Source organism: Heterodontus francisci, chromosome 19 (genome assembly GCF_036365525.1).
Source record: "Heterodontus francisci isolate sHetFra1 chromosome 19, sHetFra1.hap1, whole genome shotgun sequence".
NCBI lineage: Eukaryota > Metazoa > Chordata > Chondrichthyes > Heterodontiformes > Heterodontidae > Heterodontus > Heterodontus francisci.
The window spans coordinates 65,475,661-65,539,268 of NC_090389.1; the positions used below are offsets into that span (position 1 = coordinate 65,475,661).

Below are 63,608 nucleotides of genomic sequence, written 5' to 3' on the forward strand. Positions count from 1 at the left end.
CAGAGTGTCTTAAGGGAGGAAAGAGAGGTAAAGAGGTTTCATGGAAAAAATTTCCAGAACTTAGGGCCTAGGCAGCTGGGATGCTGATCAGCTGCCCGCTCCACAGAGGTGGTCAAACATAGTTAACAGCTCAATTAGGGGCAATTTAGCCAGCGTTGGAGCGGCCTCCCACCACGTACAGAGGCTGCCAGCTCAATGGAGGTAGCCTCCCTGCAGCAGGCTGGGGTGTCATCGGAGCAGGAGGCTCCGTGCCCAATGATGGGGTTCATGCATAAAAGGCCACAATTGCAGCCAAGACTAATGCAGTTGGGGGGTTTCCCCTCCATCCATATGTTCCTACTGGCCTGGATCCTTTTCAATTGATTTCTGCTGTGCAGCCCAGTGAGGGCGCCTTCATGTTGACGCATCGTTGCAGTCCTCAACATGCCTCAGCAGCGCCCACCTCTCCCAGTGGAGCTGCCAAGGCTCCAGAGCTGCTGGCCCTCTAATTGGGCTGGCAGCATCGAGCACCTGCCCATCGTCCTTAATTGGATGGTGAGCGCAGAGACAGCCCAAAGCTCTGCCAGTCTCAGTCCAGGCAAGTGGAAGTTTGGGACCCCCATTTGGTCCCGATGTCAGGGTCCCAAAGCCTGCAGCAAAGTCCAGCCCTTCCTATCTACCCAAGTTATCTTTTTACAGCTATTTTATACTATTCTGTAGTAAAATATATTGAATGCTGAAAGAAACTCTTTTGGCATTTACTGAATGATACAACGTGCTCACTTAACTTATGATAATTATATAAAGTAGAGCTTATGAAATCTAACAGAAGGTGCATTGTCTATTAAATAAAATGCATGTTCCTAATTATGTCACATGCACCAATTTATATGATTGATGATAAAATTAGTTTCAATCAATTACAAATCACGCTGATATAATGCTAGATCAAGGTTTCCATGAGGCTCATATATATGCATCTTCTTCAGCAGGGATACACACGGTTTCAGAAATACCATCAGTGCTACTCTACATTACCTATTGACCACCTGAATAGAAACCAGGCAATTTAATTACTGGACTGCCAAGGGGCCATATTATTTCTATCTATAAAATTATGGATGAATGCAGCCATTTGTGCCATGTATTGACTGATTTGTGTTAACAATTTGCTGATGTCAATCCACCATTGCCTTTTAATAGTTTAAACTTGGATGATTTGTCAGTGAACAGGATTAGCCTCACGGTTCTTCTCTACATTGTGTCTAATGCTTGTCTTGCTTGTATCCTGGTGTTCAGAACTGGCACAATATTTAAGCTGTAGTCTGACTGAAGTACTATACAGTTTGATCATGATTTCCTTGGACATGTTTTGGCTCTACAGTTTAATGTCTATTGGCTTTATTGATTGCTACTCTACCTTGGTTGGACATGTTGAACATGGAGTCTGCTAATACCTCTTTCAAATTCATTGTTATGGCCAGGAGGGTGATGGTGTGGCCTGTTCCCACTGCTCATCTCCCAACTGATCAGACCAAGTGTTTTTGTGACTACTTTTTTAACCCCTTGTGTTTTATTTGTCAAATAAGCAGACAGATGACAGGTTTTCTCATAGGTAGTTAATTAGGTGTTTGGGCAGGCAGCTCAAGGGCAGTCGGCATTAAAGCATCATGATAATCATCAAAAACATTAATATAAAAGGAACAGAGTTTCAAGCAATTGCATTATGTCAGAGAGAAATCCACAGGCAGGCAGAAGAACACAGAGCGCCTTGCTACTGACATTTTGCGAGAACCTTTTGTTTAATACCGAATGTTGAGGTGCAGCTATATTAGTGTTTGTGTTCCTGGCATAAATACAGAGGTCTGGCGGAGTTGCTCCAGTAGAGGGTCAGCTGACCATCTGGTCACATCCCTTCAGCATCTGAGTACATTTTAGCATGGAGGAGGCCATTTTCAGCTAGTTGAAATCACAGGCTATTACTTTCAAATAATGTGTTTTATTTGCAATGCTATGTTCAATTGGTATAAACAGAACTAATATGAGGGACAGATTAAAATGGTCGAGATCATTCGTGCTTTCTGAATCTTGACAGTAAATTTGAAAAAAAACTTCAAAACTGCTCAGCCATTACTTCTTTCAGCTTTCTAATTCTACATTTGAACATGTTATATCACCATTCCTTGCCATCCAATTATTAATAACATGAAGTTCAAGAATAGGAACATAAATTTAAAAGTATGGAGTGAATGAAAGCTTAATCTCTCTCTTTGCCCCCTACTCCTCCACCCTTACAAAGAGCTCCGAAAATGGTGTTCTCACAAACTTATCATAGGAACAGTAGGCCATTCAGACCATCGAGCCTGCTCCACCATTCCATATGATCATGGATGATCTTCCACTTCAATGCCTTTTCCCCACACTATCCTCATATCCCCTTATGCCATTTGTATTTAGAAATCTGTCAATCTCTACTTTAAACATACTCAATGACTGAGCTTCCACAGCCCTCTAGGGTACAGAATTCCAAAGATTCACAACCCTCTGAGTAAAGAAATTTCTCCTCATCTCTGACCTAAGTGGCTTCCCCCTTATTTTGAAATTGTGTCCCCTGGTTCTAGACTCCCCAACCAGGGGAAACATCTTAGCTGCATCTACTGTCTATTCCTTAAGTATTTTGTAGGTTTCAATGAGATTGCCTCTCATTCTTCAAAACTCTAGTGAATACAGGCCCAGTTTCCCCAATCTCTCTTCATAGGACAGTCCTGCCATCCCAGCAACAAGTCTGGTGAACCTTCGTTGCACTCCCTCTATGGCAATATCCTTCCTTACGTAAAGGAATCAGAACTGCACGCAGTACTCCAGGTGCGGTCTAACCAAGGTTCTATACAACTGAAACAAGACTTCACTACTCCTGTACTCAAATCCTCTTGCGATAAAGGCCAACATACTATTGACCTTCCTAATTGCTTGCTGCACCTGCATGTTAGCTTTCAGTGACCTATTGACAAGGACACCCAAGTCCCTTTGTACATCTACACTTTCTAATCTCTTACTATTTAACAAATAGTCTGCACATCTGTTCCTCCTACCAAAGTGCATAACCTCACATTTTTCCACATTATATCCCATCTGCCATGTTTTTGCCCACTCACTAAGTCTATCCAAATCCCCTTGAAGCCGCTTTGCATCTTCTCACAACACACGCTCCCACCTAGTTTTGTCATCCGCGAACTTGGAAATACTACATTTGATCCCCACATCCAAATCATTGATATATACTGTGAACAGCTGGGGCCCCAAGCACTGATCCCTGCCGTACCCCACTAGTCACAGCCTGCCAACGCGAGGATGACCCGTTTATTCCTACTCTCTGCTTTCTGCCTGTTAACAAATCCTTAATCCATGCCTTTATATTACCTCCTATCCCATGTGCTTTAATTTTGCTAACCAACCTCCTGTGGGGGACTTTATCAAAAGCCTTCTGAAAATCCAAGTATACAACATCCACCAACTCCCCTTTATCAATTCTGTTAGCAACATCCTCAAAAAACTCCAACAGGTTTGTCAAACATGATTTCCCATTCCTAAATCCATGTTAACTATGCCCAATCAGATCATTATTATCCAAGGGTCCATTTATCACATCCTTTAGAATAGATTCTAGCATTTTCACAACAACTGATGTAAGGCTAACAGGTCTGCAATTCCCTGTTTTCTCATCTTAGCCAAACTTTTCCTTTTTACATACCTATAAAAGCTTTTACAGTTCGTTTTTATATTTTTTGCTAGCTTACATTGATATTCTATTCTCCCTTATCATTTTCTTCGTCCTCCTTTGCTGTATTCTAAAATCCTCTCAATCCTCAGATCTACTACTACTTCTGGCAACTTTATAGGTTTTTTCTTTTAATCTTCTACAATCCTCAACTTCCTTTGTTATCCACGGTTGACTGCCTTTACTTTTGGGTTTTTTGTGCCTTGAAGGAATGTATAGTTGCTGTAAACTATATAACAATTCTTTAAAGACTATCCATTGCCGATGTACTGTCATACCTTTGAATATACTTTCCCAAATCCACCTCAGCCAATTTGCCCCTCATACATTCATTATTTTCTTCATAATCAGATATGGAGCTAAGCAATTTTTTTTTAAATCCAAAATTTGTCCTTGAAAGTTTTAAACACAAAAGCTTTAATCCACATCATTCCTTAAGAAATGACCCATTTCAATGCTTTTCTTTGAAATACAAGCTGTACCGATGCTATACAGAATAAGATTGAATTATCAACTAGTGCGTTAAGCATACAGAAAATGTCCAGATGCATAATCAATGATTATCTATAAAATATCATTTTATTAAAATTAGAAATGAAAATAATTCAATTCACATTCAGAAAAAAGATCTGTTATTTACAGAAAGCAATGTCTGGTCTCTAGTAGATCCAACACACATACATCAATATCAGGTATGTTGTGCATCATAACAAGACATGGAGGTCAAATACAAAGTCTGCAATCTTTATCTATGAAATTTATATTGCTCGTTTGAGATAAAATAAGTCCTTGCGAATGAGTTATTAAATAATGTGCTGTTACAGTCCCAGAAGTCTTTTAGCATCTTCACTTTGAGCCATTAAAGCTTCACTAGCGTATTTCTGTAACAGTTCCATTTTCTTCCGTCGTACAAGAGCCTCCTCAATCTGTAATGATGGAAATTAAAAATACTATCAAATAATTTCATCAAAAAAAGTAATCCAAATTGATAATTTTGTTAAGTATTAAATAGAATTATATGCCGTAAAGCAGAACAATCCACCATTGTAGGAAGAGCTGGAGATGAGTCACATTTGAAGCACTCGTGCCTCATATTTTCTTAAGAATGTGCTTTTAGAATCATAGATGGGCAACATCTGATGCTCATTTTTAGGGCACCATTACTGCAACCCATATCTATACTCTGAGCAATTTAAAATGAAACATATAAAGATTCCTCGCACGATCTGCACTTCTAGAATTTCTTCAATGTTCCCTTACCTCTTTCTGTGATGGTACAGGAACATGAGCTATAAATTTTTGTTGGTTTTCTTCTCCTTCCATCTGTTCCCCACTGTCATCATCAGACTGAACATTGTGAACATAAAATTAATATATCAAGAAAAATTGTTTTATTCTATATACAATATGCATTTATTTTAAAGTAGTATTTAAAACACAAAAAGTTCCAAAAGTTCTGAGGTCATGATTTAATACAAATTTTTAGCTGCTGGAAGAAACAAACAAAATGTTAATCTTTTCTTTAGCTGCTAAACATCATTTTTTGCTTCAGCAGGGACATCAAGACAGCCCAAAGGCTCAAGCAATAAACAACAAAAATTAATGGGAGAAATTAGAGTATGGCTACCTGACCCAAACCCGATGGGACCCGATGACATGTGTTGGCTTCGGGTCGCTGTTCCAGGTCCGGCATTCGGGCTCGGGTCGGGCCAGGTCAGACACACTCTTGTCACTACCTCCGGTATGTAGCTCCAATCTTAATGTAATTTTTAAACAACCTTTCAAGTCTAGTTACAGTTTTTGTTGCTTATCTGCACAAGCTTAAAAAGTGAAAAACAGAAGTTAGGTTAACTGAACATTCCGGTGATCAGGTCGGGCGCTTGAAAAAAATCAAAGGACTCTGGCCGGGTCAGGTTCGGGTTGGATGTGGTTCTGTAGGGCTCGGGTCAGGTTTCATTTGCAGATCCCAGCCGGCCTTTAGGAGAAATGGCATTTAACATTTAATACACAGAAGTGCATCCAAAAGGGGTTATTGTGTACAGGTAATACCAGCTACTTTAGGCCTTTTAAAAAATTCTTTCATGGGATGTAAGCGTCGCTGGCAAGACCAGCATTTGTTGCCCAACCCCAGTTGTCCTCGAAGAGGTGGTGGTGAGTTGACTTCTTGAACCACTGCAGTCCATGTGGTGTAGGTACACCCACAGTGCTGTTAGGGAGGGGAGTTCCAGCTTTTTAACCCAGTGACAGTGACAGTGATATAGTTCCAAGTCAGGACGGTGTGTGACTTGGAGGGGATCTTGCAGGTGTGGTGTTCCCATGCCTCTGCTGCCCTGGTTCTAAGTGGTTGAAGTCGCAGGTTTGGAAGGTGCTGTCGAAGGAGGCTTGGCGAATTGCTGCAGTGCATCTTGTAAATGATGGACACTGCTGCTACTGTGTGCCAGAGAGTGAATGTTTAAGATGGTGGATGTGGTGCTGTTTGTCCTTGACGGTTTCGAGCTTCTTGAGTGTGTGATGGAATCCGTGGTTGCGAAGATGGTTTTTGTTTAAGACCCTAACTGAGAAGGAAACCTGAACCGAACCAGAAACAGAAGCTGCAAAAACTTCAGGTTTCTGTTCAGAAATTGGTTCAAACCAAATAAAAGGAGGCAGACTCCTCCCCAGATCAGGCACTCGAGGCAGATGAGACAGGAGTGGAGCACCAGCAACCAGAAGAAAGTGAAGACTGACTCCAGGAGCTGTTTCTGTTACTTAAAGTAGCCGACTAACCAGACCCGGCCATACAATGCACAGGTTGTCGAAGACTCGAGTAAAGGGAAGACTGGCAAATCCACGCCATCAAGTCTGTTGTGAGCAGAGCTGAGGAGGTTCTGGAGAAGTGCGCCTTGTGCTGAAGACCACACCATGGAGTTCGGATTGAGAAAAAACTGTCAGACTCCCAATGACTTTAATTTGGCTAGGGCTCCTTGATGCCACACTCAGTCAAATGCTGCGTTGATGCCAAAGGCAGTCACTCTCACCTCACCTCTGGAATTCAGCTCTTTTGTCCATCTTTGGACCAAGGCTGTAATGAGGTCTGGACCCAAGTGACCCTGGCACAACTCAAACTGAGCACTGGTGAGCAGGTTGTTGCTGAGTGAGTGCCGCTTAATAGACTGTCGATGACACCTTCCATCACTTTGCTGATGGGTGAGAGTAGACTGATGGGACAGGAATTGGCCAGATTGGATTCACTCAGCAGGTCTGGCAGCATCTGTGGAAAGAGAAGCAGAGTTAACGTTTCGGGTCAGTGACCCTTCTTCGGAACCGTTGAGTTCCGAAGAAGGGTCACTGACCCGAAACGTTAACTCTGCTTCTCTTTCCACAGATGCTGCCAGACCTGCTGAGTGAATCCAGCATTTCTTGTTTTTGTTTCAGATTTCCAGCATCCGCAGTATTTTGCTTTTATTATATTGGCCAGATTGGATTTGTCTTGCCTTTTGTGGACAGGACATACCTAAGAAATTTTCCAAATTGTCAGGTAGATGCCAGTGTTGTAGCTGTACTGGAAGAGCTTGGCCAGGGCAGGGTTGTCTCTGGAGCACATCTTCAGTACGACAGCCGGGATGTGGTCAGGGTCCATAGTCCTTTGCTGTATCCACTGCCAGCTGTGATATTACGTGGAGTGAATTGAATTGGTTGAAGACTGTGATGCTTGGGACCTCAAGAGGAGGCAGAGATGATCCACTCGGCACATCTGGCTGAAGATGATTGCAAATGTTTCAACCTTGTCTTTTGCACCAATGTGCTGGGCTCCCCCATCATTGAGGATGGGATGTTTGTGGAGGGTCCTCCTCCTGTTAGTTGTTGAATTGTCCACCACCATTCATGACTGGATGTGGCAGGACTGCAGAGCTTAGATCTGATCTGTTGGTTGTGGGATCGCTTAGCTCTGTCTATCGCATATTGCTTCCACTGTTCAGCATGCAAGTAGTCCTGTGTTGCAGCTTCACTGGGTTGGCACCTCATTTTTAGGTATACCTGGTGTTGCTCCTGGCATGCCCTCCTGCATTCTTCATTGAATCAGGGTTGATCGCCTGGTTTGATTGTAATGGTAGAATGAGAGATATGCTGGGCCATGAGATTACAGACTGTGGTTGAATACACTGTTGCTGCTGCTGATGGCCCACAACGCCTCATAGATGCCCAGTTTTAAGCTGCTACATTTATTCCGAATCTATCCCATTTAGCATAGTGAAAGTGCCACATGACATAATGGAGGGTACCTTCAGTATGAAGACTAGACATAGTCTCCACAAGGACTGTGCGGTGGCCACTCCTACCAATACTATCTTGGACAGATGCATCTGAGTCAGGTAGATTGGTGAGGGCGAGGTCAAGTAGGATTTTTCCCCCTTGTTGGTTCTCATGCCACCTGCTGCAGCCCCAATCTGGCAGATGCGTCCTTCAGGACTCCAGCCAGCTCCGTCAGTAGTGGAGCTATCAAACTACTCTTGGTGATGGACATTGAGGTTCCCCACCCAGAGTGCCCTCGCTACCTCAGTGTTTCTTCAATGTGTTGTTCAACATGGGGTCCGCAGTCAATGTTGAAAACTCCCAAGGCCACTCCCACCCGACTGTATACCACTCTGCTGCCAACTCTCGTGGGTCTGCTGGTGGGACAGGACATACCGAGGTATGATGATGGAGGTATCTGGGACATTGACTGTAAGGTATGATTCAGTGAGTATGACTATGTTAGGCTGTTGCTTGACTAATTTGTGGGACAGCTCTCCCAGCTGTTAGTGAGAAGGACTTTGCAGCGTCGACCGGGCTGGGTATGCCTTTGTCATTTTTGGTGCCTAGGTTGATGCTGGGTGATCCTCCAGTTATATTCTTTTTTGGTTTTTCTGTAGCAGTTTGGTACAACTGAGTGGCTTGCTAGGCCATTTCAGAGGACAGTTCAGAATCAATCATATTGCTGTGGGTTTGGAGTCACATGTAAGCCAGACCAGTCAGGTTAGCAGATTTCCTTCCCTGAAGGACTTTAGTGAACCATATGGGTTTTTACATCAATCCAGTAGTTTCATGGCCACAATTACTGACACCAGCTTTTTATTCCAGATTTATTAATTATTTGAATGTAAATACCACCAGCTGCCATGGTGGGATTTGAACTCTTGTCCTCGAAGCATTAGTCTGGGTCTCTGGATTACTGGTCCAGTAACATTACCACTATGCTACCTGCAAGACAGCTCAAGTCTTACAGGCATTTTAATACCAAACTACATGAAATGGAAGAATATTGTTCTATAAATGTACACCAGTGCCAAGTTTTTATATACAAATGGTCATATTTTGCATGTCAGTGGAAAAATGAGGCACCATTTTAGGCACAGAAGTAGCATTATCTGAGTGGAGGTAGAGAAATCTGCAGCGGAATCCGTTCCCATGGTTTTCCATCCCTTTTGGCCCCATTGTTAAACCTACCCCCCAGTCACATCATCACATTTGATGGGATGTGGAGATTTCCTAAAAAGTTCAACAGTTCTGTTCACCGTGTGCCTAGTAGTGAGTATGCCTCCTTGAAACATCTGAGCTTACCATCCAAGTGCTGCAAATGGGCCCCACAATGGAGAGATCAATTGGAATTTGGAAGCTGGCAGATCAACAAGGGATCAAGGACAAAGCAAAATTATGACCTTAATAGCATTTGCCAGACTGACATGGTGCAGCTTTGAAATCCCGCATTAGTTCCAGATGGTGAGGAATCAAGTAGTACAGATACTGGCACAGGCATCTATCCTTATTATTCAAATAACCTCATCCTTGGGCAGGGTTAGGGTAAAGGCACAAGTCACACTGTCATATATCCAGCAGTGGAGCAAGGGTACTAGAATGTATTTTCCATGATGTTTCATACAAGCCATTGTTATACTGGTAGAACACTGTTTTTAGCTCAAAAGCTGTAAGTGTGCTGTGTTTATGGTGAAAAATATAGGTAATGCTTTGGCTAGTGGGGTAGAAGGGATATGGGAGTTCAGATACCGTCCTCCCTCCCAGGACTTTACATTTTAAATTTCACTTACATTGAAGTCAAAAACACACTGCTTAAGCAGCTGCAGAACCAAACAGTTCCTCACCTCATTAATCAATATAATATACAATGTTAGGAAATGCAAAATACAATCTTAAGCTATTTGCAGATTAGATAAAAAGCGCTGATTCATTTAACTGCACTACATACTAGAAATCACAATTCTGAAATAAAGATATATATAAGGGAAATGACAACTTAATTGATCTTTCTACTTATCTGCAATTTAAGTGACCTTACTGCTTAACAGCTTATTTTTTTAAAATCTGAAATGCATTTTCTGCCTCATAGAAAATCAGGGGATCACTGCCCTACACCTCTGTACACCCAATTCTCTAGAATTCCGAAATGAGCAATAAGGGGGGGGGGGGGGAAATAGTAAAAATGAAAGCTATATATAATTTATCAAAACATTTTGCATGTAACCTTACCTTACAGGTCAAAATTCGTACATAATTTTTAAAAAAGGAATAATTTCTATAGTTGTAACTTGAGCTATGGGTTTTAAAATGTCAGGGAATGTGCCTTGCCCGAAAATATTAACTACTGTACAGGCCCACTGAGTAGAATGGGCCTATATTCTGTAAAGTTAGAAGAATGAGGTAATTTCATTGAAGCGTATAAAATTCTTAAAGGGCTCGGCAGGGTAGATGCTGAGAGGCTGTTGCCCCAGGCTGCAGCGACTAGAACCAAGAGTTCATAGACTCAGGATAAGGGGCAACCATTTAGGAATAAGATGAGAAGAAATTGCTTCATTCGAAGGGGTTGTGTGTCTTTGGAATTCTCTGCCCTCGAGGGCTGTGGATGCTCAGTCAATGAGCATTTTCAAAACAGAGACTGATAAATTTTTGGACACTGAGGGAATCAAGAGATATGGGGATAGGGTGGGAAAGTGGAGTTGAGGTAGAAGATCAGCGGTGATCTTATTGCATGGCGGAACAGTCTTGTGGGGGGTCGTATGGCCAACTGCTGTTCCTATACATTAATGAGAGATCCCCAGATTTGAAAACTTCATATGAAAGTCTTCCACTTTTTCTTTGATTTTTACCTTCCTGTTGTACACAGTTTTTAAAAATGCAAGGCTTGGCTATGAAGAGAAACAAACAGCAATTAAACTGCAGTAAACAACTATTCTTTTAGGGATTTAAAAACTGTTTTAGCTGGGAATTATCACCTGCTGTGATCTAAGCAATCTATTTAAAATTTTGAAGACTACTGTATATCTGTGTTCAGGGGAAACAGGAACCATGAAAGGGCAACATTATAACTGAAGCACTATAATATTTATTTATTTTTACCCTGTGACAAAAAGTGTCCCATATACAAGCTATTACCATTTTGATTAAATTTTTTGATACTGCACTTACCTCGTCATCTTTCACTGCATAGATGTTTACTTCCTCGTCCTCCTCTTCTTTGTCACATCCTCCATTTTCAAGTCTGGCTTCTTTATCTGCCTTCCATTTTTGCACAGCTTCCATTATGACTAAAAAGTGGAAAGAAAGTTGTAATATTTGTGATATTAAATTCAAAATGCAACTATAAGCAAATTTTGCTCCCATTTCATTTGCTCTTGCTCAAAATATAAATACTCATGTTCATCTTAAGATGCAGATGTCCAGGTCACAGACTTCTCTATGTCTGTTACCAATGCTTCCCTTTGATAACATGCCTGCAAGGCTGAGACACCAGGACAGATATAATTGATCACACTGAAGACTACCAGATATCAGCATCTGGGAAGTGTGGGATTCAATGCTGGTATGTCAAATTTAAGAAACAATCTATCGCATTACTATAATTCACTCCTGACCAACGACTCCAGATGTCAGTTTTAAATGTATTCATAGACAATGTTGATTGCCTAAGACTTTGATATCTGCTGTGCAGAGTGGTTGTAAACATACTGCATTGTAAATAGAATGTAAAAGTTAGGAATTGGGAGAGAGTGGAAATTCAGAGCACAGGAAGAAGGAGGTGCTGCTTTTTCTCTCAAATACCTGCACTGATTCATGTAAGCTTAAGGCAGTAAGTATTTAAAATTGTTATCCAATATTTCAGTGCATAGTGCAAGATATTGTGTGGAAAAAGAAAAAATACAATCTAAAAAGTATATATACATAATATAAATTATCTAGACTAAGATATGGCAGAGCAGGTTGCATGTCTGGACTGCAGTATGTGGGAGTTTGTGAACAGCGAGTCCAAGCCATCTGACAAAGTCCCACTGTTAGCTAAATTTGAAGCTCATGAAATTGAAGGCAAGTTATTGATCTGGTTAGAAAATTGGCCGAGTGGCAGGAGGCAGACAATAGGGATAATGGGCAGGTACTCTAATTCACAGGATGTGACTAGTGATGTCCTGCAAGGATCTGTTAGAGTCATGACGCCACAGAAGGAGGCAATTCAGCCCATTGGGTCCATGCCAGATCTGTATTGCAATCCAATCAGTCCCATTCCCCTGTTCTATCCCTATAGCCCTGTAAGTTTATTTTCCTCAAGTGACCATCCAATTTTCTTTTGAAATCATTCATCGTCTCCATTTCCACCATCCTCGGAGGCACCAAGTTCCAGGTCATTACCACTCACTGCATAAAAAAGTTCTTCCTCACATCCCCTCTGCATCTCTTACCCAAAACCTTAAATTGGTGTCCCCTAGTCCTTGTACCATCAACTAAAGGGAACAGTTTTTCTTTGTCCACCTTATTACTAAGCCTGTCATAATCTTGTACACCTCTATCAAATCTCCCCTCAATCTTCTTTGCTCCAAGGAGAACAACCCCAGCTTTTCCAATCTAACCTAGTAGCTAAATCCCACATCTCTGGAACCATTCTGGTAAATCTCCTCTGCACCCTCTTAATGACCCTCACATCCTTCCTAAAGTGTGACGGATTTTAAGGTTCCATTTTATGTTAACTGCCATTTTATTCTCATATTCTCTCTTTGTATTGTATTTAGCTTGGTTCTAGCTTGAAGAATTCACCTGACATGAAATTAAAAAAAGAGGGTGTATAATGCATCATATTCTCTATCTCCCTCATCATCCCAGGAGGCCTGGCTTTAGTTCCTTTACCTTTTGTCCTTATTGGAATGTACCTGAAACATCTCCTTAAAGATCACACATTGACAGGAAAAACTGTAACAGAACAATTTTGGCACATTTTACCCTGGCTAGATCCTCTCTCATACCATTGATGTTAGCCCCCTCCCAATTTAGAAGTTCTACTCATTCTTCAGCACCAGATCCAGCAATGCTACCTACCTAGTTGGACTGAGAATATACTGTTCAAGGAAGTTCTCCTGAACACATTTCAGAAAGGCTGCATTTGCTGACAACACAACCACTAGGTGGCGCAGTACTTGCACATGCTCAAATGCAGCCTCATGCACTGAAAGATCACTGTCTGCGATGTGTTTGGCAGCTGCCAGAAGTAAAGATGGCGCTGCTCAATTTATCACAAAAACAAAAGAAACTCAAATCCCCAGTGGCTGTGAATGCCAACTGCATCCCCCGCCCCCCAACAACAGCACCCAGCTTCCTTCTCTTCACCGCTGCCTCCTGTGCCTGTCTGCTCGCCACTTCTCCCCCGCCTTGGCTACTCGCCGCTTCTCCCCCACTTCTTCCTGCTTCTGTTCCCTCGCTCCCCTACCTATCTTGTCACTCTCTCCCTCTCTCTCTCCCCCGCTTCCTCCGTGTGGGAAAGAGAGACAGCAATCGTGAGAGGGAGTGGGAAGTAAAGGGCAGAGAAGTGGCCGACGTGTCGGGGGTGGGGTGGGGGGGGGTGAAGTGGGGAGCGAGTGGCCGAGGAGGGAGAAGTGGCAAGGCCGGGAGTGATCGGCTAACACTTGGGGGGGGTAATACGGAGAGTGAGCGGCCAAGGCGTGGAGCGAGTGGCACGCAGACATTGCAGTACGGAATGACGTTTTCGCGCGCATGCGCAAATTAGTCCTGGCAAGCTGGGTGCAGATGTAGGCTGTGCATATGCAGCACCATACTGACAGCAAGAGTCCGTTCTGTGCATGTGCAAAGCTGGAGTGCTCTGATGACGTCGGCGCTAGGCTGCGTTGTCAGGAGTCACTTTATTTCAGAAATTCCTCCCCCTCTTTACCCTTTACCTAACATTATCCCAAATCTATATTTGGGTAATTAAAGTCCCCCCAATATCACAACTTTATAGTTCTTGAACATCTTTGATTTCCCTGCAGGTTTGCTGCACTCTATCTCTCACTCACTATTTGGAGACCTATAGAATACCTCCAGTAACATATTCATCCCCTTTTTGCTTCTCAACTCTAACCAAATGGATTCTGTCCTTACCCACTCAAGGGCATCCACTCTTTCCAACACCAGGATGTCTTCCCGAATCAGTGCTGCCTCCTCACCTCCCTTTTTGCCTTCCCTATCTTTTCTGAACAGTTTATATTCTTGAATATTAAGTACCCAGTCCTCACCATTTTTAAGTCACAGTTCCATCATTATTGCCACTACATCATATTCCTATTTGTGCTTGTAGCTCACCAACCTTATTCACCGCACTTTGTGCATTTCCATACATGCATTGTAAACCTGTCTTTCTATTCCGTGTAGTTCTTTTTATTCTACTCCTATCCAATATGGTACGACTTCCATCTCTAGTACAATCCAACACTCTCTCTCTTATGCACCTTATTCTTCTTTTCTACTTCTGTAAGCTGGTGCCCACCCCCTTGCCAATTTAGTTTAAACCCTTCCAACCACACTGGTGAACCTCCCGGTGAGGACATTGATCCCAGTCCTGTTGAGGTGCAACCCATCCCTTTTGACTAGGTGCCTCCTGGCCCAGAACTAATCCCAATGTCCCAAGAATCTGAAGCCCTCTCTCCTGCACCATGCCTCAAGCCACATATTGATCCTCCCTACCTTCCTATTTCTACTCTTGCTAATGCGGGCACAGGGAGTAATCCTACTTTTTAACTTCCTCCCTAGCTCCTGAAAATCTGACCGTACAACCTCAAAACCTGGCACCAGGAAGGCAACACACCATGCGGTAAAGACTGGCTATCCGACCCAAACCCGACTACACGTGTCGGGTTCAGGTCGGGTTTATATTCCAAGTCCAGCATTCAGGCTCGGCTCGGACTGGACAGAGCTCACCCATGGAACTCACGGGATCAGGCTCACCCATGATTCCCCACAACTCCATCTGCAGGAATAGCCTGCTGCTGGAACGGATGAACACGATCACTACTGCCACTAAATGGGTGGGACTAAATGGCCTACTCCTGCTACTATGGTACCAGCACACAAAAGGTTCAGTAGTTTTTCTTCCATGTACTGTGTGTACTAAATTTGTACTGTGGGATATTTTTTAAATGTTCATTTTGGTTTTGAGAATTTGCCATGCCACAAATTATCACAATTAATGAGATTACACTGGCAATCACATGCACACAAATAGAAATTTCTTACTACATTAATTAAACTAATCCAATGTCTGATGAGAGGAAGTCACTTATATGCTTCATTAATTCTAAATCTTCTGACATATTGCAATCATGTATCTCTCTGCAGAAGCCCATTAAGCAAGGCTCAAAGGATTAGGATTGCATAGCTAATTATCTGTCTGGTGCCTAACAGAAGCAAAGTATCCAGTTTTTAAAAAAAAATTATCAACATTGCAGAAACTAATTTGGGATTTACTGTGACATCATAAATAGAGGGAGCATTGTAAAAACCTTTACCCAAACTCACAACAGAGGTCATTCACCTGTTATTTCCTTAATCAGCTAATCATGATCACTAGCCATTTCCCAAAGCATCTCAGTTGAAGTTAGCAGCTCACATGAGGAATTGTGTATGCAGACTTGCCTCTACTCACTGTGCTGAACAGCATAATGGAACATTTGTAAGAGTGGCTCTTAAGCAAGACACTGATTGGAATTCGTGCCCAAGAGAAAAAAAAACAGTAACTGTACTAAACTGACTATAGTTCTCAAAGAAAAAAAACTTTATCCTAAATGGGATACCACTGCTACTCCTTTTTATCCACATTTACCTTTAAGTTTGTAAGAGGTTATTAGGGGTTTGAATAAATGAGGCTGATTCAGGAACACTAGCAAAGATGTATGTGTGTTGAATCTAACTGATTTGTGACTGAAGGAGAACCACATGATCTACAAAGTTATTGGAAACAGCTATTTTTGAAATCAGAGCATGCAAAAGATAAAAAGAACCCCATTCATAAACAACATTAATAAAACAATCTCCTGTTAACACACTAAACTATATTCTTAAATGTAAGGCACAATACAGCACACTGTCATTTAAAATTAAGTACCAAGACAAAATTATTTACTGGATCCTTTCTAATACAATTAAAATGAACAAAAAATTGACTAGTGTGGCAGAGCAAAAAATCCAATAGTAGGAAAGATCAAAGTAACATAAAATTTTAAATCTACTGATCAAAACTGAAAAACACACTTGATAATGATGGCTCAGCTTAATAATACATTAAGTAGCTGAGCCATATTGAACATGAAAGTCGCAGATTTGGTCCCTAACCCATGTGAGTTATCCAACGTCAGCCAAAGTGGCAGTATAGGTGACACAACTGGTCTCAATGTTCCTTTAACAGAGCTCAAATTGTATAATGTTCCTATGCCCAATTCTATTCACTCTCCAGCAACCTCAACTGGAAGACTGTGTGTGGGTGCCCACATGTGTGTGGACAACAGGTAAAGACAAGAGAAGTTCTTGAACATCGCAGCTCCCAGACGATTACAAATTGCTACAAGGGTCAATAATTTCATCCCAAGCTCATTATCTCCCATTCACTTTGAGAGTAGGAAATGTTCTCTTTCAAGCCACACACCAAGAGGGTAGAAAAGGTAGCTGGTTTTATTGGCTGTCCTACTGGTAAATCAGTGACCAGAGAGGAAGTCAGCATCACAGCCTTGTTCCTGGCTGGAAACACAGAGCAATAAAAAGGACAAACGGGCACACAGCCAGTCAGGTTTTAAAATAAACGATTGGAAGGTGTTGGTCTACATCCCAGAACTTAATGATAATATCAGATTAATGATTCATATATGGCCTTGTCTCACTGAATATTTAAGCCCACTTTCGAAAAAGCTGGAGAGCTACACAAGGGCACATGCAAAGGTTACTCAAGATCACAAGGGATTCCTATCGTTACACCACCACCCCCTGCCAAGTGCCATTATTGGGCAACATGATCATACGTCTGAATGCAAGAAACTCAGACTGCTTAAGGAAGTGGCGAGCATCATGTGATCAGACCAGTTTATTTTTTTTTAAATTACTCTTGGATAGCAGAACTTTATCCACTTGTTTATCAAATTATCGCAATTATTGGGCAGAATTATCACAAGACTGTTGAATTCAAAACTAAGGTGGTAAACCTTAGTAAGTGGCTGATACCCAACACATTGACCCGGATTTTGTAGTTGTAATGATGGCAAAACTGACATTACAGCTGTGAAACTGACAGAAAACTCTGGCGTCTTTTTTTTTAATTCATTCATGGGATGTGGGCGTCACTGGCTTTGCCAGCATTTATTGCCCATCCCCAATTGCCCTTGAGAAGGTGGTGATGAGCTGCCTTCTTGAACCGCTGCAGTCCATGTGAGGTAGGTACACCCACAGTGCTTAGGAAGGGAGTTCCAGGATTTTGACCCAGTGACAGTGAAGGAATGGCGATATAGTTCCAAGTCAGGATGGTGTGCGACTTGGATGGGAACTTGGAGGTGGTGATGTTCCCATGCATCTGCTGCTCTTGTCCTTTGAGGTGGTAGAGGTCGCGGGTGTGGAAGGTGCTGTTTAAGGAGCCTTGGTGCGTTGCTGTAGTGCATCTTGTAGATGGTACACACTGCTGCCACTGTGTGTCGGTGGTGGAGGGAGTGAATATTTGTGCATGGTGTGCCAATCAAGTGGGCTGCTTTGTTCTGGATGGTGTCGAGCTTCTCGAGTATTGTTGGAGCTGCACCCATCCAGGCAAGTGCAGAGTATTCCATCACACTTCTGACTTGTGCCTTGTAGATGGTGGACAGGCTTTGGGGAGTCAGGAGGCGAGTTATCCGTCTGCAAATGCATAGTCAAATGCGGAAATCCAGAAGTTGCTGTCAGTGAATCTCTGCTCCTCCACAAGGTATGCTGTTGATGTCCTGCAGATGGAAGTCTTTAGAAACCACTTGAACTGACGTGAACTTCCTTTTGTTTTACACTCTAATATCACTGTTAAAAACCTGCTAAAAAGTGACACCCTGTTGAATGAGATACATCCGGGTTTTTAAGCTGTATTAGTCATAATTACTAAACAACCTCTCTGGCCCTGAAAAACTAATTTTATATTTGTATGATGCTAAATTTCTCATTATAATAAAATTCCATAGGTTTTTTAAAGTTTTGTTTATATTTCATCTTCTACCTTAATCCATGTGTATGTCCCACTCTTTATTTCACTCTTTGTAAAATGATTAAAAAGTGAAGGATAATCAGTGCATTTTATTTCCTGATTTGCTGTCTGTAAGAACTCTTCAATGTGATTGGTTGCTTAGCCTGCTTGATGACATTGTTGAATGCTGGAGATCCCCTATTGTTGGCACCAGGATCAAATTAATGTCGGGAAAGGTGAAATGCAGGCCACAGAGATAGTCAAATCTTTGTGGGCAGCTTTCTTCAAGGTCAGCAGCAAGTGCCATTACTTCACCACTGGCTGCAAAATCTGAGCCAATGCTGCCAGAGCTCATTATTTTCTGGCTTTTTCACATTTTCTGCAATGGAGAGAAATTTTTGCAGCTAATGGTATTAGATGGGGAAAAAACATTTTTAATGTATAAATTTCTATTTTAATATGCAATTGCTTTCCTCACCAAGGCTAGCAAATGGCTATTATGTTCTGGCAGGAACATATTTTTAAATAATTTTTTGGGAAGGCCTCAAGGTAGAAACTGCTATATTTTCTACGAAATTCTCTTGACAGAGGCAACTACTCTGTAAAAGTGTTGCTGTGATGCAAGTGGCAATTAAAGATGGGCAGCAGTCCTAGACTTATGTACAAAGGACAATGGAATGAACAATTTAAAACTTCCTTTATCCATCCTTGCAGTCACTTAGTACACTTCCAAGATCGGTGAACTCTTTGACCGCATTCAATACAGTTTTCCAAATAGTGACCAATGGTCAAACATATGGCCACAATGCCAGTCATCAGCATGCAACAGTTCTTACACAATTTGTTCGCAGTATTTAGTCGATGCCCGCAGTCTTGATATAGCGAACAATTTCTCAATTGCACAGATTTGTATCCCAATTCCTATCTAAACTTCTCTTAATGCAACATCTGATGTAGTCACATAAATATAAAGAATAATATACACATCCTTGCTTCACACCACTTGAAATAGGGAACAGGTCAAACAGAACACCATCAATGCACACACTGTCTTGCATCTAATCATGGAGTTGTTTCAGAACTGACAAGAACTTCTCCGGACAACCGAATTTTGTCATAACTCTCTAAAATTTGACTGACAATGTGAAAAGTTTTGGTTGTCAATAAACGCCACATATTTTACTCCCTGCACATCATGAGCTTGCCAAACAAAAAAGATCAGATTCATGGTTCTGTGGCTGGCCTGATAGCCACACTGTGATTTTGGAAATATTCTGTACACTATATTCAGCAGCAGATGACCAAGATGACTAAGAATCTTACCAGGCAGAGAGAGAAGTTATATGCCCCAAAAGGTAGCATGGTCAGACTTCCATTATCTGCCACAATGCAGCTCGATCATCATTGTTCTCTGGTCAATCACCTTGTGAGCTTTACAGCTACAATGTAGTGCCTTAGCATCACTAACAAAGACATCTTTGAGAGTATCACCCAATGATCGGTCCAGCAGTCAGTACCAAACATTGAAGATATTATCCTGACATTGTGAAATCCCTTGGACGGTCAATGACATAGTCTATCAGGTGCTATTGTTGAGATCTTGGCTGCACCTACAATGCCTTTTACTTAACCCAAACACAGTGCCCGTGATATCCACTCCACCCCTAGCTTGCAAATCAAGAGCAGGGAACTGCTCTATTTACACCATCAATGCCATGCCTACCTAAAAGACGTCATCAGATCACATTAGCCTTTCATATGCGTGTACTGAAACCTCCCATTATTAGCTTGTCAGTAACAGGGCTGCAGTTATTGGCTCATCTAGTTCATATACCTTTTCCTCTAATGAGCTAAGCATAGTTGGTCCACAGAAACTCATGACAGTAGTGTAGCATCCTCATGACAGATGAGTGCACAAATACATCAGCTGATCATTTATGCTCATAGGCAAACTCTCCAGTTTGATAACCATGTCAATACAAATTACGAACTCAACACTAGCGTGACGATATTCTTCTACCAAGCATCGATCCCAGAAGCATGTATAATTTATAACCAGCCAATCTGGTTTCTCCCAGAGCAGTAATGTCTACCCCATATAGAGGTAGAAAGTACAATAGGATAGAGGATCATGACCAAGAACAGATACATCTTGCTTTGGAGTCTCACTTGATATTTCTAAACAGAGACATCCAGTTGATACACTTTTTATGTATAATGTAGTTACATCAGCTTTCATTCTGATGTTACGCTCTTCTTGTTCCCATTACCGTGAGTAGTAATTTTGGTTATTTGTGTTACTATGTATTTTTCTTTTGAGAGAAACTCACAATCACATGAAAAATAAAGTCGAGGGCGAGCCACCTCCACCAGGCCTGGAAGCCACACAGCGATTTTGCATGGCCCAGGCCCTTAACTGGCTTCGGGTGAAACTTCTGCCCTTCGGGTGCAGAAAGTCATACCTCAAAGAGCTGCCAGCCAATCAGAGGGCTGGCAGCTCCTCAGTCCCAGCAGTGCCACTGGAGCAGTGGCCACTGCTGGGACTGCATCAAGCGTGAGGAGAAAGAGAAACACCAGCCCCGAAAATGCTGAGTGGGGTTTTCGACAATCGGCTGGGCTCCAGCAAGGGGTTGGGGGTGGATCTGGAGGGCGGGTGGAGGTGCTCCAGCAGGGGCGGCTTATGCTGCTGGAGGGCCTTCTGTGAGGCACAGGGTGCCCAATCAGGAGGGCCCCCCACTCCAGCCTGCAAGGAGGCCGGCAGGTATTAGTGGGTGGTCTTCTTGGCTGACAAAGTGCCCGTCCGTCGCTGGTATTAGAGGGGGGGGAAGAGGCACTTAAGTAGCAATACATTGGCCACTGAAGAGCCTCGATTTGCCTGGGGTGGGTGGGTTGTTTGCCACCTCCCCCACTGTTGGTGAAATGGCAGCGGGGGCGGGTAATTGATGGGAACGGCACCCACCCCCACCCCACCTCCAGTCCTCCCCCGAAGCGGGGGCGTAAAATTCAGACCAATGAAGAACTAGTCTGAAAAAATATTAAAATATCAGCATTTAAGAACCAAACCTACTTTAATTGTAATAGATAATAAAAATATATTGGAATTGGATGCAATATGTTTGAATACACTGTATCCCAATATATATTAGATACTTGCCCATTATGCCAAGTAGCTTGCATTTGTAATTTCAAAAAAAGATTACGGGACACACTGTAGAATTGTCTAATTTTGTCATTATGTTACAGCTTCCAAACTATAACAGGATAGCTCTTTAGATTTATTTACCTTGTTTCTCAAGCTCTTGTTCCAGGGGTAGAAGGACCCCATCATCTTCATCTCTGTAACCATAATAGTCTGCATCAATGTCTTTCATGAGCTCAGCACGTGTTTTCCGTGGTGGGGCAGGTGCTGCAAACAAACACATGATTAAAAGATATGTTGTAACTTCTTAGAATACCAAAGTATAGATACCATACTACGGTAGCTATAATTATACACTTAGTTTTAATTTTTTTTTTTACATTGTTCATCGCTAACTTCTTTTACCAATACTATTAAAATGCAGTGACATGGTCTAGGTAATATAGCTCAAGATCTAAAATAATAAGGTGCATCAGCTCAATGGCGCACTGCATCAGAGCATTAACATGCAGAACCCCATAGTATGTTCCTGAAAGTATTCTATTTTGGGCAGGTACCATCCAATGGGGATATAGAGGCCTGAGTGCAGGGCTCCTATCCACTTGGTCATATGAGGGGCTGCATTTTAAAAGCCTGATGCCGAAATAGGCAGCGGCCAGAAAAATTTGTGGCCCGCACACACGGGGCACATGACGTGGAGCCTCCACGATTTCAAACGTGGCAGCTCATTAACATGGCCGGGGTGGCTGCCCCCCACCCCAATGACATGGTGGGGGCCGGCGAGCCGTCCCTGGCAACGGTGTCCGGCGCCATTGCGCAGGTGACATTTTTAAAGGGCTTACAGGCCTAACTGATCATCTGAATTTCTAATAACAGCGTTAATGTAAAGTTTATAAAAATGAATAAAAAAATTTCCATGCCCTCTCCCAACTCCCCAATGGCATAACACATCATTCCTGCCCTTTCCCTTGCCCCCCCCAGAATACCTACCATTAATATTTAACCTTCCCCCCCCCACCCCCAAAATTCAGAACTTTGTCTTTTATCTCTTCCCATCATCGCCCCAACCAATCCAAAGCATTTTAACCCCGCACCCCCCACTCCTGCACAGAGACTATCACCTCCTCCCCCAACCCTACAGGTGTCGCACCTTGTTTCCCTGAACTGGGGGCTTGAAGGCGCGGCATTGCCGGAATGAAGATCCCAACCGGCTGGCAGAATCGCTGTAGCCTGCCTAATAATTAAAGTTAAGTAACCATTTGCATATTATAATGCGGGTCCCATCGCCGAGTGGCAGCGCAGTATACATTTTTTTAAAAAGACAACTTGTGCTACATATTGCTTACTGAATAATTTGTCAACTTACTAAACAATATAACTATAATTCTGGAAAAAGATGGGAAACCCCCCCACCCCCAATAGCTCAATGGGGGGTTAGCTAGCCATACAGACCATAAAAGGTCCCAGGTATCATTACTTGATCTATGCTGACTTAGTGCACTTAGCCAGAGAAATAGTAGGGGTGCTGCAACTGGTCTTACCTCACTAAGATTAAGCATGGATAAAATCAGCCAGCAGATCCGATTGCTATCCAGCAACATAACTAAAAGTTTGTGGCAGTGCACATGAATATTAAGTGAGAATAAGAAGTGGGATCATCTGTGTGGTTCCTAGGATTAAATAGCATGCTAACAATTACCGTCAAGGTTTACATATTAAAAATAGGAACCTGAGCAACGTACCAAGACTGACTGATGCCCATATAACTTTCTAACAGGTCAATATTTTCAGAGCAAGAGGTGGAAAAAAAAAACTTGGTGAGAAAATGAAAATTTTCTTTTAAAACATACGTTCTTTTTCAAACAGTTCTCTGACTCCTGGCAAATCTTTAGCTGCTCCAAAGTACTTGTATCCTCTGTTGCCTGGAACTTCTTTTCCCTCATGATCCAACATTTTTGGTCCGATTTTCTAAATGTTAAAAAAAAATCTGCATCTTATAGAAGTGGCATTATACAGAAAGAAAAAAAGAAATTGTCAGCAGCTGAGAAAAATACATCTACTTCATGGGTTTGCCCAAACTGTTCAATCAAGTAACTAACCTTCAGCTTATATTGCTTAAAATGTTTCATTAGAGTCAACAGGTGCAGCACAATACCACAGCATAGTGGAGAATCCCATGCTCAGCACCAGGGTCAGACAGTTGTACACCTACAGCAGTGTTGAATTCCTGATTTTAGCTGTTTCACTGAGGGGCAGGGAGTCAACTCCCACTTTCTTGAACTCATCACAGTGACCAGTTTTAGTATGGCACTAGTAAAGGCCTGAAAGGAGGCCACCCACCTTCTGTGCTGGAGATGGGACTTTAGGACAACCCATATGAAAATGCAACACAAGGAATCTCAATTAAATTCTTACTAAGAAAATCAAAACACAAGTTCTGATATCATACTTATACATCATTTGTGAGTTAAGGGATATGCTGTTTAATCCCATTTAGTGTACAAGATATAATGCTGAGGGGCACTGGTAGTAAGATGTGGACGTATTGGGATGTGGATCCTAGTGACTGTCAACAGCAGGAAGGAGGTTGCAAGATGCTGCTCAGAAAAGCACAGTTGGAGGCTTTGTCTGGGGTGGTCAGCAGTGGCAAGTGAGGGAAAAGGCGTAAGTGTTTGATATGGAATGAGGAAGCAACAGCAGTGACATACAGCAGGAAGAAGCATGGGAAGTACAACTACTTGGGGTGGGTGGACAGCAGGATGACTAGTGAAGTGGGGAACACACAAGTGGTAGCGCAGGGCAGTCAGAGGTAGGAGGGAGCAAGGGGAAAGTACACTGTTTGCAGCAGGTGGGAGCAGGAATGAGGCCCAAGGGCAAAAGAGATTCCTTATCCTCCCTTCTGCTCGCCTCTAAAGGTTTAGAAATGCGAAAAAAAGCTGTTTCAGCAATAAGCTGGAAAATATCATTATTTAAATAGCATAACAAGGGCAGCACAAGTAACTCAGATACAAAGAAAAGCCATGCTCCTTGTACTAATTGGAACCAGATTTTTTTTGATAAAACACTTTTATTGTTTTAAAAGCTTTTGCCTACCTTGGAGACAGAAGCTAAAAGGATTCAATCAAAGACATACACAGATAGATTTATGGAATTGCATCTAATAGACTGAGATTGCCTTAGCTTGTTTAAAATTAGGACACTAACAGCTGAAAGAGATGCCATTGGATCTAAAGTGTTTCAAATCTTCAATCCAAATATGAAAATGCAACATTTCAAACAGCTACTGCTGCCATACTGCCATTATTCAGAAGACAAGCATGCATTTTTAACAAAGCTTTCTATGTTACTTACTCCATAGTCAGGACCTCCTAACTCCTTTATTCTGACCTCCCAGTGACCTTTCTCTCGTAGCAACTTATTGATTTCATCGTTCAGGTCACGTATCCGAAATTCTCCCAAACCAGCTTTAATTGAAAAAAAATGTATTTGCATTACATGAATGCACACTGCAAAAGTGAATACTTAAAGTTGGAAAAATATCAGAAACTTACCATTTTGTATCTGTGCCACTTTTTTGGAAATTTCACTTATGATCTACAAAACATTATAAAGCTTTAATGACTAAATAGTCACAAACTACAGATATTATGAATACTATTTGCATAATGTGCATACCTTACAAATACGACAGAATGTTGTTTATTTCTATAATCAGTAATGTGGCAACTGGAGCAAGATTACATAGAAGAGATGGCCTCAAGCTTAAATAGTTCAAAAATATTCAAGAACCTATCCTTAAGCTAAGCTTTCTAATATTAGAATTTCCACTGGCAATTGGAGGCTGGTGAGTAGAATTGAATACATGCATTGAAATGTGTATGACTGAAATCCTGCTTTTCAGATTCCAGAACAGTGCAGGTGATCACAGAAACCACTTATACAATGATCAGAAATGCTTTAAATATTACACTGCTGACATGAAATTCAGCAATTTATGATAATACCCTTAACCAGGTAAAACATTTTTATTTTTCAGCAATATCAAAATACAAAACTTTCTCCTTAACAAGCATATTAATGCAAATTTATTCTGTAGTAAATATAGTTTATAATATTGAAACAAATGCTGCTTTGCCTTAGACAGAATTAGAATTCATTATTCAGTTCCGAAGAAGGGTCACTGACCCGAAACGTTAACTCTGCTTCTCTTTCCACAGATGCTGCCAGACCTGCTGAGTGAATCCAGCATTTCTTGTTTTTGTTTTAGAATTCATTATACTATTTTCTTCCCTGCACTGCAAGGCTTTATTTGTTTTTTGCCTTCCATATGTGAATGGAAGCATACATTATGGGTGTAGCTACTGCTCGACTGCTCATTATGTGTTTTTTAAAAAGAAATTTGAAGGAAAAAAATGTAAGGATATTCAGTTATTTCACTGAAGGACTCATTATACCAGCTACATTGTGGAATTCCAGTTAAAACGAAGGTCAAATTAATGTTAAATTTGCAATTCTAATGCTTCTACGATTACACTAATGTTGACCTGCACATGAAGAAATAGAAAATACACTGAATGGGATCACGCAATTATTTGTTAATTCACAAAATGTTCACTCGTGCTATTTGACAAAGAATAATTGTGCTTTAGGAAAAACTTGTAAAATAATGTAAATTGCTTGAGCAATAATTGACCAATGTTTCATTACTTGATACAATTAGCTCATTCTTTATCCAATGTGGCACAGTGTATATATTGGCAATCATGTTCTATCCAATTATTCTTAACCCTAAAGCAACCTTTGTAGACTACTTATCTTGCGCTCAATGATCTAACTAGTTTTGTTGTGCCAGCACCATAATTGCGTATCATTTTAGAGTTCACAGTACTCACAGAATTTCCAGTGAAACAAAACATGAGTAAATGTATGTATTTTTAATTAACATTGTGAAAATTACGCATTTTAAAGTAAATAACACAAATATCCAAAATTCTAATATGTTAATGTACTCCCTCTTTCTTTGTGTGCATCTATAATGTAAAATCTTCCTATCGAATATGAAACAAATTAAATAAGCAAAATAGCTACTAAAACTATATTAGGTTAGAGGATGCAGAATTGTAATAAACACAGTAGGAACTGTGGCTGATTAATAAAAGGGCAAACAGTAACCTAAATTGGTCCAAATTTTCTTTTGCACTCACCAGTCTATAACATTGTTCTCATTAAAGGGATTGGGCAGAAAAACCTGACCATTATTTTCAATATGTAGGGAATTAGCCACAAGATTGTAACGTGCCAAAAAGTAGACTAATGAACACCTTGTCTCTTTGCTGTACCAGCCTGATAGTCTGGATGTTAGTTAATTCCATGACCATCTATGCTATTCACTGTGGCTGCGCTGTTTCCTCCGTTTTATTTTTTGGTTTAACAATGGCACATTTTTAGGGACAGAATAGGCAGCTGTGCAGATTCCCCTCCCAGCCAACCTGACATTTCAAAACAAATTCCTGAGCGCTGAGTGACAAAGTTTGATATGCAGTAAAGCTGCAATAATGAAATCAAAATATTATTTTGCTAAGTCCAAACAGGAGACTACTGGAGATCAAGAGTATTACAGACATTTAAACATAAGGCTTTGCCCACCTGTCTCCTCCATTTCTCTGCTTTATGCAAATCATTACATTCTGATGCAAGGAATGGTCTCCTCTCCTACTGAATAGAGAGACAGTAATCAATACTTAGTTAACACCAAAACAGTGTCACATCAAATTTTATTGCTAAGCAACACAAATAATGAACAGATCAAAGCCTCATTATTCAACTACAAACAACAATGAAGAAAGACGTTGGAATGAGTGTGTTGCATTAAAAGTTTGTCATTTTGCTGGAAAATTGATCTGTTAGCCAGGCATTACTCCAACTGCAGGCATAATTTAACTAAGACAATTGTTGAAAAATCTGTGTATAAGCTGCCTACTTATGTCTTCTAAGTATAAAAGGAGCAATTTATATATTGGAACAGCTTGTTTACTGAATTTTATGCGAATTATATTATACGAAATAGTTCTTACTACTGCATCTTGCCTGAAAACAATTACACAATATACCAACCTTAACTTTTCCATCTTCTAGCTGGGCTTGGCGAAATCTTGCCAGGGCAGTCCTAAATCAAAATAATTATGAATTATTAATCCGCCTCTCACAAATCCACGAGGATATTACCATAAATAGTAAAAGGGTGGTAAAAGGAAAAGTGTGGCCAATTAGGGACCAAAAAGGAGATTTATGCATGGAGGGTGTAGCTGAGGTACTAAATGGGGGTATAAGTGTGCAAATCATTGAAGGGGGCATGGCAGGTTGAGCATGCAGTTAATAAGGCATACAGGATCCTGGGATTTATAAATAGAAGCATCGAGTACAAAAGCAAGGAAGTATGGTGAACCTTTATAAAACACTGGTTTGGCCTCAACTGGAATACTGTCTCCAATTATGGGCACCAAACTCTAGGAAGGATATGAAGGCAATTAGAGGCTGGCCAAACGACCTCCTTCTGTGCTGTAACCATTCTATGTTGCATTGGAGTACAACTTGAAGGACTGTTTTTTCAAATACATGGCACACAAGTTGCTTTTTAAACTTTGGTGCAAAAACATTATTACCCCTTTCAAAGGCTTAAAAATACTCAAGCCAACTCAGAAAACTAATCAAAATAGTTTCTCTACTAAGAACTACAGGTAATAAATGAAATTAGTTACACAAGTCCAAGATCACTCAATCACATTGGCTTTTATGGAGCTGAAAGTGACAGAGTTCAAAGTGTGGAGAATGGAAGTGGCTTACTACTTCTATTACTTTTCCAAAATGAGAGACAAGTTGTTGTGTGTGCACACCAACCCCAACATCAAGGTACCAAAACCACACCACACAGCTAGTTAGAAAGAAGTACAAGAGATCCCAATTGAATTTTGAAAACCTAACGTAACTCAAAATGTATTTGTAACCAACAAAACATTGATCTTCAAATCAGAGGTTAAAAAACAAAGTATTTCCCACCTAGCTTGAGCAATGACAATGATAGAATAAGATTGTCTTGGGGGCAATTTGTAGTTGTCTTCATTTACTTAAGATTACAAAAAATATTCCTTGGACATGTTTAAGCATAGATGTCATCTGACTTTTCCAACAGCATGCTTCTGGAATGGTGCGGAAAGTAAGCATCAATAAACGTATGAATAAGTACTAATTGTGGATTGCCCTTTACTAAGTACTCTTGGGTTATGCTTGATATAGGTCAATTGTATTATTATTACTACTTAGTGATGAGTGGATCTCAGCACTGTCCTTTTGTTCATCAGACCCAGGTTACAGTCTAGCCCAAACTGATGGGGTGAAAGTCTCTTTACTTTGGCTGTAAGGGTACTAAACTAAATAGTTTTTGAGTCTTTTAATCCAGTTCCTGGGGATTTGAATCCATTGCACAAAGTATCCTGTAACTATTTGTTAATTTTGCTGCAAAAACCCCGAAACATGTAAGGTATAAAAAAAAATTAGAACATTGCAATAAGGATGCTATTCTGAAATTAGGGTTAAAGAACATTGAGGGGGATTGCAGTTGGAGCTTACTCTTGTTCCATGTTATATCTCATACAATCTGAATTGCCATTGACCTATATCAAGCATAACCCAAGAGTACTTACTAAAGGGCAATCCAGAAGCATACTGTTAGAAAAATCAGATGACATCTATGAGTAAACATGTCCAAGAAATATTGTTTGCAATCTTAAGTAAATTAAGACAACTACAAATCACTCCCAAGACAATCCTATTCTATCACTGTCATCGCCAGGATTAACAATGCCAAAATATTATTAGCAATGAGTAAAGCACTAAATTAAAATTAATTTATTTTGCATCATAAACTGCAAAATTGACCAAATAATTTGCATGTTGCAATTATAATTTGATCCTGTTTGAAATATTTCCAATATTTTCTTATTTTTTAAAGCAAGTAAATTTAAATTGGATACTATAGTCCAATTAGCTGAAAGAATGACCACAGCAAATCCAAAAATCACAAGACCTGTATTACTTTGTTGAAAGCTGCACATCATTTTAATTCACTAAACTTTAGTGAGATAATGTACTTACATTGCCTTCTCTGCATTTCGAGCCTGTGAGGAAAAAAGCATAATGAATTATACATCAAGTTATTTAATTTACGACCAATCTACAGTAAAAATACCAGAATTCTATATAGAATTTCAAGACAGTTTTATAAACTCATTTCAACCAATGAACAAATACACACAACAGACTAAAACAGGCACCAGAATTGCAACATTGCCGTTTATTAAAAACAGAGAAACCCTCACAATGCACTATTAAAACTAGATCCCCATACTCAAGTGAGCTTCCCAACTAACCATGCCACCAGTTGATGCAAGGAGCTAATCGTTATCTTGCACAAAAATTTTAAACAATGGGAGGGCAGAGCCATGCTTCGTGACCATCAATAACAAATAACAACCTTAAAAGTTTTTTTTTAAGTGCAAGACTCCAAGCTATTTTCTTCTCTTGATCCTTATTCTGGTCTCCCCCAAGCATATGCTATTCCTCTTCAGAAACAGCAGGCAGGCAACTTGTCTCAGCTCTCTGCAATGCTGCTCTGTAACTAGCCACTAGGAAATACACTGTAGTGCGCAAATATGATTTTCCCATTTATTTTCTCTCCTCACAATAAGGAGGCAGCTTGACTCTGCTCAGCACCTTTCAATGACTGCACAGATGAGTTCTATAACTCATGGGAAATTATAGGTGCAAATCACAATTTTATGATGCATCAAACCAGTGCTCCAATATGCTATACCTTAACCACCACTGCGCCCTCCACCCACCCCCATCACACACACACACACACACAACATTTCTACATTGGGGTTGTTATATTGAAATTACAATTCTCATGAAAAGTCATTAATCCACTTCTATAACAGATGAATGGGGGGGGGCGGGTTTTACTGCAATATTAATACTTAAACTTTATTTTAATAAAATCAAAAGTGCGGCACAGTGGCTAGCACCGCAGCCTCACAGCTCCAGCTACCCGGGTTCAATTCTGGGTACTGCCTGTGCGGAGTTTGCAAGTTCTCCCTGTGACTGCATGGGTTTCTGCCGGGTGCTCCGGTTTCCTTTCACAGCCAAAGACTTGCAGGTTGATAGGTAAATTGGCCATTATAAAATTGCCCCTAGTATAGGTAGGTGGTAGGGGAATATAGGAAAGGTGGGGATGTGGTAGGAATATGGGATTAGTGTAGGATTAGTATAAATGGGTGGTTGATGGTCGGCACAGACTCGGTGGGCTGAAGGGCCTGTTTCAGTGCTGTACCTCTAAATAAAATAAAATAAAATTGTTCATAGGGAAGGCATATGAATAGAATATCATAGTGTGCTTAACCCTGAGCTTGCACTAAAGCGTAAGAAGTTGTGTATCACTACCCTGAATAAATCCACAATATTGTATTGGATACTAACGTGTCAAACATTTACCATCTAACTGGGAATAAGAATGATATTCACACATTATGGAAATTATTGAATTATCTATATTCGTCTTCCACAATTCACAAAAAGAACATGCAGTACAAAACTAGTACTGTAATTTACCATCATCACCCTCTATAAAAACAAAGGTGACCGCGGTGACTGCAACAACTACCGTGGAATCTCCCTGCTCAGCATAGTGGGGAAAGTCTTTGCTCGAGTCGCTCTGAACAGGCTCCAGAAGCTGGCCGAGCGCGTCTACCCTGAGGCACAGTGTGGCTTTCGTGCAGAGAGATCGACTATTGACATGCTGTTCTCCCTTCGTCAGATACAGGAGAAATGCCGTGAACAACAGATGCCCCTCTACATTGCTTTCATTGATCTCACCAAAGCCTTTGACCTCGTCAGCAGACGTGGTCTCTTCAGACTACTAGAAAAGATCGGATGTCCACCAAAGCTACTAAGTATCATCACCTCATTCCATGACAATATGAAAGGCACAATTCAACATGGTGGCTCCTCATCAGAGCCCTTTCCTATCCTGAGTGGTGTGAAACAGGGCTGTGTTCTCGCACCCACACTTTTTGGGATTTTCTTCTCCCTGCTGCTTTCACATGCGTTCAAATCCTCTGAAGAAGGAATTTTCCTCCACACAAGATCAGGGGGCAGGTTGTTCAACCTTGCCCGTCTAAGAGCGAAGTCCAAAGTACGGAAAGTCCTCATCAGAGAACTCCTCTTTGCTGACGATGCTGCTTTAACATCTCACACTGAAGAATGCCTGCAGAGTCTCATCGACAGGTTTGCGTCTGCCTGCAATGAATTTGGCCTAACCATCAGCCTCAAGAAAACGAACATCATGGGGCAGGATGTCAGAAATGCTCCATCCATCAATATTGGCGACCACGCTCTGGAAGTGGTTCAAGAGTTCACCTACCTAGGCTCAACTATCACCAGTAACCTGTCTCTAGATGCAGAAATCAACAAGCGCATGGGTAAGGCTTCCACTGCTATGTCCAGACTGGCCAAGAGAGTGTGGGAAAATGGCGCACTGACACGGAACACAAAAGTCCGAGTGTATCAGGCCTGTGTCCTCAGTACCTTGCTCTACGGCAGCGAGGCCTGGACAACGTATGCCAGCCAAGAGCGACGTCTCAATTCATTCCATCTTCGCTGCCTTCGGAGAATACTTGGCATCAGGTGGCAGGACTATATCTCCAACACAGAAGTCCTTGAAGCGGCCAACATCCCCAGCTTATACACACTACTGAGTCAGCGGCGCTTGAGATGGCTTGGCCATGTGAGCCGCATGGAAGATGGCAGGATCCCCAAAGACACATTGTACAGCGAGCTCGCCACTGGTATCAGACCCACCGGCCGTCCATGTCTCCGTTATAAAGACGTCTGCAAACGCGACATGAAATCGTGTGACATTGATCACATGCCGTGGGAGTCAGTTGCCAGCATTCGCCAGAGCTGGCGGGCAGCCATAAAGACAGGGCTAAATTGTGGCGAGTCGAAGAGACTTAGTAGTTGGCAGGAAAAAAGACAGAGGCGCAAGGGGAGAGCCAACTGTGCAACAGCCCCAACAAACAAATTTCTCTGCAGCACCTGTGGAAGAGCCTGTCACTCCAGAATTGGCCTTTATAGCCACTCCAGGCGCTGCTTCACAAACCACTGACCACCTCCAGGCGCGTATCCATTGTCTCTCGAGATAAGGAGGCCCAAAAAGAAAAAAAAAAGAAAAAGAATAAACATGCCTATCGTCATAAATATCAGGAAATTTGAAAGAAGACAGATTCACATCTTGGCCTCTTCAGTATTTCTGAAGAAGTGCTCCATCCGAAATGTCAATCTTTCTTTGTCAAGTTTGTCCAAGTTCATTCAGTGAGCAGCCGCGCTATAATCTGGGTCCTTCACGGTGTGTAATCACTATCTGAACTAAATTAGCTCATCTCAGTGTTAGTTTTCTGTTACAATTACTCACAGGATATGGTGGGGGAGGAAGAAATGATCAAAGTTCTCAGTACTGGAAATGATACTTGGAAAAGTCAGGGAAATGGGATTAGAATTGATTGTACCGTTTGGAAAGTTAGCATTTTTATGCTGTATTCAACTGATTCCATAAATTATACATCAATTTGTGCTTAGATATGCAATTATTCTACAACACATCAATATATCACCTCTGATGCATTAAGTGCTAAATCAACCCTAACTCATGTAAACAGTTGGCTTATCACAATAAACATTTCAATAATAATTGCAGTATAATACTGTCGTGGGGATTCTACCATCTTGCCAATGAAATTGATATCTGAACTTTTCCCATTCTGATGAATGGATTTTCCACAACCAACCTAGACACAGAAAATTAGCAAATGCAATTGCTAGGGAGGACAGGAGCAACCAAAGCACAGAGACACTGCAGCACTGTCACAATTAATTAAATCCAAAGGCACATGTGGAAGTTTGTGACAAATCGGAGCAGAAACAACGGGATGGGAAGAAACATGTCCCATCCTCCCACCTCTTCTCTAACAGCATTTTAATGACGGATTTGATACTTACCATTGTAAAAGTTGTTCACAGGTAAGATTTCACACCACCACAAGCCCGCAGCCTGATCACAAACAGGAAGTAGATTTCGCGGGTCGTGGGTCAGGGTTCGGATGTCGATAAGGAAGATGCTGATTGGGCAGCTGAGCGGGGGCGGGGGAAGAGGCGGAGCTGCCCGCTCGTGGAGGTGAGGTGGGGGGGGAGGAACCGGAGTCACGTGAGCGGGTGGTTAGCGCGTGGCGGCTAACGGCTGCACTGGGAGGCGGGGCGTTGCAACGGGTAACGCCAGCCCATAATATTAGGCAATGGGACATTGACAGTCTCATGCTGTTATGTGGTTGGTGTTTTCTATTTAACGCTGGGTGTTGGGTCATTCTTCTGTGCGGTTCCATGTGCTTCAAATCAAAGTGCAGATGCAGATTGGTTGAAATCAGCGTGTCCGAAACGCGGTGTGACCATGGAGGTCAGGTGGTCCTTTCCTTGGAATGGTTGTAGGAGGCAGTGTTCCCTGGCAAAGGCTTTATGTGTGAATGGTAGAAGCAGAATTGAAGTAGCTCGTAATGTGTTGAAGGGTTTTGTTAGAGTTAAATACGGAGAAGCTGTTTCCACTACCAGTAGGGTCTGTAATCAGAGGGCACAGACTTGTTCTAATTGGCAATAGAACCGGTTGTTGTGATCTGGAATACACTGCTTTGAAAAGCAGATTCAGTAACTGTCAAACGGGAATTGGATAAATACTTAGGTAAACATTTGCAGGGCTGTGCGGAAAGAGCTGGGAGTGAGATTAATTGGATAGCTCTTTTAGAGCCAGCCTAATCACGATGGGCTGAATGACCTCTGGGCTATATCAGTCTTTGATTCTATAACCCAGATTTCTCTATTCTTACAAAGGATGAGGTTTTGTGACAGCAGTGAAGACAAGGCAAACAACTTGATTACCTTTTTTTGTTGGGGGTGGTGGCTGTAGTTTTGATAGGCTTTAGTCTTGGCAGTTATTGTGAAATTCATATGGTAAATTCATTTTTTTTTAAATCTTAAATTGGCATGGATAGTGTCCAAATGCATTCCTCATCATTTAGCCTGACATCTGAAGATGACACAGGTTGCCAATGGGAATGCTAAAGTAAAAATGAAGTCAGCGCAGCTGTCATTTGTCAGCTTTGGAGTGGCAGTGCACATGTTCAACTTCAGACATTTCACTGGACGTGCTTTCAAGTTGGTCATCTATCTTGAATTCTCTTGTCTAAGCCTCTGTTTATGATAAGTTACAAAATTATTGTACAGGAATTCTGTTCATGCCTAAGCAAGTTGTCTTTTTGAATCCTATGAAAATCTAACCTGACCACTAAAAAAAAATGTGTCTAATGGTGCCTACCAAGTTAAATTTCATGGTAACCTTTTACTTCAGTTATCAGGACTGAACACCTCATAAGTGTGGGTCAAAGTGAGTTACATGAATTTTATTTGAAAGCACAAGTATTTCCACATTGGGTAGCCTAACAGAATATTTGCTTATGCTGTAAATTGTTAGTACTACATTTGTATGATATTTTAACAATTTATTTGAAGTTGGATTATTATAAATCTGGGAAATGCTTTCAACACTATTTTGAAAACGAGTTCTCTTTTTGGTATTCTAAATATTAGAAGAATGAAATGTAACTGCTGGGAAGTTGTCTCCCCTGTTAACTGCCAAAAACCAGAATAATTTAACTTCCTGAACTATTTTTATATTAAAAATGTGATAACTTAGATTATACTGACATTTTTGGAATATTGCAGATGTTTTTGGAGTGTAATTTAGTAAATTGATGAGTGTTTCTGGAACTGAAGATTGTATGGAGAGACCCCACAAGTAATTATAATTATAGCATTAAATTCTGTACTTTGATCTTTTTACAGTGAGTTGTATATTTTTTGCTTTTATTGGTCTCAATGACTAAAATGAATGAATAGCTCTGTGTACTCTATCTCATTGCTGTTTCAATTTTCTTTTCACTCCTATCCCCACTTTCCTGAAGGTACTGACCCCTGCTAGGATACCGTTCCATAATTGCTTGCTACTTTGCTGAGTTGTCCATTCTTCATGCATGAGCCCAGTGAGTTTAGGTGTTTTCAGCTGGTGTCACATGAGCCTAATCATGGCCTCCTCTGATAGTCACAAGCCATTTCTAGCTTGGAGGATAAATGGAATTTGATGGAAATCCTGTTTTTTCACCGCCTAGCCAGGGGCACTGAAGCCAATTGCAGCACTCTTACCAGTGTTGCAATCAACTAAGTCAGCACAGACTGGAATTAAATGGGAGCTTTACTAAATGCTATCTTTTACCACCTGAGCCATTGAGGAGCTTTCAGCATCTCGCTCTCCTCAGCAATATTGCTTTTTTAAAAATCATCAAACCTTTTGTTAAAGGCAGTGATACTCTCACTTAGCAGAGCAGAATTAAGTCTGCTCAAGAGGCCAAAGAAGAGAAAGTCATGTACAAAATGGCAAGGGATTTTAAAAAATCTGTTGTTGGAGTTTGGATAGTACAGAAAGTATGGGGGAGGAGTTGAAAATAGTCTCTTGAACTACTGTTTTATTCAGATACATTATTGTATAGAATTCTTGAAATAAACTTGGCCTGAAGGGGAGGAATATCCTGCATATATGTGGACTATGTTATGCATCTGAAGAACCCTGATGATGGGGTTCCTTGCCACAATAAATGTTCATGAAAATAATTAACGTAGAAAGTAAACAGTCTATATTTTATGCCTGTTTTTAATGCATTTTGTGCAATACTAACCAATGGAATTATTTTTCAGATTGCTACTTTGAAAATAAGCTGGCCAGTTATTTTCTGAGGAGAAATGTCATGAAGACTAAATATAAAGAAGAACATTGTTATTAAATAAGACAAAATGTCAATGCATCTTCATTATGTGCTCCCAGATATTAGACATTTCACTGCTTGGAAATCTGATACCACCAGATGGCTCTGTACTAAAATAGCTACATTAATGCGACAGTTATAGTAAACTACATGGTTATTAACAATGGCAAGCTATTGCAGAAACTTATAAGGATTGTTGACACATCATATGCTGACACTTCATTTTGTTTTATTGTAGATACTGTTGACTTAGCACATGTATCCTCGCAGCTGATATTGACTAATAAAATAGCACTAATCTCTTCTGGGTAAATTCTTGGTCTGATTTTTTTCCCCCCTTTATATAGTAGATGGGTAACATCTTCTGGGATAAACGGTCATAGAATTGATTTTTCAGGATGCCACTTTTCAATTGGTTGAGTTTTATCAGTTCTGGATCAGCTGATACAGCACTGCATGGGAGTCATTTTTTGAAGAATGGAGAAAACATTGTACAGCTAACTTGCTGGAATTGTTCTTCCTGTTGGTTGAACACTGACCATCCTGGTGAAATATAGAAACTCTGTACATTTGTATCTGGAGAGCTTACTGCTAGAGAATTTGGGGTTAAAACAGAAAAGGAACTAGAAACAAAATGTTTCTAAGATGGAAACTCTGGGTGGGGGGGTAGGAATTGAAGGGTGAATATGACTTATGGGGGGCAATTTGTTTTTATTTTAAGGCTTTTTTTTAAACACTGCTTTGCAGATTCTGTAAATTTACTTTTGCTTCCATTTTGTTAGCTGCTTAAAGCCTAACTCTTTAAATCAGAAACCTCGTACAATATTATCCATTGTTTAAATTATAAAGTTGACTGAATTTTACAATTCAGAAGTTGTCTGTTGCCTTATTTATTTACACATCCACCTACAACAGGGTACCAATGGAAGTGCAACATTTCCTTTTTTAAATTGGCATGCTCATATTAGCCTTGCCTAGAAAAAATTGGGACAAGTTTCACAGTGGTAGGGCTTCTAACAGCATCTGCTGGCTGTTAAACTTCATTTGAAAGTCTGTGTTTTTTCATTTTTGTGTGGGGCAAGTTGCTGAAAGTGTGAGCAGAAAACAGCGCAGTGAGTAAAATGGCATCTGGGACCTGAGTTAAACAAGGCAAGCAGTTGTGTGTGTGTCTCCTTAACCAATCAGATTGAAGGATCATGAAATTAAGAGTGCATTTATTCACTCATTCATGGGATGTGGATGTTGCTGGCTAGGCCAGCATTTATTGCCCATCTCTAATTGCCCTTGAGAAGGTGGTGGTGAGCTGCCTTCTTGAACTGCCGCAGTCCTTGCAGGGTAGGTACACCCACTGCGCTGTTAGGAAGAAGTCAGGATGGTGTGTGACTTGGAGGGGAACTTGCAAGTGGGACCAAGAAGAAAGTAAACTGAAGTGTGGGAATTCAGTCACAGAAAGAGGACAGAAAAATTGGATTAAGAGATGTAGGGGGGAAAAAAGACAAAAGTTTCAAATTTAAAAAAAAAATCAGTTTTGCTCAACAATTCCAACCGGTAAAGAATGAGACTTCATACTTGTAATAGTTAATTTTCAGTGTCAGAGGTTAATTGACACATAATTAACACAACACATCGTTAAAAGGGTACTTTGACTGGAATGGACAAAACTTAACTTTGTGGCAAGTTTAGTTTGTATATACCACTCAAGTACAGCAACGCTACTCAATGCATTTCAATCATAATGCTGATTTCCCAAAGCTAATGGTGAATCGGTGCAACTTGGACAGCAACATTTGGGTATTTGAATTTAACTGTGCATCTGCCCAGCACCTACAGTTGCTGTACCATTTGTGCATAAATAACAGTGAGCAGTGTTAGCCTCGCAGATATTTTGACAGTAAAATCTGCCATTGTTTAAATATGTATTCTATGGAACCCTTGAAGTTATAATTACAATTACTTGAAAAAAATATTTTGTCAAGTTATTAATGTTCCATAGCAGGAAAGCTAATGCACAGAAAGATGTAAGAGCAAGTGTAGAAAAGGCTTAAATTTCTTCTGGGGGGTGGTGTATAGCGGAAGTTGGTTTCCATCCTACCTGAACTAGAAGCTGTTAAATGCTACCTTTGATAGTTCTGTGTTTGATTTCTGGGGAATGGAAGGAAAGAGATCCTGGCCCTGCTTGCCAGGGCTGCAATGGAACCACTCTGCTCCCACTAGACAAGAGTACCCTTCTGGATGTCATCTTAGTATTCAGAGACTGGAAGGCTTGGCTCCATGTTACCAGAAATAGTTCACGTAAATTTCTTATTAAGAGTCATATTAATGTCCCAATTCAACAATTGGAATTTCAAAACCTGCTTTTCCTAGTGTGTGACAGCCAGTTTCTTTTGTCTGTCTGGCCTTACTTTGATGAAAGTTGCCAGTTTAATAGGTAATATCCTTGAGCTCTATTCTATTGTATTACTTCTGTGTTATGGTATTGATTTGTGTACCAGTGTTGATTTTTAAAGGTGATTTTTTTATTGTTGGTAGCCATATTTTATTCAATCCAACTGCCATTATCTTCATTTTGGAATGTTTTGATGGTATTTCAACAGCAATTCATGTGGCTGTGACTTTCCTAATGCTCACACTGGTTTCTGTTTTTTCTGACATATTGAGAATGCTTCAGATATATACAATGTTCTACAATTCTATAATGTTTTCCTTTACATTTCAATGTTTATAATCTCACTTGACATTGGTTTCTGATCTCTGAATCTGCCTCTTTAATGGAAGAAAATTTAATTAATCATAGACCAGTAATGTTATGGATCACACTTTAGATTTGATGCAGAGATCTATTCAGCCTTGAACATAGCTTAGTGAGAGTCCATGTCATATTACTGCATTAGGCCATGATAAAACCTGTTGAAGGCTGAGATGATCGAGGTAATGGCAAATAATTTACTAGTTTTCCAAAACGATGTGAGCTGTGTATAACCTAGGAAACAAGATCATGGAAGACCTGCTGAAAACCATCTTTCTTGGGGATAAAGTGATATAAACAAGTTTCCAAAAGGAGGATAGGTGAACTGGGAATAAGGGACTAAGAGATGGCAAAGAACAAGGCAAGTTCAGAATTACACAAGTCAAGGATTGCACGACCACCACCACCCTCCAACCCCCCTCCCCTTGCTGGGACCTGCCGGACTGGCCCCAGCAACCCCACCTCACCTACCTCCAGTCCAGGGTTCCAGCACTGGGCCTGGGTCCAAGGCCTCTGCAGTCTTTAAAGGGAGGGGGATCCCAGCTCCTGAAACTGATTTAAAAAGACCTGAGGATCACTCCAGGTGGCATGAAAAGGCAGAGGTGGTGATCCCCCCTCCATCTTTTTGGCCTGGTGCCAGGAGTCCCACCTCCAGCTCAAAATCCAGCCCTTCCAGTGGGTAGCAGGAAATAGTGGAAAACAAAACCACCTTGAGCCCTCTTTGTGCATTTCCAAGCCGCTAGCTGCCAGGGTGTATTGGAAGCAAATCTCTTGGATATTTAAACGAGTATATTTGCGTCCTTGAAGCTTTGTGAAGTCATGTGAGGGAAACCAATGGATTTGCATAGATGTCTTCTAAAATCCATGTAAATACCTTTTTCTATGCAAATCTTATTTGGAGACATATACATACAATACATGTAAGCAATAATTAAATGTTACAGAAAGGAATGCAGTACAGTATTCCAAAGAGAAGGGAGAAGAGTTTTAACAGAATGATAAAGCAAGGTGTCGATCCAAATTCTTTTTTTTTTATATCAAGTGCATTACAAGTCATCTATTTGTTCAGCATATAGTGCAGTCTTTTGTGGAGCTGTTTAAGTGAAGCTGCTCCCTGGTGTAAGTATGGTCACTGTGTGCAAAGAACTCAGAGACTGTTTGCTGACAGAGCTATTCTGATGACCTACATGAACTCTAATTCCAATTATCCAGCAAAGAAACCTTATACACTCATCCCTGTGGTTGCATTCAGGGCTTGCAAACTTAAATTACTATGAGATTGCTATCACTAGCCTTTCTAGAACAAGACTCATTTAAAAACCAATAAAATCAGAAAGCTTTCTTAAATTTTATGTATCAATTCCTATTAACTGTTTATACCCACTCAGTCAACAGCACAAAAGTCTGTTAAATGATCTGTTGGTCTTGGAAAATCTACAATATAACACATTACAAAAGTCAAATGACCTTCTTTGTATCCTATTTAAATTAATAAGTTTTTTGCCTTTTAAAAAATGCAACTATTAATATTCATGAAGTAATCGAGATAGTAATGAATACCTCATTGAAAAGTGCCAATCTCATGTTCTTCAGTTAAGACTACAGAAATGTTAGATGGAAATCATTCCCAGCTGCTACCAAGAAATATAGAAACATCACATTAAACAATTATTAAAACTGAATTTCTTTTTGTATTGTCATGCTAGGCCCTCACCTGCCAAGAATGAGGCACATTAATTTTGTCATGAACATTGATTTTAAACTGTTACTGGAGTGAAGAAAGGACTTGTTAAACAGATCAGCCGTGGCTGGAAAAGACACTTGCATATTAACAGACAGTGTTTGGAAGGACAAAGTAGCCATTCCCTGACACATTCAACCCATAATGGACTTTTGATCACCAGACATTGAAGGTGGGGGAGCTCACATTCCAGGTTAACTGCTAAGATGTCTGAATACACAAACGGACATGGTCAAACCAGCTAGTCACATGACTAACCTGCTGGGCAATCTGAGTTTTTTGAATTTGTACAAACAGTTTGGGCAGGAAGTCCATTTGCTCCTGGACTGAGAAGATCTCTTTCCTATCTGCTCCCATCTCTTTCTCACAAACTTCTGAATCCACTGAAGACACATGAACCCCAAGAGAGAAAAGTCTCCTACAGCGAACAAGGTTTAACAATACCGGGCCCCAACGAAAAGCAAGATCTACCTACAATCAAGGACTGGAACAACAACTCTTCAAATATCGCCTCAAACTTTTCCACTTTATTTTTCTTTCGCTCTTTTCTGTCTCTATTTGCATATGTGTTTCGCGTATGCATGCTAGCGTGGGTGTGTCGTGCATCTGTAGGCGTTAACCGAATTCAAGTTTAATTTCAAGTTTAATAAATTTCAGCTTTTCTTCTTTAAACCTAAGAAAGCCTGTTTGTGCTAGTTTCTTTGTCTTATAATTGGAAAGCGGTAAACAAGGATTCACCAAAGGGGGAGCTAAAAAGTGTTTAAAATTAAACCCTGTTACGGTAAGACCAGGTGAAGGCTGAGAGGGATCCCTGAAGTGCCCACAAATTTCTGTTACGACCAGATGAGAAAGGTGTCTAGGGGTCCCTTTCAGCTTTCACCTGGTCTTACCATAACAGTATATAATAAACTAAAGAACTCTAATCTTCGATTTCTGACAACAGCAAAGCTGAAATAGCAGTTTATGAAAAGAAAGATATTTTAGCTTCCTTATATAACGCCACAATAATTGATTCTGGAAAAGAGTTTGAAGCCTACAATTCAGTTGTGATAGCACTGATGATGTGAGAAACCAGAAGAACTCCAAGATTGATTTAAAGTTGTATAATGCCCTCCCCATAATCAACTATTTTTTAATATTTGGGCTGAATTTTTCCCTTTTAATTTAAATGTTCTGCACTCGTGATATGCAGAATTTCAAATTGAGGTTGAACCAACAGAGGGAATCTCGGATTCATCTTCGGGCTGAATTTTATGTGGCCCTCTAAGGCCAGGATGTAGGGTGGTGGACCCGTTACCAAGAAATCTTCCCGGGGGCAGAATAGGCCGATGATGGCCTTCCCATCCAGAGGCCAATTGAGGCCCTTAAGTGGCCTATTAACGGCCAATTAAAGGCCTCTTCCCGCCACTGCTGGGATTTTACCTTGCAACAAGAGGTGCCCTCCCCGGGGGTTTGGGGGGAGGGGTTCCTCCTTTACGGGCAATTTGTGGCCCACGGAGGACCACCCCCCCCACCGCCTTTGCCGGGAACTCATTTACTACCCCAGGACCACCTCCCCAGACTGTACGACCACCCACCCCCTTGCTGGGGCCTTCTGGACTGGCCCCAGCGACCCCGACTCACCTACCTCCAGTTCAGGGTTCCAGCACTGGGTCCAAGGCCTCTGCAGTCTTTAAAGGGATGGGGATCCTGGCTCCTGAAACTTTGATTTAAAAAGACCGGAGGATCACTCCAGGCGGCATGAAAAGGCAGAGGCGGTGATCCTCCCTCCATCTTTTTGGCCTGGCGCCAGGAGCCCCGCCTCCAGCTCAAAATCCAGCCCTTCCAGTAGGTAGCGGGAAATAGTGGAAAACAAAACCACTTGGAGCCCTTTTTGTGCATTTCCAAGCTGCTAGCTGCTAGGGTGCATTGGAAGCAAATCTCTTGGATGCCATTAGGTTATGTTGTGTGGTTTAAGGTATATATAGATTTTGGAAATAACTGAGAATAAGATCTAGACAGTTTAATATAACATGTTATTTATCTAGTTGAAATAACACTATGTATGTGTATATAGAAAGTGACTACACTTTTATTCTATTATATCTGAAGACTGAGCATGCCTGTATCTTAAAGGCATTAGGGAACTAATGTAGGACAAGATACATGCAGCAGAATTTTGGATAAGTGAACTTAATGGAGAATGTGAAGCCAGCAAGGAAAACATTGGAATAGTTGAACCTAAAGATGATGAAAATATATGTAAGGATTTTAACAGCAAAGGTCTGATGTAGGAGTAGAAGTGGGTTATATGGAGGTGGAAGCAAGCTGTTTTTGTCATGAAGTCCAAAGCTCAACTGTGGATTAACAGGTTTCCAAGCATTTGAACATTCTGGCCCAAGCTGAGATGGTGACTGTGGAGGTGGATGAAATAAGTGATAAGGGAGTTTCTAATCGGAGCTGAAGTTTATGCCTTTGTTCTTGATGTTGATGTGAAGGAAGTTATACAAGACTGAATGCCCAACACCACCAAGGCAGTTCATTGGCCCATCATATCTGTGCTGACCATCAAGCACCTATCTATTCTAATCCCATTTTCCAGCACTTGGCCCATAGCTTTGTATGCTATGGCGTTTCAAGTGCTCATCTAAATACTTCTTAAATGTTGCGAGGGTTCCTGCCTCTACCACCCCTTCAGGTAGTGTGTTCCAGATTCCAACCACCCTCTGGGTGAAAAATAATTTCCTCAAATCCCCTCTAAACCTCCTGCCCCTTACCTTAAATCTATGCCCCCTGGTTATTGATCCCTCACCTATGTCCTCTGGCTTCACACACAGATTGCCACTTTGGTCCCTAATGGGCCCACTCACTTAACCTGTCTATCTCTTTGCAGCCTCTCTACGTCCTCCCCATAGCTTACCTTTCCACCGAGCTTTGTATCATCAGCAAACTTAGATACATTACTCTCTGTCTCTTCATCCAAGTCATTAATATAGAGTGTAAATAGCTGAGGCCCCATCACAGTCCTTGCGGCACCCAATGCAATGTCTGGAATTTCAATGCAATTTCAATGTCTGCCAACTTGAAAATGCCCCATTTATGCCCACTCTCTGCTTCTTGCCAGTTAACCAATCCTCTATCCACACTAATATATTACCCCCAACACCATGAGCCCTTATTGAATGCCTTTTGAAAATCCAGGTATACTACATCTACTGGTTCCCCTTTATCTACCTTACTAGTTACATCCTCAAAAAACTCTAATAAATTTGTCAAACAGGATCTCCTTTTAGTAAAACCATGCTGACTTGTTCTAATCATACTATGCTTTTCCAAGTGCAATGTTAAGACTTCTTTAATAATAGTTTCCAGCATCCTCCCAATGACTGATGTTGGGCTAACTGGCCTGTAGTTCCCTGTTATCTCTCTATCTCCTTTCTTGAAAAGTGGTGTAACATTTGCCAACTTCCACTCTGACAGGACCATTCCTGAATCTAAGGAATTCTGGAAAATCATAGCCAGCGCATCCACTATCTCTGCAGCTATCTCTTTTAGAATCCTAGGATGTAGGCCATCTGGTCCCAGGGACTGGTCAGATTTTAGTCTCTCAAGTTTCTCCAATACTTTTTCTCAGCTGATATCAATACCCTTAATTTCCTCATTCTTTTTAGCCCACAGGTTACTGCCTAGTTCTGGTATGGAACTTATGTCTTCTACTGTGAAGACAGACACAAAGTATTTTTTCAATGCCTCTGCCCTTTCCTCATTCCCTATGATGATTTCTCCTGTCTGCCTTTAAGGGACAAATGTCTACTTTAGCTACTCTCTTGCTTTTTATGTACTTAGAAAAACTCTTATGATCTGTTTTTACATTGCTGGTTAGTTTACTCTCATATTCTATTTTTTCCCTTTATATCAACTTTTTGGTGGCCCTTTGCTGGTTGCTAAAACACTCCCAATCCTCAGACTTGCTACTATTTTTTGCAATTTTGTAGGCCTCTTCTTTTAGTCTAATACTCTCCTTAACTTCCTGAGTAAGCCAAGGATGGGTCTTTCTGACGAGTTTTTGTTTTTGAACGGAATGCACTTTTGTTGAACCCTTTGAGTTGTTTCTTTAAATGTTTCCCACTGTTCTTTACCACAATACCTTCCAGTCTATTTACACAATTAACCTTAGCCAGTTCTCCCCTCATACCTTCGTAATTGGCTTTGTTTAAGTTTAAGATTCTTGTTTGTGATTGAACTGTGTCACTTTCAAACTTAACATGAAATTCAGTGGTATTATGATCACTATTTCCCAGTGGATCTGTTACTATGACATTGCTTATTAACCCTGCTTCATTACACAATACGAGATCTAAGATAGCTTTATCCCTATTCAGTTCTACAGCATATTGTTCCAAGTAATAAAAACAAGAAATGCTGGAAATACTCAGCAGCTCTGGCAGCATCTGTGGAGAGAGAAGCAGAGTTAACGTTTCAGGTCAGTGACCCGTCTTCAGAACTAGCAAATATTAGAAATGTAAAAGGTTATAAGTAAGTAAAGCGGGGGTAGGGCAAGAGATAACAAAGGAGAAGGTGTAAATAGGACAAGGTCACAGAATAGCTGACCAGAAGGTCGTGGAGCAAAGGCCTCCACAGATGCTGCCAGACCTGCTGAGTATTTCCAGCATTTCTTGTTTTTATTTCAGATTTCCAGCATCTGCAGTATTTTGCTTTTATTATATTGTTCCAAGTGACTGTCATGAAAGCATTCTACAAAGTCATCTTCCAGACCATTGTTGCCAATTTGATTGTCCCAGTCTATATGCAGATTAAAGTCCCCCATAATTAATGCATTACCTTTTTTACATGCTCCAATAATTTCCTGTTTAATGTTCTTTCCAATAATATAACTGCTGTTAGGGGGCCTGTAAGCTCCTGCTATTCCTAATTTCCACCCAAACTGATTCTACTTCACAATTTTCTGAAGCCAGATCCCTTCTTATTAATGTCAAGAAATCCATTCTAACCACAACCAAGAAAATATAATAGGATTCTGATAGATATTTTCTCCTTATTCCAAGGATACAAATGATTAAAGACAGATGACTAAAGTTATTAGCAATAGTCCTTTCAGACTAGACTAAAGCACTACCCTGGAATACATTTAAAACATCATTGTGCGTATTACACAAAGCAATGTAACGGTCAAGCATTTAATTTTAATTAAGCAGAAGATACAAATTCAAACTTTTTATATTTTGAAATTTGAGGTGGTAGAAAGACTGGCTGTACTTAAAGTTGATAAGTCACCAGGATTGGATGGAATGCATCCGAGGATTCTGATGGAAGTAAGAGTGGAAATTGTCAAGGTATTGGCCATAATTTTCCAATCCTCCTTAGATAAGCGGGTGAAGCCAGAGGACTGGAAAATTGCAAATGTTAGGCTCTTGCTCAAAAAAGGGTGCAAGGATAAACCTAGCAACTACATGTCAGTCAGTTTAACCTTGAATGGGAAAGCTTTTAGAGACAACAATCTGGGACAAAATTAACAATGACTTGGACAAGTGCAGATTATTTAGGGAAAGCCAGCACGGATTTGTCAAAGAGCACCAAGCAGGTAGTGCAGGAGTCCCCGGAGTGCATTCCGCTCTCCAACTGGTATTCAGTTCTTAATACCGGTGAGAGTGATGTGTTCTTTGGGGAGTGCAACCAGAGCCAAGTCCAGGGCATCACAGCTCACTCAGCGGTACAGGAGGACAGAAGGAAGATTGGGAAAGCAATAATGATAGCGGATTCTATAGTCAGGGGAACAGATAGGTGTTTATGTGGCTGTAGATGTGAATCCAGGATGGTATGTTGCCTCCCTTGTATCAGGGTCAAGGATGTCACTGAGCAGCTGCAGAGCACTCAGAAAGCAGTCATAGTCCATATTAGTACCAACAACATTGGTATGAAAAGGGATGAGGTGCTGCAGGCAGAATTTAGGGAGCCAGGAATGAAACTAGCAAGCAGAACCTCAGAGGTAGTAATCTCTGGATTACTTCCAGTGCCACATGCCAGCGAGTGCAGAAATAGGAGGAAAGAGAAGATGAGTGCGTGGCTGCAGAGATGGTGCAGGAGGGAGAGCTTTATATTCCTGGGATACTGGGACTAGTTCTGGGAGAGATGGACCTATACAGGCCGGAGAGGTTGCAGCTGAACAGAACCGGGACCAATGTCCTTGCAGAGCAGTTTTCTCCTGCTACTGGGGAGGATTTAAGCTAACTTGGCAGGAGGATGGGAACCAGAAGGTAACATTAGAGAAGAAAAACAAGGTTCACAAAGAATTGAGAGAGACAGGGAGCACTAGAGTAAGATATAATGAGATATTATGGTAGGGTCAGAGTAAGAGGGAATGCAATAAGGTCGAAAGTAGGCTTTCATGTACATGAACAAGAACAGAAAATGCTGGAAATACTCAGCGGCATCTGTGGAGAGAAAAACAGAGTTAATGTTTCAGATCTGTGATCTTTCAGAACTGAGAAAAGTTAGAAATGTAAAAGATTTTGAGAAACTGAAAGAGGGGAAGGTGGGATGTCGAACAAAAGGGAAGGTCTGTGATAAGGTGGAGGGCAAGAGAGATTACATGACAAAAAGGTTTCATGGTGAAAAGCCAAAGGGAATGGTAATGGGACAAGTAAAGAAACAAAAGATGTGTCTAGAGGAGGTGTGAGTGGCAGGATAGCAGCCATCCGAATGCAAGGTAATTCAGAAGAAATGAGCAAAAAGAAAAACCAGTTAAAAAAACAAACAAAATGAAGGCAGAGTTTATGATCTAAAATTGTTGAACTCAGTGTTGAGTCCAGAAGGCTGTAAAGTACCCAGTTGAAAAATTAGGTGCTGCTCCTCAAGCTTGTCTTCAGCTTCATTGGAGCACTGTAGCAGGCCAAGGACAGAAAGGTTAGAGTGGAAGCAAGGTGAAGAATTAAAATGATAGGCCACTGAAAGCTCGGGGTCATGCTTGCGAATTGACGTAGTTGTTCCACAAAGCAGTCACCCAGTCTGTGTTTGCTTTCCCCAATGTAGAGGAGACCACATCGCGAGCAAGGAATATACTATACTAAATTGAAAGAAGTACAGGTAAATCGCTGTTTCACGTGGAAGGAGTGTTTGAGACCTTGGATGGTGAGAAGGGAAGAGGTAAAAAGACAGATGTTGCATCTCCTACACTTGCCTGGAAAGGTGCCATTGGAAAGAGAGTGTTGGAGGTAACTGAGAAGTGGACCACAGTGTCGCAAAGGGAACAGTCCCTTCAGAATGATGAATGGAGACGGGAGGGACATCACGGTGGAGGTGGTGGAAATGGTGGAGGATGAATATGGAGGCTGGTGGTGTGGAAGGTGAGGACAAGAGGAACCCTATCATGGTTCTAGGAGGGAGGGGAAGGTGTGAGAGCAGAAGTGCGTGAAATAGAACCATCATAAAACACTGGTTCGGCCTCAACTGGAGAATTGTGTCCAATTCTGGGCACCACACTTTAGGAAGGATGTGAATGTATTGGAGCGAGTTCAGTTATGAGGATATATTGGAGAAGCTGAAGCTGTTCTCTTTAGAAAAGAGAAGATTGAGAGGCGATTTGATGGAGGTATTCAAAATCATGAGGGGTCTGGACAGAGTAGATATGGAGAAACTAATCCCATTAGCAAAAGGGTTGATAACCAGAAGACACTGATTTAAGGTAATTGTCAAAAGAAGCAACAGCAACATGAGGAAAAACCTTTTTTTTTCGCAGTGAGTGGTTGGGATCTGGAATGCACTGTCTGAGAGTATGATGGAGGCAGATTCAATCGTGGCTTTCAAAAGGGAATTGGATAATTACCTGAAGAGAAAAAATCTGCAGGGCTATGGGTAAAGACAGGAGAGCGGGACAAGCTGAGTAGCTTTTACAAAGAGCCGGCACGGACACAGGGGGCTGAGTACCCTCCTTCTGTGCTGTAACCATTCTATGATTCTATGGTTTGTTTAAGGCAAATCGTGTTTAACTAACTTGATTGAGTTTTTTTGATGAGGTAACAGAGATGGTTGATGAGGCTAATGCAGTTGATGTGATGTATATGGGCTTCTAAAAGGTGCTTGATAAAATGCCACATAATAGACCGGCCAGCAAAATTGAAGCCCATGGAATAAAAGGGAAGGTTGCAGCATGGATACAAAGTTGGCTGAGTGACAGGAAACAGAGAGTAGTGCTAAATGGTTGTTTTTCAGACTGGGGTGGGTATACAGTGGGGATCCCCAGCGGTCAGTTTTACGACCACTGCTTTTCTTGATCTATATTAATGTCACAGACTTGGGTGTGCAGGGCATAATTTCAAAATTTGCAGATGACTCAAAACTTGGAACTATTGTGAACTGTGGGGAGGATAATGATAGGCATCAAGAGGACATAGACAGGCTAGTGGAACAAAGAACGAAGAACAGTACAGCACAGGAACAGGCCATTTGACCCTCCAAGCCTGCGCCGATCTTGATGCCTGCCTAAACTAAAACCTTCTGCACTTCCGGGGTCCATAGCCCTCTATTCCCATCCTATTCATCTATTTGTCAAGATACCTCTTAAACGTCTCTATGGTACCTGCTTCCACCACCTCCCCTGGCAACAAGTTCCAGGCACTCACCACCCTCTGTGTAAAGAACTTGCCTCGCACATCCCCTCTAAACTTTGCCCCTCTCACCTTAAACTTATGTCCCCTAGTAACTGACTCTTGCACCCTGGGAAAAAGCTTCTGACTATCCACTCTGTCCATGCCGCTTATAACTTTGTAAACCTCTATCATGTCGCCCCTCCACCTCCGTCGTTCCAGTGAAAACAATCCGAGTTTATCCAACCTCTCCTCATAGCTAATGCCCTCCAGACCAGGCAACATCCTGGTAAACCTCTTCTGTACCCTCTCCAAAGCCTCCACGTCCTTCTGGAAGTGTGGCGACCAGAATTACACGCAATATTCTAAGTGTGGCCTAACTAAAGTTCTGCACAGCTGCAGCATGACTTGCCTATTTTTATACTCTATGCCCCGACCGACGAAGGCAAGCATGCCGTATGCCTTCTTGACTACCTTATCCACCTGCGATGCCACTTTCAGTGACCTGTGGACCTGTACGCCCAGATCTCTCTGCCTGTCAAGACTCCTAAGGGTTCTGCCATTTACTGTATACTTCCCACCTGCATTAGACCTTCCAAAATGCATTACCTCACATTTGTCCGAATTAAACTTCATCTGCCATTTCTCCGCCCAAGTCTCCAACCGATCTATATCCTGCTGTATCCTCTGACAATCCTCATCACTGTCCGCAACTCCACCAACCTTTGTGTCGTCCGCAAACTTACTAATCAGACCAGCCACATTTTCCTCCAAATCATTTATATATACTATAAACTGCAAAGGTCCCAGCACTGATCCCTGCAGAACACCACTAGTCACATCCCTCCATTCAGAAAAGCACCCTTCCACTGCTACCCTCTGTCTTCTATGACCGAGCCAGTACTGTATCCACCTTCCCAGCTCCCCTCTGATCCCATGTGACTTCACCTTTTGTATCAGTCTGCCATGAGGGACCTTGTCAAAGGCTTTACTGAAGTCCATATAGATAACATCCACTGCCCTGCCTTCATCAATCATCTTTGTCACTTCCTCAAAAAACTCAATCAAATTAGTGAGACACGACCTCCCCTTCACAAAACCATGCTGCCTCTCGCTAATAAGTCCATTTGTTTCCAAATGGGAGTAAATCCTGTCCCGAAGAATCCTCTCTAATAATTTCCCTACCACTGATGTAAGGCTCACTGGCCTATAATTTCCTGGATTATCCTTGCTACCCTTCTTAAACAAAGGAACAACATTGGCTATTCTCCAGTCCTCTGGGACCTCACCTGTAGCCAATGAGGATGCAAAGATTTCTGTCAAGGCCCCAGCAATTTCTTCCCTTGCCTCCCTCAGTATTCTGGGGTAGATTCCATCAGGCCCTGGGGACTTATCTACCTTAATGCTTTGCAAGACACCCAACACCTCCTCCTTTTTTATAATGAGATGACTGAGACTATCTACACTCCCTACCCTAGGCTCATCATCCACCAAGTCCTTCTCTTTGGTGAATACTGATGCAAAGTACTCATTTAGTACCTCGCCCATTTCCTCTGGCTCCACACATAGATTCCCTTCTCTGTCCTTGAGTGGGCCAACCCTTACCCTCTTGCTCTTTATATACGTATAAAAAGCCTTGGGATTTTCCTTAATCCTTTAGTTTAGAGATACAGCACTGAAACAGGCCCTTCAGCCCACCGAGTCTGTGCCGACCATCAACCACCCATTTATACTAATCCTACACTAATCCCATATTCCTACCAAACATCCCCACCTCTCCCTATATTTCCCTACCACCTACCTATACTAGTGGCAATTTATAATGGCCAATTTACCTACCAACCTGCAAGTCTTTTGGCTTGTGGGAGGAAACCGGAGCACCCGGAGAAAACCCACGCAGACACAGGGAGAACTTGCAAACTCCTCACAGGCAGTACCCAGAATCGAACCCGGGTCGTTGGAGCTGTGAGGCTGCAGTGCTAACCACTGCACCACTGTGCCGCCCAAATCCTGTTTGCCAATGACTTCTCATAACCCCTTTTAGCCCTCCTGACTCCTTGCTTAAGTTCCTTCCTACTGACTTTATATTCCTCAAGGGATTCGTCTGTTCCTAGCCTTCCAACCCTTACGAATGCTTCCTTTTTCTTTTTGACTAGGCTCACAATATCCTGCGTTATCCAAGGTTCCCGAAACTTGCCAAACTTATCCTTCTTCCTCACAGGAACATGCTGGTCCTGGATTCTAATCAACTGACGTTTGAAAGACTCCCACATGTCAGATGTTGATTTACCCTCAAACTAACGCCCCCAATCTAAATTCTTCAGTTCCTGCCTAATATTGTTATAATTAGCCTTCCCCCAATTTAGCATCTTCACCCGAGGACTACTCTTATCCTTATCCACAAGTCCTTAAAACTTATGGAATTATGGTCACTAGAATTATGGAGTGAGCGGATACGTGGCAAATGAAATTTAATGCGAGAAGTGTGATGTGGTACATTTTGGTGGGAAAGGCAATATAAAATAAAGGATACAATTCTAAAGGGGGTGCAGGAACTGAAAGACCTGGAGTTATATGTGCACAAATCGTTGTAGGTGGTAGGAAAAGGTTGAGAAAGTGGTTGAAAAGACTGTAGGGATCCTAGGCTTTCTTAATCGAGGCATACAGTACAAAAGCAAGGAAGTTGTGATGAACCTCCGGGTGCTCCGGTTTCCTCCCACAAGCCAAAAGACTTGCAGGTTGGTAGGTAAATTGGCCATTATAAATTGCCACTAGTTGAGGTAGGTGGTAGGGAAATATAGGGACAGGTGGGGATGTTTGGTAGGAATATGGGATTAACGTAGGATTAGTATAAATGGGTGGTTGATGGTCAGCACAGACTCGGTGGGCCGAAGGGCCTGTTTCAGTGCTGTATCTCTAAACTAAATTAAACTAAAAAACATCCAGACTTGGAACAGACAGGTCCTTGTTGCTGAAACCCTTGCTGAAATTGTGACAGTATTTAGCTCAGTTGTGCTACCCCTGTAGTTGTTTAGCCTGCCAGCACTTGCTGTTAAGGCTCACAGATGAAATATCTAAGAGTACTTACAAAAGGCACCAGAGGGAAACTGGTGTCTATGGAATAGTACCTAGCAAAGAAAGGATAAAACCACATTTTCTGGGCAGAACATTTAGCCTAACATTTAGCAACTGGATATTTAAACTGAAACCCATTTCCCGGACTTTGTTTTTGCTAAGACATAAAGTAAATTGGTTTTGAGCTGCAGATGAAGTCATTTCTGATTTTTTTTTTTTTGCTGATATTTGAATCTTACTGACAACTTTAGAGAGACAGGTTTAGATCCGAATGACTATCACATTACTACCTGACCATCTGCAAAGTATAAACCACTAATAGCGCTGCTGTCGAGAGAGAAACATTACACTCCTGAAAGACTAGAGCAGACATCCACTTAGCAGAAGTACACTTATACTTTATCGTATTTTAGACAGCACTAAAAAGTTCAAATTAATTACTAGATTGAAAACAAATATTTAAAATGTGTTCTAGGTTAATCATTTAATTAATTTCATTCATAAAAAAAACACCTCAGAAAAAAATTGAGTAAAAGAACTAATGTTTTATGAAACCTCATTAATTTCAGCAACTGTACGATGAAGATATCTAGGAACAACTTAAACACTTTTTACAGTGGCATCTGCTTGCCATCAGAGGTAATACTGCATTACAAGAACTGACCATTTACAAACTGATTCATCAAAAACCTGTTTAGCCCAATGTAGTATTGTAAAATATTGCACTGTGTTTCTCGGGATGTTGGTTGTTAAGGGTGTCCATTATAAACAAGGTGGTTGGTTTGAGTTTCAGTAGGTGAATTTTTTTTTTTTTTATTCGTTATGGGATGTGGGCATCGCTAACAAAGCCAACATTTATTGCTCGTTCCCAAATGCCCTTGTGAAAATGGTGGTAAGCCACTTTCTTGAACAGATGCAGGCCATGTGATGTAGTTATACCACTGTCAGGATGGGAGTGCCAGGATTTTGACCCAGCAACAATGAAGGAAAGGCGATATATTTCCAAGCCAGGATGGTGTGTGACTTAGAGGGGAACTCATAGCTGGTGCTGTTCCGATGCGCCTGCTACCCTTCTTCTAGGTGATAGAGGTCACGGGTTTGGAAGGTACTGTCAAAGGAGCCTTGCGAGTTGCTGCAGTGCATCTTGTAGATAGTACACACTTCTACCACATTGCACTAATGGTACATGGGGTGCTAATCAAGCAGGCTGCTTTGTCCTGGAGGGTGTTAAGCTTCTTGAGTGGAGCTGTAGTCACCAGGCAAGTGGGGAGTATTTGATCACACTCCTGACTTGTGCCTTATAGATGATGGACAAGCTTTGGGGAATCAGGAGGTGCAGAATTCCCAGCTTCTGTTGGATCCACAGTATTTATGTGGCCGGTCTTGTTAAGTTTCTGGTCAATGGTGAACCCCAGAATGTTGATGGGGAGGTGGAATTCAGTAATGGTAATGCTGTTGAATGTCAAGGGAAGGTGGTTAGATTCTTTTTTGTTGGACATGGTTATTGCCTGTCACTTGCGTAGCGCGAATGTTACTTAGAGTCATAGTCATACAGCACCGAAACAAGCTCTTCGGCCTGAGTCCGTACCGACCATCAACCACCCATTTATACTAATCCCACATTAACCCCATAGTTCCTACCACATCCCCACAATTCTCCTACCACCTACCTACACTAGGGGCAATTTACAATGGACAATTTACCTATCAACCTGCAAGTCTTTGGCTGTGGAAGGAAACCGGAGCACCCGGCGGAAACCTATGCAGTCACAGGGAGAACTTGCAAACGCCGCACAGGCAGGACTCAGAACTGAACCCGGGTCGCTGGAGCTGTGAGGCTGCGGTGTTAACCACTGCACCACTGTGCCACCCATACTTTTTTTTTTAGAACATTACAGCGTAGTACAGGCCCTTCGGCCCTCGATGTTGCGCCGACCTGTGAAACCATCTGACCTACACTATTCCATTTTCATCCATATGTCTATCCAATGACCACTTAAATGCCCTTAAAGTTGGCGAGTCTACTACTGTTGCAGGCAGGGCGTTCCACGCCCCTACTACTCTCTGCGTAAAGAAACTACCTCTCACATCTGTCCTATATCTTTCACCCCTCAACTTAAAGCTATGTCCCCTCGTGTTTGCCATCATCATCCGAGGAAAAAGACTCTCACTATCCACCCTATCTAACCCTCTGATTATCTTGTATGTCTCTATTAAGTCACCTCTCCTCCTCCTTCTCTCTAACGAAAACAACCCCAAGTCCCTCAGCCTTTCCTCGTAAGACCTTCCCTCCATACCAGGCAACATCCTAGTAAATCTCCTCTGCACCCTTTCCAAAGCTTCCACATCCTTCCTATAATGCGGTGACCAGAACTGCACGCAATACTCAAGGTGCGGCCTCACCAGAGTTTTGTACAGCTGCATCATGACCTCGTGGCTCTGAAACTCGATCCCCCTACTAATAAAAGCTAACACACCATATTGCCTTCTTAACAGCCCTATTAACCTGGGTAGCAACTTTCAGGGATTTTTATACCTGGACACCAAGATCTCTCTGCTCATCTACACTACCAAGAATCTTCCCATTAGCCCAGTACTCTGCATTGCTGTTACTCCTTCCAAAGTGAATCACCTCACACTTCTCCGCATTAAACTCCATTTGCCATCTCTCAGCCCAGCTCTGCAGCCTATCTATGTCCCTCTGTACCCTACAACACCCTTCGACACTATCCACAACTCCACCGACCTTCGTGTCATCCGCAAATTTACTAACCCACCCTTCTACACCCTCATCCAGGTCATTTATAAAAATGACAAACAGCAGTGGCCCCAAAACAGATCCTTGCGGTACACCACTAGTAACTAAACTCCAGGATGAACATTTTCCATCAACCACCACCCTCTGTCTTCTTTCAGCTAGCCAATTTCTGATCCAAAGCTCTAAATCACCTTCAACCCCATACTTCCGTATTTTCTGCAATAGCCTACCGTGGGGAACCTTATCAAACGCCTTACTGAAATCCATATACACCACATCCACTGCTTTACCCTCATCCACCTGTTTGGTCACCTTCTCGAAAAACTAAATAAGGTTTGTGAGGCACGACCTACCTTTCACAAAACCGTGCTGACTATCGCAAATGAACTTATTCTTTTCAAGATGATTATAAATCCTATCTCTTATAACCTTTTCCAACATTTTACCCACAACCGAAGTAAGGCTCACAGGTCTATAATTACCAGGGCTGTCTCTACTCCCCTTCTTGAACAAGGGGACAACATTTGCTATCCTCCAGTCTTCCGGCACTACTCCTGTCGACAATGACGACATAAAGATCAACAACAACGGCTCTGCAATCTCCTCCCTGGCTTCCCAGAGAATCCTAGGATAAATCCCATCTGGCCCAGGGGACTTATCTATTTTCACACTTTCCAAAATTGCTAACACCTCCTCCTTGTGAATCTCAATCCCATCTAGCCTAGTAGGCTGTATCTCAGTAATCTCCTCGACAACATTTTCTTTCTCTACTGTAAATACTGACGAAAAATATTCATTTAACGCTTCCCCTATCTCCTCTGATTCCACACAACTTCCCACTCCTATCCTTGATTGGCCCTGTTCTAACTCTAGTCATTCTTTTATTCCTGATATACCTATAGAAAGCCTTAGGGTTTTCTTTGATCCTATCTGCCAATGACTTCTCGTGTCCTCTCCTTGCTCTTCTTAACCCTCCCTTTAGATCCTTCCTGGCTAGCTTGTAACTCTCAAGCGCCCTAACTGAGCCTTCACGTCTCATCCTAACATAAGCCGCCTTCTTCCTCTTGACAAGCGCTTCAACTTCTTTAGTAAACCACGGCTCCCTCGCTCGAGCTACCTCAGTAGACGAGTCCTCAAACGTCCTATCAGCCCAAATCTGAATGTTGTCCAGGTCTTGCTACATGTGGACATGGATTGCTTCATTATCTGAGGAGTTGTGAATGGAATTTAGGGCAGCACAGTGGCGCAGTGGTTAGCACCGCAGCCTCACAGCTCCAGGGACCCGGGTTCGATTCCGGGTACTGCCTGTGTGGAGTTTGCAAGTTCTCCCTGTGTCTGCGTGGGTTTTCTCCGGGTGCTCCGGTTTCCTCCCACAAGCCAAAAGACTTGCAGGTTGATAGGTAAATTGGCCATTATAAATTGTCACTAGTATAGGTAGGTGGTAGGCAAATATAGGGACAGGTGGGGATGTTTGGTAGGAATATGGGATTAGTGTAGGTTTAGTATAAATGGGTGGTTGATGTTCGGCACAGACTCGGTGGGCCGAAGGGCCTGTTTCAGTGCTGTATCTCTAATCTAATCTAATTGAACACTGCAATCATCAGCAAGCATCCCTATTTCTGACCTTATGGAGGAGGGAAGGTTACTGATGAAGCAGCTGATGATGCTTGGACCTAGAACACCACCCTGAGGAACTCTTGCAGCAATGTCCTGGAGCTGAGATGATTAACCTCCAAAAATCACAACCATCTTCCTTTGGGCTAAGTCTCACTCCAACCAGTGGAGAGTTTTCCTCTGATTCCCACTAACTTCAATTTTACTAAGGCTCCTTGATGCCACGCTTGGCCAAATGCTACCTTGATGTGAAGGATAATCACGGTCACCTCACCTCTGGAATTCAGCTCTTTTGTCCGTGTTTGGACCAAAGCTGTTTTGAGGTCAGGAGCCAAGTGGCCTTGGCATAACCTAAACTGAGCATTGGTGAGCTGATTATTGTAGTATAATGTAATATAGGGTTGTTACTGGGCAGAATATGTAAATAGTCTGTGAGAGTCATCACAGGAACTAATGTAACAGAACTTGTATCGAACTTTGTGTAGAGTGAAACTAGAAGCCATAGAAGTCAGATGCATGTAAATAAACTCCTGTTCCTGTAACTGTCAATCTCTCAGATATTCTGTTATAAAACTAATCAGCATTGGAATATTAGTTATTGGTGACTAAGTGTCACTTGATAGCTCTGTTGGCAACACCTTCCATCACTTTGCTAATGACTGGAAGTGGACTGATGGGGTGGTAATTGGCTGGATTAGATTTGTCCTGCTTTTTGTGGACATGAGCAATTTTCCACTTTGTCATGTAGATGAAAAAGCTTGGCTTGGGGGTGGCTGATCAAATGGAGAAATCTTGCTGAGCATGCATCTGTTAATTCATTGTTAAAATCTTTTTGCATAATGTAACATGGTATTTGATATTGGTCACTTGTTAGTGACTGATGCAGCTGGATTTTACCAGACTTCTAGAGACAGGGTGGGCATAAAACGGCAAGGGAAGATGGAGGATGGATTGCCTGTCGCCTTCCCGACACCGTGGAATTTTATCGGACCAGAGACGGTCGAGCATGGCCTTCTGCCCAGAGGCCAATTGAGGCCTTTAAGTGTCCAAGTAAGGGCCGCTTAATGTCCTCTTCCCGTCGCTGCTGGTATTTTACCAGTGTGGGGGGGGGGGGGCGGGGGGGAGCAGGGGGGCTCTGGCCTGTGGGGAAGCCACCCAGTAAAGGCTGGCAGCTCTGTGTGGGCTCGGGGAATGGTGGGCCCTCCTGGTCAGGCACTCTGTGGCCCACGGAGATCCGTCTGGCAGCAAGGGCTGCCCCAGCTGAAAGACCCCTGCGCTCATTAAGGATTCCTCCTCCCCAGGTCCTATCTGAGTGGCCCTACAAGCCCCACCCCACTTACCTTAATTCCAGGGCCTTCTCCATGGCTGCTGATCCAGGATTCCTGCAGTACCAGCCCTCCGATTAACTGGCAGCTCTTGGTGTGGGATCTTCTTGCTTAAAGGGGACAACATCCCCGACGGCGGGCAGTTAATTGCTTTCTGGCCCGTCGCTGGGGCACCAAAATAAAATTCAGCCGCTGTTACTTGTTAATGTACCACTGATGAGCATTATGATTAATGGAAGGCTGTACATAATATACATTTGTGGGTTCAAATCCTTGTGAAAGCAAAGTTACTGCAGCAGTGTAAATCAGTGTGTGGAGGTGGGCTGCTCACTAACTGGTTGACCAAAGGCATATCTGCCAAAAGTGGGATGAGGTATGAAGAGAGCTACGAGGAGAGGTTGGAAAAACTCGGATTGTTTTCACTGGAACGACGGAGGTGGAGGGGCGACATGATCGAGGTTTACAAAGTTATGAGTGGCATGGACAGAGTGGATAGTCAGAAGCTTTTTCCCAGGGTGGAAGAGTCAGTTACTAGGGGACATAGGTTTAAGGTGCGAGGGGCAAAGTTTAGAGGGGATGTGCGAGGCAAGTTTTTTACACAGAGGGTGGTGAGTGCCTGGAACATGCTGCCAGGGGAGGTGGTGGAAGCAGATACGATAGCGACGTTTAAGAGACATCTTGACAAATATATGAATAGGATGGGAATACAGGGATATAGGCCCCGGAAGTGCAGAAGGTTTTAGTTTAGGCAGGCATCAAGATCGGCGCAGGCTTGGAGGGCCGAATGGCCTGTTCCTGTGCTGTACTGTTCTTTGTTGTTCTTTGTTTGATGGTAAGCAGGGAAGGTTGCAGATGCACAAGGGTCAAAGAATTGAAAATTTAATTGGAGGGGTAAGGTGGTTGTAGCTGTGGAGGAGGCTACAGATGAGAAGGGGTGAGGTCATGGAGATATTCAAACAAGGAGGAGGATTTTAAATTTGGGATATTGGAACCAGGTTTCTTTTTTTTTTATTTAGAGCTACAGCACTGAAACAGGCCCTTCAGCCCATCGAGTCTGTGCCGACCAACAACCACCCATTTATACTAATCCTACATTAATCCCATATTCCCTACCACATCCCCACCATTCTCCTACCACCTACCTACACTAGGGGCAATTTAAAATAGCCAATTTACCTATCAACCTGCAAGTCTTTGGCTGTGGGAGGAAACCTGAGCACCCGGCAGAAACCCACGCAGTCACAGGGAGAACTTGCAAACTCCACACAGGCAGTACCCAGAACTGAACCCGGGTCGCTGGAGCTGTGAGGCTGCGGTGCTTACCACTGCGCCGCAAAAGATAATACCTCCAACAGTGCAGAACTTCCTCAGTATTGCATTGGAGCATTAGCATTGATTTTTGCATTCTAGTCTTGGAGTGGGACTTGAAGCCACAACCTTCTAATACAGAGGCAAGAGTGATACCAACTGAACCACAGCCAACAGCTCAATGTAATTTCAATTTCAATGTAGATGAGTTATTACAAGGATTATGAATGAGTGGAACTTTATGTAGGATAGCATATGAGCAATATAGTTTTGGATTGGCCGATTTCATTTCTGCAGTAAGGACATCCTTTGTAGTGTAGTACCACATCAATGCTAAGTGTAACAGACCCATCAGCTTGAAACTAGGTTACTTATGAAATGTGGTGGGTCATCAGCAACAAATGTATAGTACCACAATTTGTAACCTCATGGTCTGGCACATCCATTACTCCTTGATTACCATCAATTCAGGAGATCAACCTTGGTTAAATGAGGAGTATAGGAGGGTGTGCCAGGAGCGACTATATGGGATAACCTGCAAGAAGAACAGTAAAAGCCACAGACTACAGCAAGTGTTAGACAGTTCCACAACCAAGATGTAGCCCTACACTATACAATTGAGAACAATGTTAGACAACCAGGCAACTAACAGGAAGAAGAAGCTCCATGAACATCCCCATCCTCAATCATCATGCAGTCCAGCAAGAGTGCAAGAGACCAAACTGAAGTCTTTGCAAGGGACTTCAGCCAAAAGGTTCCACTGGACAATCCTACTCTGTGTCTGAGGTCCTCCACTATCATAGATCCCACTGTCCAACCAATTCAATTCACTCCCCTCCAAATTACATTAAGTGATGGCTGAGTGCAGTGCACTGGACATGGCAAAGGCTGTGGGCCCCAACAACACTCCAGCTGTAGTGTTAATGACCTGCATATAAGAACTCGTTTTCTTCCAGCCAAGCTGTTCCAATGGAGCTATGATGCAAGTATCTGCCCAACAATGTTGAAGATTGCCCACGTATGTTTGATCCACAAAATAAAACCAGGATAAATCTAACCGGCCAATTACTGCTGCATTGGCCACCTCTCAATCATTAGGACAATGATGGTATGAGCTATCAATAATGCTTGAACATCAATAAACTGCTATCCATGCTTGGTTTGAATTCCATTAGAATCACTTTGTTTCTGATCTCATCACGGTCTCGATCGAGATATGGAAGGGGATAGGGGAGAAGTCATTGGTAGAGATACTTTAACTATGATCAGATAGATAAATATGAAAGTAAGTGAGGATAGTTTTACTGAGACGGACAGTGGAGGCAGATAGTGTGATCAATGATGTCAAAGACTGCAGAGGGTTTGCAGGGATAATACACCATCGTTGTGGACACAATCAATCAACTATACATCAAAATGACCAATCTCTTTGGAGAATTGATTATAAAAACTCAAGAGGAGAGGAACATTTGAGTCTTTAGAATTTTAATGTCCTGAAAATTAAAAATCTTGAAAGAATCAAGGTGGCCATAATAATTTCAGCAATTGTTGCAAAGATGAAACGGCAAAAGCTGTATTCAAGTTTAGAAAGTTAAATCATTTACAGTTATTAAGTTCTGATCAGTCACTATCTAGAATCACAAAAAGGGAAAACAAATGCTTGGTTATCAAATTTCAAAAGATAAATTTTAAAAGCTACAACATTGAGCAGCCTAGTAGCTGTGACAATAGTATTCTATTATTATGAATTCTCTTACTCAGATGTTCAGCTTTGACTGACAGTTGAACTCAACTGTACAGATATGTATTATGAGTTCTCATCAACTCTGGACAGGGTAGTTGCTCCATCTCAGAAGATAGTAAGTATCATTATGGGGCTTATCCCACTCAACAAAATGGTCCTCTTGTCAGGTAGTACGGAGCAGCATTGATGCCACCCAAGTACCAACAGTCATCCACTTTTCCATCTGGAAAACAGAAGCATACATTTGGAAAGGTAGAAGGAGCAACAGATATGTTGGAGGGAAAATCTGTCATTTTAAAAGAATGGGCATAATCTTATCCTTTGTAAATACTGTTACGACTGACCGCTCCCAATCAAAATATACAATTGTGATTGTGGTGGGACCAACGCACTGCTAATTCAATCCCGTCGTTCCACAGATTGGCTAACATATCATTTAAAACTTTCCAAATTAAAGACCCAGCCAAATTGTACCATCTATTCACCCCTGAATGAGGCTAACCAAACCAGGTATCTTTAAATCAACAAATTAACTCTTTAATTAAAAGAACTAAATTCTTAAACACTATGAACATTTAAAAATAGAAAAATTAGAGTCCTTGCAAATTTACAGTCCAATGTTGTTCGAAGTCCAGCGAATTTCAACAATTAAACACTTGCAAACACTTTCAACAGAATCAATCTGACGAGAGTTTTTTGAGGGATAAAAGTTGTCACAGTCTAACTTCCCTTTCTTCAATTTAAATTACCAGAGATCTCTGTCTTGGCTTGACTTTTTAGAATTTCGAGAGATCACAATTAAACAGTCAAAAATCCTATTTCCTTCAGTTTAAATGGTTGCGAGCTCTTTTTCAGTGCTAACACCACAGCTGTCCATGTTCAGTTCGGACAAACGGTCTTCAACTGCCAGTTCAAAACTGAATTGTAACAAATGTATCGCATTGGGCTCACTCCCAGTGGCTGTTTCCATGGTAATCGAAAATGCACCCTTTGAATCGCAGTCTCCAAATGGCTGTTTCTAAGGCAATGAAAATGCACCTTCCTATAACTCCTAAGGCTTGCCAGCTCTTAAAACAATACTGATCCCTTGCAAGCCTTAAAGGCAAATCGCATATTCTGAAAAAATAACTACAGAGCCATGACAATACTTACAAGAGAAATGCCGCCTTCAAGCAGGAATTATATTTCTTGTACAAAAAGTGACAAAATGGTGTTTCGAGTCCAGTTCAGTAACATAATTACTCTAACTGGACCAAAGGAAGTAATTGTCACTGTTGTAGGATTGAACCCAAGATTTTCTGATTTAAGTGCTACCAATTGAGCCAAATTGTCATTTTAAAGTCTGAAATGTAATTTAATTTACAATTATTATACTTTAAACATCCATGTACAATTGAATTTACTTTGTTTTCTTCCAGTCATAGAATCATGCAGACTTTTGAAGTATTTGTAGATGATGGGCTAGAATGGAAAACAAATTTCTTTGCCTGGTGATTTGTGCATTCATTTTGTGTGTGGACTGTTTGTTCACTCATTCTGCTGAGAAACTGATGGTTTAGCATCTCTTCCTGCTGCTTCTCCACTTCATCTTTTGTCTCAGTAGTTTTCATGCATTTAGACAAATGATACATCAGCTCTTTTATCCTCTCCTCTTTAATAGCTTGCTGAGATTCTAACTCTGTAATTCTCGCCCTTAAATGAATTGCAGTCTCTTTGGATTCCTGAAACTAAAGCAAAAAACAAACGATTACTACCATTAAGTTTGGTTTTCCCTCCCCTACAAGTTTTCCCAATATTAACTTCCTTACCATATTTATAATATCTCCCAATAACTCAAAAATGTTACCATAAGTATCTGATGGATCTGAGTACCAGTCATCCTTCGAACCTAACCCAGTAATCATAGAAACGTAAGCAGGTTTGGTGAAATGTCATTGACCTGAAACATTGGGCTGAATTTTCATTCTGGCATTCGGACCCTAATGTCAGGTGTATTTCTGGGTCCTGACCCCACATCGTGTCTGCGTCTCACGCCTGACACAATTTTTGACGAGCAGGCCATTTAGTGAACAGGGTGGCGCTCACCATCAAATTAAGGATGGTGGGCAGGCTCCTGAGGCTGGCGGCCAATAGGACCCCCGACAGTACTGAAATATTGGCAGCCCCATCGTCAGAGGTGGGCACTGCCGATGTAGATAGGAGAGAGAGAGAGAGAGAGAGTGGGTGCCTCAAGATGGAGGCAACCTCTGAAGAGCTTTTATAAATATTTAAAATCAAAAAGGCCACAGCTGCCAGGCTGTCATTGTGGAGAGGCATGAAATGGCTATGACGGTTGTGGGTTTGGGGGTTCCTAGCAGGATGCAGCACTCCCCCT

At 41.8% G+C, this 63,608-nt stretch overlaps 1 protein-coding gene across 1 annotated transcript; it reads right to left on the reverse strand.

The window, feature by feature from the left end:
- Positions 1 to 2,031: 2,031 nt before the first annotated feature.
- isy1 (ISY1 splicing factor homolog) lies at positions 2,032 to 33,565 on the reverse strand. The gene is made up of 11 exons (XM_068052324.1): positions 33,478 to 33,565; positions 29,518 to 29,540; positions 27,481 to 27,532; positions 27,013 to 27,078; positions 24,918 to 24,960; positions 24,718 to 24,830; positions 23,217 to 23,334; positions 21,511 to 21,633; positions 11,198 to 11,316; positions 5,018 to 5,104; positions 2,032 to 4,683 (listed from the first exon to the last, which is right to left on the reverse strand). Exons 1-11 carry the CDS (start codon positions 33,478 to 33,480, stop codon positions 4,576 to 4,578), a joined length of 855 nt encoding a protein of 284 aa, XP_067908425.1. The 5' UTR covers positions 33,481 to 33,565; the 3' UTR covers positions 2,032 to 4,575.
- Positions 33,566 to 63,608: the final 30,043 nt, after the last annotated feature.

Excerpts from the sequence above, each read along its gene's own strand:
- isy1 (XM_068052324.1), bottom strand. Across the intron at positions 27,533-29,517 it reads CGAAATGCAGAGAAGGCAAT|GACTGCCCTGGCAAGATTTC; the intron begins GTAAGTACATTA and ends ATTTTGATTTAG. Across the intron at positions 24,831-24,917 it reads AGTGGCACAGATACAAAATG|CTGGTTTGGGAGAATTTCGG; the intron begins GTAAGTTTCTGA and ends TTTCAATTAAAG.